This window comes from Eublepharis macularius, chromosome 9 (assembly GCF_028583425.1).
Source record: "Eublepharis macularius isolate TG4126 chromosome 9, MPM_Emac_v1.0, whole genome shotgun sequence".
Classification (NCBI taxonomy): Eukaryota; Metazoa; Chordata; class Lepidosauria; order Squamata; family Eublepharidae; genus Eublepharis; species Eublepharis macularius.
In genome coordinates this window covers 62936296-62993563 of record NC_072798.1, presented here as the reverse complement: position 1 = coordinate 62993563, position 57268 = coordinate 62936296, and the positions used below count along the sequence as shown (strand labels likewise).

At 45.6% G+C, this 57268-nt stretch overlaps 1 protein-coding gene across 1 annotated transcript; it reads left to right on the top strand.

Moving 5' to 3' along the window:
• The first annotated feature begins 7328 nt into the window (after window positions 1–7328).
• KCNMB4 (potassium calcium-activated channel subfamily M regulatory beta subunit 4) lies at window positions 7329–45637 on the top strand. The gene is made up of 3 exons (XM_054989062.1): window positions 7329–7682; window positions 29691–29818; window positions 45195–45637. Exons 1-3 carry the CDS (start codon window positions 7329–7331, stop codon window positions 45361–45363), a joined length of 651 nt encoding a protein of 216 aa, XP_054845037.1. The 3' UTR covers window positions 45364–45637.
• The last annotated feature ends 11631 nt before the right edge of the window (window positions 45638–57268 follow it).

Genomic DNA, 57268 nt, shown 5'->3' with positions numbered 1-57268 from the left:
AGAAGCTGAAACAATATCTGGAGAAGAAATGGGAGGTGGGAGGAAAACTGTGGCAGTTTGAGAACTACTGAAGTATAATAAAAGTATAAAAGAGAGGGGTGACTTTACCGGGGGAGGAAGAGAAATGTGAATTTATAAGCAGTTAGATTAATTGATTGAGATATATATAGATATGTATAGGTTAACTGATAGAATATTGATAGAGAATAATTAATGATAAGGTTTAAACATGAGGATTGAGTAAATAACAATATTTTCTTTCTTTGATAAGATTTATATGCACCAAACTGAATGTACAGAAGAGTTAAATTGATTGATTATGTGAGGAGTTATATAGAATTACCATAAAAAGTTGAAATGAGTAATATATAGAAAACAAATCAAATTGTTTGATTTAAATGTGGGAAATTTTTATGGTTTATGATATATAGGTTTATATAGAAATATTCAAAACTGGAAAATGGGATAAATTGTTTATCTAAAGACGTATAGTTTGGGTGTATAATAAGTAAAGGAGTTAAAGATGTACTGCTTAATATAATGGAGAATGTATATCTGTTTTAGACAGAGGAATTTAATAGAAGTAAGGGAAAAGGGACAGAGGGTGGGAAAGCTGTTGGAAGTCAACAAAAGGGGGGGAAAGGGAGGGGGTTAGAAACGAAAAATTAGGGGAAAATTGACTGTAATGTAAAAATAAAAATGTTCTAACCCAATAAAAAATTTTTCAAAAAAAAAAAAAGAAACATTGTATCTTTAAGATAGGCTTCAGTGCGGATTACCAGGGGCTGAAGAAAGAAATCAGTGTATGTTGAAAGGGGCTCCAACACAGAGTTGGAGCCAGAAATGATAGGTCTTCCAGGTGGAGGAAATCCCTGTTTATGAATTTTAGGTAATATATAAAAGGCTGGCGTGCGTGGTTGTTTATTTATGACGGCATTAAAAGTTTTTTGGTCAATCTCATTTGCCAAAAGTCCCTCCTCTAACACAATACGGATAACTCTCTGGATCTGTGCCAGGGGATTAAAGGAGATGCGTTTATAGTCCGTACTTATGTTTAGCTGCCGCTCAGCCTCTTGGACATAATGGGATGCATCCTGAACAACTATGCCGCCGCCCTTGTCGGCAGCTTTAATGACAATATTACAGTTGTTCTTTAGTGAATTAATAGCACCCCATTCATTTAGTGTTAGATTGTAATTCCAAGGTAATTTCCTTTTTTCTAGTTAGTCAATGTCTCGAAGGACCACCTTTTCAAAAGAATCAATTAAAGGGTCGGGATGGGCAATCTGCAGCAAGAGCCTCCTGGCCTCTCTGACAGTTGCAGGATGACTCCCCTCTCCAAGGTTGGCTGGAGCATTTATATCTTCTAACTCCGCCCTCTGGCTTTCCCGCACTTTTTGGCCATAGAGGCATCTGGGATTTGTAGGCCTACCCTGGAGTTTTGCCCAACTTTCCAGGGTGAGTGGCCATTTTAACTTAACTAAACAACCTAAATTAAAGCAAACCCAAGATGGAGTCTATTCTGTCACATCCAACAAGCCAACCCTATAGCACAACATCATTTTCCATTCTAAACATTTTCAAAAGTTTATAAACTCCCAAAATTGCCAAAAGGATTCAAAATAATTTTCTCCAAGACGCATGCATTTAGGAGGCTTGAAAATGATGCAAAAACATAGGTTAATAATTAACTATAATTTCTCATCTAACAATTCCAGCAGCAACAACACCAGTCTCCCATCCAACAATCAATACTAGCCATTTAAAACAGCCAATTGCCAAAAAATGTTATATAAAATAAATATGTAAAACTTTGATTAGATTCTGCAATGGCTTTAGAACAATTTGTCTACTATTAATGTATGAAGCAGTATTGTTTGGATTTATTGGCATGACAATTGACACCAATATTTCTTTTCATATCCAAGAAGTTCTGAGAAAGGGGTTGCACGTGCGTGCTGCAGGCAGGGCTCTCTGAAGTGTGAAAGATAGACTTCCCTGCCTGGGAGGGGTGAGGCCAGTGCCAGTCACATGTGCTTGCCTTGATCTGTTCAAGCCAAGGAGGAGGGAAGGAATGGAAGGGGCTTGGGAGAGTTTGCTTGCCTGGTCTATCTGCCCCAGCCGGCCCCCCACTCGCACTCTCCCACTGATTAAAGAGCAGCACGTACCACTACTGACCTGACCCTTGAGCTGGGGAAGGCTGTGCAGTTGGTTGTTGACTCTGGGCTGCTGGCTCTGGAGTCCTGGAGTCTGTACTCTGAATAGTGGCACCAGGGACCTAGAAGGGGCAGCGCTTGTCCGTCCAAACCCTGCACAGTCTCATCAGGGCTGGCCTTAAGGCAATTGGAGCAATTTGGCCAAATTGGGGGCCCCTGCACCAGGGCAATCTAGATGGATTTTATTTATATCTCTAAGATTCTGCAGAGTTTGGCTTATGAACCGGGCCCCACAAAAATGTTTCAAGCTGGGCCCCAGAGCTTCAAATTGGGCCCCAGTGGCTGGCCCTGAGTCTCATAGTTGCTGGGCCCGAGTTGCTGACCCCTGCCCTCGCATGAAGTCGGGGTTTGCAATTTTGGGAGAGGGGAGATGGCCTGCTGCGGGGGGCAGGCCTGTGGAGGCCCCCTAGATTTAGAGGCCCTAGGCTTCAGCCTACTTAGCCTATACATAAATCCGGCACTGAGTGTTCTGATCATTGTTGGGAGGTGCTGGCATCACACCTGATCTTGAACTGTTTTCCTAGGAAACTTATTAGCTATAAGACCTACATGTGAATCTCCCATAAAATCGTCCATGGCAAAGTCAGGTGAGGGAAGTGCTGTTGACTGTTCATGGCCAGCTGCTTGTGTGTTGTATGTGGGAAGAAGGAGGGCTAGATTACATACTGTCATCTGTTCCTTTCATCCTCATGATGTGATCAGTTCCTCCATCCTGGGTAATGTGAATGGCATTGGCAAATGTCATTGGTGGATGGTAACATAGCTGACAAAATTAATTACCGTTTTGTTCAGTTTTTGTTGACTGCCATTATTGTACTTTTGATGCTGCTCAGAAAGCATGTTATGCCAGCACGTGCTCCAGTCTACTGTTAGTCATTTTATGCAATCATGGGATTGTCACGTTAGCCACTGTATGCAGAAGTGCCTTTTTATGTTGTGAAAGTTCCATAAAACAAGATCACAAAAGATTAGGTGTCTTATTTTTATAGTGCTAAGAAACAAGACTCCCTTACCTATTTTTATGTATCTATGGAACTGCAAAAATAACTAACAGTGCAATCCTAAGAAGAGTTAGTCTAGTCAAAGTCCACTGAAGGTTGGGGTGGGGGAGAAGCCCAAGACTGCTTCAATGAACCTACAGCACAATTCTAGCAGAGCTGACATCCTTCTAAGTATGTTGAAGTCAATGGACTTTGAAGGGCACATCCATTTAGGACTGCACTGTTATTTATGCTGTTAGTGGCTGACTACACAAGGTTCTATAGAAAAATTCCTGGAATGTAAATCTTCTCTTTTGGAATTCTATATTCCATAAATTGTAGAGGTAATAATACTATAGAACCCACCCCATTGTAGTAAGTGTCCTTTGGTAAACTATTCCTATTTTTCACTTTAACGAGTGTGTTATATGCGGTTAACCCCTCTTCCCTCCATGATTCTCTTTTGGTATCTTCTCTTATTTTTAAATTGAGGAATTCTATTTCCATACAAGGCTATGTATATAGAATACAGACTAATGAACAAGAAATCAAATTATTTCAAATTTAATTAACTTTATATTGGGATTTGGCTTTGATAACACTACATTCTTTTAATACTTAGAAATTGCACCTCAACAGCTTACTGAACTGTATCAATGAATTTTGAGTGTCTTCCTAAAATTATGCAATAAAATACATTGTACCAGATTCAAATATCTATTCAATTTACATTTGATAAAGTGTAACCCTAAAATTTAGTATGAGTGACTTTTTGGATTTCTGTGGGAAGATGCAAAATTTAACTATGGTGTGTAATACAAGATTACATGTACTCCTGAAGGCTGAAACACTGTCCTGATTAGAACTATTAACAATGACCTGAGAAGAAATATACCATTGATGCCTCTGACACACTGGTCTCTAGCCACCAAATCTTATGCCATGATCAGTTCATTCATTTTAAAGTACTATGGAAGTGTCTTGCTGTTTCTGAAACTGAGGTAATACAAAGCTGCTTAATTCTCAAAAGAACAATAGTTGTCATTTCCGTATCTGACGCTTCACTAAAAATCTACATACCTCCACAAACACCAGAAGAGAACACTTCCAGGCCAATAATTTGTATCCTTTGTTTTGTAGATGTCCTCATTTGTAGATGACCTTAACAGACTTCAGTATGATTTGGAAGAAACCACAGTATGCATGAACCCACAACAGTGAGATTTATTTTTCCTGAAAATCTATGGCTGGAACTTTGATGGGGAGCCATCAAAAAAATATCTGTCCTTTCCATGTACATTAGAGGTGTGTGGCAAAAAGGCTGTTGATGTTCCTGGGTGCTTGCAAGTGCTGTTGTGAGAATAAAATGGAGGAGAGGAGAAAGATGTAAGCCAATTTGGGTCCCCATTGGGGAGATAGGTGGGGTATAAATGAAGTAAAACAAAAAAATTCTATTTTCTAAATGAGTAAGGAGAAATAGTGACCTGGTTGTGGACAGTTTGAGGCAGAGGTTTGAGGCATGGGTGGCTTGCTGGTGATATTTGACTTGCAAGAGGCTCTTGTTTATGAAGTGTCCAGGGCAGTAATGACCATTCCTATGTGCTGTGGAAGTAAGTGGGAAAGCCCTAAGCTACGTGGTGAGTTACCTTTTTAGCTTTTATATGGGACGACGATGTCATGACTTGGAAGGGTCAAAAGCTGGAATTGCAAAGTTCCTCTGCCCCAGTGATCTTTGAAAACTTTTATTTTCAGACCTGGCAGATTCCACCCAGTGTGTGTGTGTGTGGGGGGGGGGAGACTAAAGGCTTGCACCAATGGACTATGCTAGAAAAATGCTTCTAACCTAATTTTGCTTGTATTTTCAACCTTCCTCTCTACAGTGATCCCAAGCGACTCTTTTAAAACTACAGTTCCTAGGAAACTTGCATCACCCAACACTTGAAGAACGTGTGCCAGATGTATTGTGTAGAGAGGCTCACAATCACTGATGGATCAGACTGCTAAGCACCCAGGCTTTCCTTAGCCAGTGGCTGGTTCCATTCTCCCTGCAAGTTTGACCAACATGCTATGGACTTTTTTTTTTTGCAAAAGCAGACAGGCAGCTGTGTTCTACTGGCTGGATCATGTTTCCAACCAATGTACAGATAGAACTAACTGTGACAGACCAATGGCCAGCTTCTGAATGAGGCAGCTTTGTGTGGTCAATTGCATTGCAAAGCAAGGAGGGATTTGGCTCTGCCTCCTGTGGCAGCCATTTTGCACTGGCACTCACCACTGAATTTCACCACTCAAAATTCCCAAGGTGCCCCTAAGCTCAGAAATGTTGGGAATTCCCATTCTACATAGGTAAAATATATCCAAATGTTTTAGGCTGCAGATGAGTGCCCAGCCCAAGGCAATTCATACTGTTCTTGACACCATAAGGTCTGAATGTAGGGCTGAGACCAGCCTGTGAAGTACTCTCTGTGGTTGAGATCTGGCCCAAGTCTGACCCAGATACAAAATTTACACCCAAGTGTCCCTGATCAATGTAGAAAATAAAGTGCTGCATACTCAAGGAGCTTTCCAGGGGTCAGCTGAGTTCAGAGGCTGAGAGGATCTATAAAGCAATCAGCCAAAGTGATATATTGGTTGTTGACTACCTCTAGACTTGTGCCAGACCCCAGGGGTGAGAGAAATTAACTGTCACTGTCTTGATGGTTAAGGATGAAGAATACTGATTGCTTGTTGAAGAAACTGCTGTCCATTAATTCTAGCACTTAGGCTGTGGAAAAGAGGGACGAGGAAAGTTGCAGGGGTGAAACCTCCGTCCTGGGTCGTTTCTACATGCAAGATCAGACCTGAACCCCGCGGCCTGAAGAATCAGCTTCCCTCTGCCGGCTTCCGTCTTTGCAAATTTCGTAACAGCCAGCGTAAGGACGAGAAGGCGATTCTGCGAACTCCAGCTTCCGCCGCGGCACTGGGCGGATCGCACGCGCAGGCTGTTGCCGCTCCGCTATGGGCGCCGAGGCATTTCCCCTGAGACTTGCCGGTTTGTTCCCGGCTCGCCCGACCCCTTTCTCTAGAAGCGCCCCTGCCGCCAGCTGTGCGGAAAGCTCTACAGCATGCGCGGCCGCAGTTCAGGAGGGGCGAAACAGGTTTTAAAAAATTAACCGTCCTTTTCCAGAACAGCGAAAACTTCGTGTTCCTCAGTGATCTCAAGCCATTCGTCCTGCCTGCGTTCCCGATTATTATTTTCAAACGGCAAATGAGTTCGGTTCCGTTTCGGTCCCTGCCTCGGCACCGGAGGGAGAAGCCAACGAATCCGCGCGCGTTCTCTCTCTCCCGCCCATCAGAGCGCGCGAAGCGCTTCGCCCGACCCGCGCCCAGCGCGCACGTGCCGCTCCGCTGGCCCCGCCCCCCTCCCCGGAGGCGCTGGGATGAGCGCGCACGTGGCGCTGCCCCCGTTCCAGTCGCTCTTAAGCAGGACTCGCAATCAGGCGCTTCCGGGATTTGGATCGCCGGCGACGGATAATCCCGGGCCAAGCTGTCCCTTCGCTTCGGCCCGCCTTGCGCTGGGGAACGGGAGCGGAGGGGCGATGCTGCCGCCTGGCTGCCAGCAGATCCGCTGGGTCACTCCCTCCGGGCGTCGACGGCGAGCCCCGCGGTGCAACCCATGCCAGTGGAGCGGAGGGGGAGGGCAGGGCCGAGCCGGCTCCCTCTGCCTCCTCGCCTGCTAAGAAGCTTACCTCCGGGCAGATGTTGAGGGGCGCCCCGCCAGCTCGCATCACTGCTGGGAGGCGGAGAGGCTGTGAGGCAGCCCGCGGGAGCGGGAAAGCCCCCTTGCCGGAGGAGGAGGAGGAAGTGCGCGGAGAGCGGCTCGCCAGGCGCCTTGGCTTCTCCGCCTAGCCGCCTTGCCAGGTGGCTGGAGAAGACCGGGAAGGAGCTGCGCGCCAGCCCCGGGCTCAGGCACCTGCCCTCGGCTGGATCGCAGCCAGGGGCTCTGCGGTTTGGACTGAACTGGCGGCGGGAGTTTGTTTTGGCCAGTTTCTTTCCCGGCGGGTGGTTCTTCCGGGGCTCTTCTCCCATCCCCTGGCGCGCACAGGCAAGAAGGATCGTGCGCGGAGCGGCGCAGCTTTTTCCGCCGCCTCCTATGTTCTTAGGCGGGGCGATGGCGAAGATCAGGGTGGCTTACGAGTACACCGAAGCCGAAGACAAGAGCATCCGGCTGGGCTTGTTCCTGATCGTGTCCGGCATCGTGTCGCTCTTCATCCTGGGCTTCTGCTGGCTCAACCCGGCCCTGCAGGACTTGCAAGGCAAGGCGGCCAACTGCACGGTGCTGTCGGTGCAGCAGATCGGCGAGCTCTTCGAATGCACCTTCACGTGCGGGGCGGACTGCAAGGGCACCTCCCTGTACCCCTGCCTCCAGATCTACGTCAACAACTCCGAGTCCAACGCCCGGGCGCTGCTGCATCAGGACGAGCACCAGCTCCTCGCCAACCCCAAGGTAAGCCGCGCCTGCCGCCGCGCCTCCAGGCACGTGCGGAGCGGGGCGTCCCAGTCCCGCCGCCCGCCCGGAGCAAACCGGAGGCTCGCCCGGGCCTGGAAAGGGCCGGCGGAGGGCGCGATTTCCCGCTTCGGCGCCCGGATCGTACGACCGCCCCCCTCCCCCCAATCTGTCCCGAGAGCGAAAGGCTTCGGACGACTCTCGGAGGCGAAGGCAAGACAAGGCTCGGTGCCAGCTTTGCGCCCAGGGAAGGCGGCCACGCGTGATGCTGCTGTGCGGGACTGTTCATTGAGGCGCGCCTGTTGCGCCTTCCTCGTCCCCAGGCGCGCCGGTGGTTGGGTCTGGCGGGGGTGTCGCGCTTTGCTTTCCGAGAGGGGGGCTCGGGGAGCTTCCAGAATGCAAATCCGCCATTTGCCCCTCGTCGCTGGGACCGCCCTGACGACCCCTTCCTAGCCCAGGACTCTCTGTGCATTCCGCATAACGAATGGCCGTTATTGACTGGTTCTTCCTCCTTAGGAGGAAAGGAGCTAGACTAGACCCAGTCCGGGTTAAGGACACCTGCTCTTTTCGTGGGTGGTGGAGGAGGGGGAGTTTCCACCGGTCCGTTTGTGCAGGGACCTGAACGGTCCAAGGCGAAACCCACTCTCCCTTCTCAGCTCCACAGCCAGAGCTCCTGGCAGAATCTGACTTCAGCGCTGGAATATATGAAGTGAGGAGGGTCACTTGTGGATGCAGTCACTTTACTGTAGTAGTAGTAGTCAGTAGTAGTTGGAGTATCAGACTAGGATCTGGAAGACCCAGCTTAGAGTCCCTGCTCTGGCATGGAAGCTCACTGGGTGACTTTGGGCAGCTCACACTCTCTTAGTCTAACCTACCTTACAGGATTGTTGTGAGGATAAAATGGAGAACAGGCAGTATTATAAGCCATTTTGGAACCCCATTACAGAGAAAGTGGGGTGAAAATGAAGGAAAATAAAATACATATTGGAGAAAGGCCATGTCACAGTGATATCAGTCACATCCTCTCTGCCTAACTTACCTCACACGGTTGTTGTGAAGATAAATAGTACAATCCTAAACAGAGTTACATCACTTTAAACTGAGTTTAGACGGGGGTAATTCTGTTTAGGATTTCACAGAAAGTGGATTGCAGTTGCCGTGTTCTTGGCGCTGAGTTCTGTGGAGGAAAGGTGGGATAAAATGTAGCCGGTCATAAAACTCTATGAGGGAAAACTTTTCTGATTTTACAAACTGAGAAATTAGGCTAAAAGGCAGTGACAGACCCACTGCTAGTGAATCCATGGCAGATGTTGAGGTTGCCAAACCAAGTGCAGTGGTGCTCAGTGCAGACTTTCACATGTACCCCCCACAATCTGATCTGTGACATATGATTGTTTGAAGCATGACAGAACACTTCTTATTTTCCCCCTCAAAATCTCATAAATAGACCATATCATACTAATGAGTTTGTTGGATACTACACTATTGTTGCGTTACAGCAATCCTTTCCTATTCATTGGCTTGTCCACATGCAAAGATCCAGTTGTGAGTAGTTGCTGTAGTGTAGCAATAGTGCAGTATTCGACCAGATCCACTCCCAGGCCCTGGTAAACTACCTACTCTCTCCTGTGCTTAGGCCCTGTGGATTTGAACTCAGTTCTCCTGATACCTGCTAGTTACCAGCCCGCATGATCTCATCTACCCTCTTTCCATGGTGTGACTCATAACAATCTCAAATTTCTAAAGTACCCTATAAATCCTTTTTCTTCTTGTTTTTCTCTCTCATCCTGGCAGCTGATATGTTTGCTAAGAGTTTGGCATCAAAGTGGTCCTGGCTTGTGAAAAGAATCTGGGCCTGATTAAGATGTCCAATCAACTTAAAGGAATGGGCCAAGAAAGGGACTGATGCATCCTGAAGCAATAGGGATGGGAAAGGCTGTGGTGAGAGGCCTGGGCAGATCTCAGCAGCCCTTCGCTGTGCAGTGCCCGTTGTGATAACAGAAGCATTTCTCAAAAACCTTACTACCTCCCTTGGGTGCTATTGGTCTACTAGTATCCTGGAAGGTGAGGGAGTGAGGGAAAGGGGGAGAGGCCTAATGAAAGAAGATGGAATAGGGGAAGTAGCCAAGAAAATGTCTTATTGGGTGCTTAAGCAATTTCCTTTACTTAGAATTAAATAGAAAAGTTTGCTTGCCACTGGTCTCCTGGGTCTTTTCATATTGCAAAGCAGCAAACCCAGGCCTGATCAGGAGTGACAGCTGAGGTTGGCACAATGACAGGTTTACAGATTTTCCCGTGTAGACCAAAAAAAAAAAAAGGTAGGAAAGCCAAAAAAGGAAGCCATGTAATATCTTTTATTAAGACCAACCAAAGTAACACAATGCATTGTGCAAGCTTTTGAGTGGTACAGAGCTCTTCATCAGGCTGGATGTTAAAAAGAAAGGGGGGGAATCTGTCCATCATAGTCTCGAGGCTGCTCTGTCTGCAGCTTGTGTAGGATGCATTGTTCTTTGTTGATTTCAATAAGCACCCAAGAGACGTTGGGCAGACTTGCCTGTTGTCACATTCTCAGCTGTGTGGCATCCATTTTTGCTTGGTCTTCACAGCATAGGGAGAGTGAAACTTGTTACTAGTTAGCTACTGGTTTTTAAATTTTCCAGTGTGATGCCTGTGTTTTGGAAGAATGTGTTCATTGTTTTTATACTGTCAATTCTTTGGTGTCCTCTTGGGTTTTTCTTAGTGCATTGTATGGTACTTGGAAATTGTTGGGCCATAATGCTTAGTGGTTTTGTAGGGGAACCTATCTGAAGAAGTGAGCTATGGCTCACAAAAGTTCATACCCTACCACAAATTTTGTTAGTCTTACAGGCGCTACTGGACTCTTGCTTTTTTCTAGTGTCAAGACTGCTGAAATTTGTGAGGTAATAAAATATATGTAGTGCCTAGAGATTTTTACTGACAAAATCTTTTAAAAAACTTTAATAGTGATGAGATGAAGGTGGAATGACCTTATTTCTTTCTCCCTGGTGAGGGAACATCTCCACCCACTCTCTGTTGTAAGAGATGTAGATGGCAAATGAATGACTTAAGATTTGTTTTAAGCATACTGGCTACAAGGATGTGAAAAGGTAATCACGTTTAGCTGCAGGTATCTTCTGGATTGATGCCCATCTCCTTCTTGAGTGTTTCATTAAATGGACTGCTTGCTATGAAAGCTCATGCCTGGTACACCAATGAGACCGGCTGCAAAAGGCTTACACAGCTCTTGGCACTATTGTTGCTGAAGACTCATTCAGACTCAGTTCCACAGTAGATTCTCAAATGGACCCCTGGTATGTCTCAGAAGCCTTGTAGCTGGATTAGTTACATACGGTTTTATGTATTTACTGACATTCCTACCCTGCCTTTCTTCCCAATGGGGGCTCAAAGCAGTTTACATAATTATCAGCTCCTCTATTTTATCCCCACAACATTCTTGTAAGGTAACATAGGCAGAGATTGTGTAACTAGCCCAAGATCACCCAGCAAGAACCTGGCCCTCCTGGGTCTTAGTCCAGCACTCTAACCATAACAACTTGGAAGAGCTGTAAAGTGTCAACAGCCAGGGCTGGCCTGATGATTGTGCAGTGAGTGGGGGAGGGTGACCCTGAATGGTAAAATCTTTAAAAACTTCAGTTGAGGTTTAGGGGTGAATGGTAGCCCCCACCTCCCGCAACCACTGATAATAAAGCATTAAGATACAACCAGCATATTGTTTCTTGTCCCAAGCTCTAGGGAGGAGATTAACTTCTAAATCCAACTACAGTCTAGATTTCTTCTGTTCTCCCTCCTCCACCTTCTCGTCCTTTCTTTTGACTTCTCTGATGCTTGTTTATTTATATAATTTATTTAGATACTATACCCAGCTTTTCTCTCCGGTGGTGACCCAAAATGCATCACACACACACACCCATTCCATCCTCCCAACTACCCAGTGACTTAGGTAGGCCTGAGAGAGAGAACCTGGCCCTAGATCACCTGGTGAGTTTCCATGGCAGAGTGGGAGATTCACACCTTGATCTTCTGGATTCTAGTCTGACACTCTAACCGCTACACCACACCAGCTCCCTTCTCCCCAGCCCTGCCAATAGTCATCTCCTGCCATTCCTCTCCTTTTTATTTCAGTCCTTTATTTGCCTTGCTGTTACCCTCCCTAGCAACACAGGCTATATGCTTTTTATATGTTTGAGAGATGGAGAAAAGGCTATTAGGAGAAGCAGGAGTTGGAATAGCCAAAAGCTGACTGTTGCTCAATGCTCTTTGGTTCTGGTCATTTCTAGGGCCTCAGGGGATTTTATTGGTGAATATCCTTGTGAAGTTTAGGAAGAGCTACCCTCAATGGTTGTCATATTGTGAGAACTGCACTTCCCATGCCTTCATCACCTGCTTTTGACAAGTTTCCTTGAAAAGTTTCTCACTTACATTTGGCTTGTGGTTGAAATTTTCTTATTTAAATGCTGGGAAGGTTGCATTGTGATTTATTACAGTGTCTTAGAGCCCCAAGTTTACGGCGGCATGTTGTTCATAAGCATGCTGTTCGGAATGGACTGAAAGTGCTAAATATAATCAAGGTCAGATATAAATGGCTCTAAAATTTTAGAGCACAAAAAGCTGAAAAAAATCACAGAACTCAGCAAAACAAAGATTAGGAGAGCAAAAACTAACGACTGGTATAACTGGCCAGAAAAAAAGGTTCTTGAGGAACAGGCCTGACCTTGCCATGAAACAAAGTTTGGCAGAAGCTTCTAGAAGGACCCCAGCTTCCTTTAGTTAGTTTCTATCCTTGTGTATCATTTCAAAAATGAGCCGTAGTTCAGCAGGGTATCTATACCATCCTGTTTTGTCACTTTGAATGCAGAAGATGATTGGGGTGATATTTCTATAGTGTGTTGTTTTTTTGGGAGGAGCCGAATAAGTCCTGCAGAGCATCCATGAAAAGATCGTTTCAGGGGGGTAGCGGTGTTGGTCTGCAGTAGAAGAGCAAGATCCCGGTCCAGTGACACCTTAAAGACTATCCTATCAGAGCTGCATATAGACAAGGGAAGTCTGGCAGAGAATAATTAAATTAAAAAATGAACGAAAAACAATGTCCATTACCACTCTGGGGGCTGCACCTCCAAAAACTGAAGGGTTTGACCCTCTGTTTGTTTGTTTGTATGATTTTCTTGTTTCAGGCATTCTGTTTCTGAGGAAGGTGATGCTGAATGGGGGGGAAGTGTCGGGCTTTTCATTGCCAGAGAGTATCACACCTAAGCAAGTGACTGAGTCCTTCAGCACTAGCAGATTTGTAAAAGACTCAACAGTCTGCTTTTCTTCACTGTTGGAAGCCTTGTGTCTGGAAGAAAGCATTTGAGGAAGTCAGACTACTGTTTGTGGAACTTTCCTCATCTCCAGAAGTCTCCTTTTTGCCAGCATGCTTTGAAAGAAGCAGCTTTTCATGTAACTTAGAGTCAACAAATTAATATCTGTATTTGGCCTTTGAAAAGCTTTTGTCTCTCCAACTCAGATGCCCTTTTTCGTATTATGGAGTTGGTCATACTCTGGTCTCAAGATTGCTGAGAAAATGTACCCAAAGTTCTTTGAGCACTGAAAAGTGTTATAACAACAACAACAATAATAATGACAACCACAATTCCTCCCATTTTAGTGGCAGAGGGCTCTTTAGATATTTATGGTGTCCAGAAGCCAAGACCACTTGGCTCTAGTCTCCCAGTCACCACTTATACTCCCCAACAGAGGAAGCCTCACCTCATTGGCAACCTTCACTGAGGGGCCAGGTGACCAACCAGCCCCATGTTAACATCAACCCTTGAGGAGTAGGGAGCAGAATCAGGGCCGATGAGACTGGAAGGCAGAGGCACACTTTGCTGGCCATTGGGCAGCTCTCCCAGGCCTTCCACAGACGGTGGCTCTTCAAGCCTCAAGGACGCGCCGGATGACCATGGCCCCAAGCCTAATGGAGGGAGGAAAGACTTGCAAGGTCTGGAGGCTTCACAAGAAGGGAAATGGAGGGTGGAGTCTAGGGAAACTGGTCTGAGCTATTTAAGCCACAAAAATCCCTGGCCAAGGAGGAGTTGGTTGGGACTACTCCTCTCTCTGCTGAACAACCTCAGAGACCCCAGAGAGGGCAGGAAGCATCTCCAGCTGGAGGAAGAGAATCTTGAACCTCCGTTCTTTCCATATCTGAGGCCTAGCAAGGATGGAAGGACCAACGCCATCAGCTCCACCTAACATGGGGGACGCATCAGCCAACACTGCGGCAATTTGGGGGCTTCCTTGGGGGGGCACCACTCTACCCCCCATAACTTTCTGGAATCCAACTACTATGTACTTTTATATGTGGTTGCCATAAGACTGTCATTTGGGGTACAAAAAGCCCCATAGTTTTTTTCATTTACTTTGTTGTTGTCTACATTTGTTGTTGTCTACATTTTAATTCATCAGTCTTTCCTGTTCCTCATTCTGTACTAACCGCCTCCACAAAAATTGCAGCTGGCATTTTTGCTGGTGGGGGAGAAATGAGAATATTTATTTTTCTGTTGAGAAAAACCGAGGAAGGAACAACCTGGTTGCCCTGATGTAACTTAAATGTGTCTTCTAGTTGCCTGGTAACCAGAAATGCTCTTCCTTAATGGCCAGAGATAGAAGAGGCACAGGGTAGAGCAGGTATAGAACAGCAGCACTGAGGTGGAAGGAGAGCAGTGGCATGATGAAGGAGAAAGAGGTTGTGGATCAAGTCTTAGTAGGAGTGTGCAATTTGAATTTTGCTGTTTTAGAATTGGATCCAGGGCTCTGGAATGAAGCCACTGTCATTACTGTTTTGTTTCAGGTGGCCCCGGGCCAGCTCGGATCTAATCCGTTTGGGTTTTCCTGCTGTTACCATTTTGGGCTGAATGTTGGTAACTCACGGACTTGACTACTTGGAATTCTGGGGCAAGGGGAAGGAAATGATGCCCTGGGGCAGCCGGCTTTGCTCAGAAGGGCACCAAAATTGCACAGAACACAGTCCTCCTCCCCTCTTCTTTAACCGTCCAAGTTTTGTGAGCAAGTAGAACATACACACACAACAACAGCCCTAGACAAAAGTGAGTGTCTGTGGGTGGGTGCACAAATTGGCAAGAAAAAAGCCACTCCGCTTACTGTTCTTCCTGGGGGTGGGGTAGTGAAACAGGGCTCTCTGGGGCAACTGGTTTTGCTCATAATGGCACCAAAATTGCACTGTACACAGTCTTCCTCCTTCCAAAGCAGCGACCTTCCAAATTCCCAGCGGCATCAAGCCCTTCCTGCCTCCTCTGCAACAGATGAGGCTCCCTCTCACTGAAGCCCACTGGAAGGCAGGTAACGTCTTTCAGGCACTAGGCTCTCTCATGCAGCCTGGAGGGGAAGGGGCTGGCTCTCCTTTCCGGGAACCGTCTTCCTCTGCACAGTAACCGAGCCCTTTCCTCAGCCGATTGAGCTGCAGCTGCCTGTCGCCCACCTTTCAGTGTGCTGGGCTCTGCCTGTTGAACAGCACTCCTTCCAACTATGGGTGAGGGAGAGAGAAGAGGTGACTTGCATGAGTCTTGAGGACACCAGAGGGGAAGAGAGGAAGACTAAAGCTTTTCTCTATGTTTCCCATTCATTGTGAGACAATGCCTTTGGCCAGGAAGCTGCAAAAACCAAAAAGGTTCACCTTCCCCTCTCCCCTCAGGTGGATGCTGGGCACTCCTTCCCTTTTGATTGGTTCATTCCCTTCCAGCCACAATAATTATGGCCGGCCTGCGTGTGCTGCTGCTGCACTCGGAAGAGTCAAGCTGAAACACACAAAACGCACACAAAGTGATCAGTGGGGGGAGCTCCTTACAGTTTGTGTTCCCAATTTTGTTCCAGTGTTCCACAAGCTACTATAATGAGCTGAACTAGCAAATTTTGTTTGTAATTTCAGCTGTTTTTTTACATGATGCACACCCCTATCTTTTAGAGTCCTTCCCCATTGCTAATGGCTACAATCTTGGTTAACGTGTGTCCTGCAATCCTTTCTAACACTCAATCACTGCAAGGAATGAATTGTTGAATGGTGAATTCCAGGTGGTATCAAAACAAATTCTGAAGTTTAATGTATAAACAAGCCATACCTCAGTTATGCACATATATACAAAAAGGTGACGACCAAGTATCACACAAGGTCAGAAACCAAAAGGCAAATAAAAATACTCCAATGTATTATGTACTCAAGGTTCTGTACTTGCCTCATAGTGTGCGGAACTGCTTCATGCCTCTGCAAATGGCCAGGGGGAGGGGGGCTAGCAAGACCAAGAACATCTTGCTGGCTGAAAGACTCAGAGCCAAAATACATGATACGCTTCCTGGGCCAGGCCCAACAGACGAGGACTGGGAATCCTGTGCTTCCTAGGGGCACATCTGGTTGGATTGGGATCATAGCATGTGGGGTCAGTGGTTTTAAGCCTCGCCCTCCATGCCACTTTCCTGACTTGAAACAGTCCTGGGGAGTCACTATTTGCTCCTGGGGAAAACTTAATATGCTGCAGGTTAACTTTTCCCACCAAGGCAATTAACACCTCCCCAGGACCATTTAAGGTTAGAGCGGAGGAAGGGGGGTGTTCAGTTCCTGTCTCTTTGCAAGCATGGCCCAATCCAAATTTACGACGCTGCATGCTTGGGAAGGACAGAACTCTCAGACCACATCTGTCAACCTGACTTAGAAACTTACCTGGGAAAACTGTATTGTGCAGTTAGGCCCTCAGGTACTGTTTGTATCATACAAAATGTCCTGTAGGTATTGAAGATGGAATTGTTGGACTTTGGCCTTCAGCTCCTTCCTTTAGTGGCTGAATTGTTCCTTGTGCAAAAGACTGAGGTTTTTAAATGTAATGAGAGATCTAAGCAGTGCTGCAGATGAAGTTTCATAGGCAGCCTGCTTTCTCATAATCTATTTGGAACGTAAAATGGGTAGGAATGAGCAAAGTTACGATTTTAATTAGGTGAACATTAATAGAGTTTTGTATTTGGGCTGCAGTAACAGCTAATGCCTCTAGGCAATATTAGCAAAGCCATAATATTTACTTTAGGAAACGACATCATTACTCAGGGGGAAAATGTGTCTTCTGAACATTGCCATTAATCCAAGAGCGGGGGAAGAGTATGCTGTTTAATATGGATCCAGCACTAACTTGGATTGCTTTGTGTAGCATTAGGCTTTCAGGACAGGCCCTATGATAGGTCCTGCAGATCCAAGAAAGTAATTAAAAATAAAATTTTCCAATTTATTTGATTTCCTACTAGAGGTAAACTGTTCAGTAGCTCTTGTATGTTTCCGACTGAAGGTTGTAATCTTCAGCACAATTATTTGGACACTTTGCATCAAAAGCAGTCCCACTCTAGAAGTAAAAACTAGGCACGCATCAGAAAAAGGAGGGAAAGAAAGCATCAATACAGGAAACTGAGAAAAGAATAAAGCTCTCAAAAGCACAGGAATCATGTAAGTTATTTAGCTCCATTGCATTGAATGAAGACTTCTTCCACATGAGGATTTCCCCCCCCCATAGAAAGTGGGAAGCTCCCACCATAAATGGGAGTATTCAGATGACATCACAGCCAGTTCTATATAATCTGTGTTCCAATATGCATTTTATTACAGATTGTGATGTATGTATGGAGAAATGTTACAAGTTTGCCTTAGTTTCAAGTGGGTAGCCTTGTTAGTCTGCAGTAGAAGAGTAAGATCTGGGTCCATTAGCCCCATAAAGTTCAACCAGATTTCCAGGGTATTTTCCTTAGATGCTGAAATACATGTAGCAGCATTTTCAGATGATGGAAAATTAATTGGTTTATGGGATGCCATCCCCCTTGTTGTATGATACGAATTTTTAAGAGTTATGCTACTTCAAGCCACATAAAGACAAGTTTAGAATATTTTGAATTAAACACATACATATATAAATAAGGGGCTGTTAGACTTGAGCCTAGTACAGAGACCATAAACCCTTCCCCATAGAATGTCCCTGTGGATACTGTCTTGTGGAGGGAATGACATCTTGCTGTTGTGATCACACTGACAAGCACTGTTTCTCAACAGAAAGTTGTATATGTACAGTAGCCCATCTTTAAACCCAGAGAGCATGTGTAAATCATTGCCTGTCAATGTAGTCATTCCAGATTAGAAAACTGCAATACTCTTATTGATGCAGATGAAGAGCAACATTCAAGTTCACTGTCCGTCCTTCTGTGCAGTCCCACATGGGACTGCGCGTGCGCAGGCCTGCCGACCGGATATTTTTTTCTTAGCAAAACGTCCGCTAGGGGGCGCCCGTCTACCGGGTGCGCATGCGCGGACTTTCCCGCCCAGACGGCATCCGGCGCCGGCGCCCCCACACCCTCAGTTTCTTTTTCGCTGCCGACCGGTTAGGAGCTTTCTCGTACCGCTGCGGAAGAAGAAGTGCGTCATTGGTGAGCGATCCATCGAGCATGGCTGATAAGGCTTTATTTAAACTGTGCTCAACATGCTCGACCAAGATGACCAAAACCGATGGTCATTCTGTTTGTTTGGAGTGTTTGGGGGAGACCCATGATGTACCGAACTGTGAGCATTGCCAGCGCTTTACCCCGAAAGCTAGAGCTGAGAGGGCCAACAGACTCCAGGCTTTGTTATGGAAACGGGCCATGAGAGCTTCGGGGGTTCCTGCTACATCTCCCAGACCTCCATCTAACTGCGAGGGTTCTGTCCGCAGTTCTGCTTCAACTCATAAGTCTCGGTCCCCAGATCGGATCCGAGCAGTCGTTCAGGACCCGAAAAATCCTCCTGAACTGGTCCAAAAGGAACGGGATCTGGCGTGGATCCATAAACATCGGAGCAGATCCCCCACCCGTTCGGAACCGACGAGCACACCTGTTACAAAAGCTAAGAAGGCAGCCTCGGATCCGATCCTTCCACCTCGATCAGAAGCGAGAACCACCGATCCGAGACCAGTGATGGAACCAAAGACACCGGATCCGAAGCTGTCGGATCCGACTCTTAAGCACTCTGCTTCTGAACGGCCTGTCGTCACCTCGGGTACGGATCTGAAGGAGTCGGATCCGAACGTGCCCCGCAAAAATCTGGATCGTATGGCTCGAAAACGAGAGTCCAGTCCAACCGAGGCCGCTCCCCCGGTAAAGAAGGCCAAGAAAAAATCTAAACACAGAAGTTCAACTTCTGTCCAGACTGAGGAGGTTTTCTGGGATCAACCCAAGACTCCCTCACCTCGTGCTAGATCGCCTTCCTGTAACTCGTCTGGGGAAGAAGGAGAGTTATTTGAGCCTAGTAAAGGCTATTCTTTCCGTGGAGACCTGTCTCACCTCATTACTGGTCGAGACTATGGTGGCTTGGGTTTGGACTATTCTAGATCGCACCGCTCTTACTCCCCATTTTCTGGCAGGGAGGATTGGGGTAGAGCTCGGAGTGACTATTCGCGTTATGGCTCCCCTGAACAGGCTTTTGCTCATCACCAACCTGAACATCGGGATCTGAGCCCGAGTCCACCATCAGATCCGTCTCCAGAGGAGATTATTATTGGGACAGGACGTGTATCACCTACCGAGGATTACAGACTGTACACAGAGCAGATGCTCTGCATGGCCCGCTGCCTGGAGATAGAAGTGTCTACGGCTAAGCCAAAGCCTAAGGATAAGATTCTCCAGTACGTTCGTTCCGGGAATCCCTCTACTATTGCCTTCCCTATGACTGAAGGTTTGGTGGAGATCATTACTACTACCTGTGAGAAACCTGCCTCAATATATCTGACCTCTCGCAAGGTGGAGGCTCTTTATAAGACACGGGATAATGATTGCTCCTACCTCTTTTCGCACCCACCACCATCTTCTTTGGTCACTGAAGAGATGCAGGCCCGCCAACGTCAGGGTTCTCATGCAGTGCCTGCAGATAAGGAGAGCAGAAAATTGGATTCCTTGGGGAAGAAGATTTATTCCTCAGCAGCTTTAAATCTCAAGATAGCAAATTACTCAGCTATTGGTGCTTACCAAATATTTTTATGGAACCGCATGGCAGTGTTCATGGAGAAATTACCTGAGGACCAACGACCTCTTGCCAAGGTTATCATAGATGAAGCGTTACGTTTATCCAGACAGAAAATTGATACCGGATGTGACTCTGTGGATACAGCCGCCCGATCTTTGGCTTCGGTGATCGTTTTGCGTAGACACTCCTGGCTTCGTACTACGGCCTTGCCATTTGAGACCCGCAATAAGGTCGAAAATCTCCCGTTTGAGGGACAGACTTTGTTTTCTTGTAAGACAGATGACTATCTGTCTCAAAAGCGTAAGGATCGTCTTACTGCGAAATTGTATGGGGTTCTGCCGTCCAGACACCCTCCTGATCAACGTTGTCAATATCGTGGTTCTCAGGGATTCCGTAACAGATCCCAAAGATTTCACCCGTATCCTCCCTATGGGTCTTACAGGCCTTACCAGTCTACTCAGGGCCCTTATCACCGCAGGAGGTCCCAGAACCGACCACGTCGTAACCTGCAAAGTCCTGCTGCTAAGGAATCCTCAAGTCAAGCCAACCAGTTCTGACTACATGAGGAAAAGCCTGTTGTATTTGGGAATAGGCTAGCTAGTTTCACTACTGAGTGGTCCAAGGTTACGTGTGATAGTTGGGTTCTGAATGTGGTTTCAACGGGTTATAAAGTTCAGTTTAATTCTTACCCTGACCTGTCTCTGCCTGATTTGTCGCTTCAGACTTCTTCTGATGATCTACAGGCTGAGGTTTTGGCCTTACTACATAAAGGGGCTATCCAACCACTTCCCCAGCAAGAATCTCCCTTGGGATTTTATTCCAGAATGTTTCTGGTAGATAAAAAGGACAGGGGAACCCGTCCTATTCTGGACTTGAGGGGCTTGAATAAATTTGTCAAGATCAAAAAGTTTAGAATGCTTACACTCACTACTGTACTGCAATTAATGCCAGATGACATGTGGTTTGCTGTCCTTGACCTCAAGGATGCCTACTTCCACATTTCCATTCACCCTGACCATAGGAAATTTCTTAGATTCCTCTGTAAGGATAAAGTTTTTCAATACCAAGTATTACCTTTTGGTTTGGCTACCGCCCCCAGGGTCTTTACTAAATGCATGGCTCCTGTGGTGGCGTTCCTTAGGGAACAGGGGTGTGCCATCTACCCTTACTTAGATGATTGGTTGTTAGCAGCCTCATCAGCTTCTGCGCTTCAAGAACAGGTCACTATAGTGGTCCTCACATGCAATCGCTTGGGCCTTTTGGTTAATTTTAAGAAATCGACCTTGGTTCCAGCCAGGAGGATTTCGTTCCTTGGTATGGTACTTGATGGTCTGGCTAATAAAGGGTTTTTACCTACAGACAGGGCACAAAAGATTGGCAGGTTGGTGTCTCTTTTTAAGAGATGCAGGTTTCAATCTGCCAGAGCCATTCAGAGGTTGTTAGGACTCATGGCCTCTTCTACAGCTGTCACCCCTATGGCACGTTTACACATGTGTCCCCTGCAGCTTTGGTTCCTGTTGGTCCATGATTTCGAATGCTCCTCTCTTAGGAGGAAGTATACAATCCCTAGGGGTGTTCTTCGTTCGTTGGAGTGGTGGCTCCAGGAAGCGAATCTCCTCCAGGGGATTGCTTTTGGCCCTAGACAATGTAACATTTCTATTTCCACTGATGCTTCTACAATTGGATGGGGTGCTCACTGTGGGGCTTTCCAGGCCCATGGAACTTGGACTGATCAGGAGATGGCATGTCATATTAATCTACTGGAGTTGAAAGCCATCCGTTACGCCCTTATCGCGTTTGCAGATACGTTGCATCAAAAGTCGGTCCAGATCCTTACCGACAACAGTACTGCAATGTTCTATGTGAACAAACAAGGGGGCACCACTTCCAGGGATCTTTGCGAGGAAGCGGTGCTAATCTGGCAGTGGGCTCTAGACAAACACATGCACATCCATGCGGTTCATATTCCTGGGACGACAAATGTAGTCGCAGACAAGTTAAGTCGCATGGTATCCAACAATTACGAGTGGACCTTGGCAGATGTTTATCTCAATAGCGTTTTTGCAATGTGGGGTTTTCCAGACGTAGATTTGTTCGCGACCAGACGCAACAAGAAGGCTCCACAATTTTGCTCCAGGGGAGGTTTGGGTCTCCACTCCCTCGGCGATGCTTTCCAGCTGGTTTGGACGGGACATCTATTTTACGCTTTCCCTCCTTTTCCCCTAGTATCCAGGACTGTCAGCAAAATTCAACGAGATGGGTCCAATGTGATACTAATAGCCCCGTTTTGGTCTCGCCAGCCTTGGTTTCACCATGTGATGTTCCTGTCTCAGGGGCTGTTTTATCGCTTTGCTCTACAACCCGATCTTCTTTCAGACAGGGGAACGTTGTATCACGACTTACCCAGACTGAGTCTCACAGCGTGGAGGATCCTGGGCAGAGGGGAATATCAGCCAGAGTAGCTGAGATCCTACTTAATTCTAGGAGGGATACTACTAAGAAATCCTATTCCTCCAAGTGGAGGCGTTTTGAAGCCTGGGCAGTCCCTAAGGGTTTGGATATTTGGAACTGCCAATTGGCAGATATTTTTGAATTTCTGTTGTTTTTGAAGGATGAGGGTCTCTCTAATTCATCCATTAAAGTTTATTTGGCTGCTGTTTCAGCTTTTCATCCCAAGATAGATGGAAAGACAGTTTTTTCTCATAGTCTGTCTAAATCTTTTTTGAAAGGTCTGCATAATGTTTTTCCTCAGGTCAGAGAGGTCGTGCCTCAGTGGTCCCTTACTTTGGTTTTAGCAGAACTTATGAGGGCTCCTTTTGAGCCTCTAGCTACCTGTGATCTAAAATGGTTGTCTATAAAAGTAGCTTTTCTTGTAGCTATCACTTGCACCCGAAGGGTTAGTGAGTTAGCGGCTTTGAGATTTGACCCTCCGTTCCTTAAGGTTCATCAAAATAAAGTCGTATTGAGACCAGATATCCGGTTTAGACCTAAGGTCTCTACTCACTTTCATATGTCTCAGGACATTGTTCTCCCAGTTTTCTTCCCATCTCCTTCGAGCTCTTCAGAAAGGGCTTCGCATTCGCTCGATGTTAGGAGAGCAATATTGTTCTATCTTCACCGTACATCAGTTTTTCGGAAGGATAAGCAGTTATTTGTTTGTTATTTTGGTCCTAGAAAGGGGAAGGCTGCTACGTCTCAGTCCATCTCTAGATGGATTACGTTAACTATTAAAACTTGTTATTTAAATGCTAACTTGCCTTGCCCCCTTGAGATCAAGGCTCATTCTACCAGGGCTCAAGCTACTTCGGCTGCCTTCCTGAAAGGGGTCCCGTTGTGTGACATCTGCAGAGCTGCTACATGGTCTTCTTCAGAGACTTTTGCAAAGCATTACGCGATGGATGTCATGGAAAGGAAGGATGCTTCGGTTGGGCAAGCTGTTCTTCAGTCTCTTTTCCTGTAAGAGACACACCCACCACCTAAGGTAAGCGGCTTGTTAGTCTCCCATGTGGGACTGCACAGAAGGATGGACAATGAAAACAGAGTTTCGCTTACCGTAACTGCTGTTCATTGACGTCTTCTGTGCAGGCACACAAACCCTCCCTCCTGCCCCGCTGTGTCTTCCAGAATTTGGAGTTGCGGCGGCTCTGGAGAAACTGAGGGTGTGAGGGCGCCGTCGCCGGATGCCGTCTGGGCGGGAAAGTCCGCACATGCACACCCGGTAGACGGGTGCCCCCTAGTGGACGTTTTGCTAAGAAAAAAATATCCGGTCGGCAGGCCTGCGCACGCGCAGTCCCATGTGTGCCTGCACAGAAGACGTCAATGAACAGCAGTTACGGTAAGCGAAACTCTGTTTTCAGTGGCATCTTAAAGACCAACAAAAATTCCCAGGATATAAACTATTGAGCGTCAAAACTTCCTTCATCAGATGAATTATTCCTGTCAGCCTGCTTGTGGGATCACACTGACTGAACATGGAGGGCCTGAACCAAACCTTGGTCATAATGAATCTTCTTCATTCACAAAATGGGTAGTTTGGTACAATTGTGATGAAATAAAGAGAGCTCAGCTAACAGAGGTTAACCAACAGTGGGGCAAGATGCCCCCTGGTGCATGGTACAAAAAAAGGATTTGGGGAAAGTAAAATACTCTGATGAAAACTGGCTCCCAACATGGTCTACCAGTTCAAATGGGAAATGCACTAGTGCCTGACCTGCACTGAAGATTATTCCCCCCACCCCCAGCTGCTCTAACCAAAATGTGCATGAGATGATATTGTAGTATAACATTTATTGGGGGGAAAGGCCTTTTGTTCATCCTTCTTTTGCTGATTAGGTTTAATTTAAACCAGGTATCACTAGTGGTTTGTCTTGCAATTGTCTGCAATACCAGAGCTCCTAAGCATATATATAGTGCCTTCCCATGACCAGCAAAAGAGACACCTGAAGTTCCCACCCATCTAAGTTTGTGGGCATTGGCATCCAGGCCTGACGGTCTATGAATATTTGATTTCATAGCAGCTTCCTTTTTAAAAAACATAGCCTTTCTGGAAGTGACGTCATCGTGCAGGGTGTGGCCGCCCCCCTTTGGCGCAGCCACCCGTGCCACTGCCGCCAGCTCAGCGCGTGCCTCAGCCAGCAGCTACTGCAGGAGGGCCAGCTCGGCGCCTAGTGAGCCAGCCTCCCGTGGACACAGCACAGGCTCTTCTTGGTGCGGCACCCCCTAAAAATTTTGTGCTCAGGGCGACCGCCCCTCTTCCCCCCCCCCCACACTACACCTCTGGTCCAAGCAAGCCCATGAGCTCAGGTTGCCTGGGTGCAGGGCTGGAACAGATGAGCACTGGAAAGGGGAAGCGCCAGCACCTGGTCTCCACACCTGGAACAAGAAATATCTGGTGCCGACTGGCCACGCCTGCTGCTTCGCCGCCTGGCACATCCTTGTGGGTGGGGAGGCTCCCTTCTGCCTCTGGCCTGAGTCTCGAGGAAGCGGCAGTAGAGGCAGCTCCTCCCTGGCAAGCTGAGATGCGGGGCCTGCTCTTGTTTCGCCACCGCTGAGGCTCAGTGTGCCGTGAGAGACAGGTGCCTTGGGCTGTGTGCGGGGAGGAAATGGGATCAGGGGCCAGGGCCACCAGACGCGATTACTTTCAAGAGGTGCTGGAACTGTGTTCCACTGCGTTCCCACTGAAAAAAAGCCCTGGGTTTAGGAGATAAAAATATAGAAAACACCAACTTTGTTTTTATTAAATTCACATTCCTTTTAAACCAAGTTTATTTTTTAAATAGCAGTTTTTTAATGTTCGGGGAGTTTTAAAACAATTTTTACCTACCCCTAACTTTATTAGCTCTTGGCTCTGATTTACTTTAAGAAGTTTTATAAAGAGTACATATTATAACTGTATTCAAAATAAGGTTCTCGTTTCTTGAAAAGTGGTGGTGCAGTCCAATAAGTACTCTGCTGTGTTTATTCTCTTGTTAATTTCAGTGTGGCTTCAGGGGTTACACAGTCTATTAAAACAAATGGGGGTTGCACAACCGCAATGCTTAACTGGACTGTGCATGTAGTTTTTAACTATGTAGGCTGGGTTATGCATGACTGCTAGATGCTTGCATCTGAATGAATAGGTGAGGTCTGATTTAAAATGTGAACGGCTGCTATGCACACACAGCACAGCAACCTTTATTGGCATAAACTACAACTTGCATATGCTGAATCAGCGCTCTCGCCCAAGCCCCCTGCCCTTAGTAGATGTTGCAGCCCAATTGAAATGGGATGGTCCGTGTGAGTGCAGTCTCTCATGGGTCCGCAAGGACCACATTTCACCACGTTTCAATTTGGCCTGAGCGGTCTCTGTTGCAAAAAACGGTATTTGAAGTAACATGAGATGGTCCAAAAACTCTGTCTCTTGTGTTAGATTTGTGATGGCACATAAGTCCTCATACTGCTTTGTAGCTAAGAGTGATGCATAAGCATCCTCAGCCAGCAGTGTGCATCCCTAGGTGTGTTGTGTGCTCATTCAGAATGCTTACCCGATGAATATGCTCTGATTATTCAAGGGGAAAAAATGAATCCATTATCGATGGGGTATTTTTTTTGCCATGTTAGTTTACATCAGCTCTCCCTTTTTATTCCATTTTACTATTCAGCAAGATTAGCTACCATCTGTCAAACTGATAATGTGGGGGGGAAATGTGCACAGCTCGTTACAACTTCCTACACAACAAAACCAAATTAGTTGCCATTTGAAATCTTCTCAAAACACTGCTTGGAACTGTAAAAATATTTTCTAGTTTCTATAGTATCACAGTTTGATTTAGATTGATCACTCCTGCTAAGTTTATTCCTGCACCAATAGGTCCCAAAAGCTCCTGAGTGGCAGCTGCCTAGTATGTCAGACCTGCATTTCAGGGGAATTGGGATACAGTGATGCAGTCCTAAATTTGTGTGGGTTCTTAAAAGGTTAGGCCAGGTAGGCCAGACTAAATCTCAAAATATGAATATAAAAATATTCAACAGGATTAAAGTTGGTTGTTGTGGGTTTTCCGGGCTGTATTGCCGTCGTCTTGGCATTGTAGTTCCTGACGTTTCGCCAGCAGCTGTGGCTGGCATCTTCAGAGGTGTAGCACCAAAAGACAGAGATCTCTCAGTGTCACAGTCACTGACTGTGCATCACTCTTAGCTACAGAGTCACAGGATTAAAGTTGCTTTAGCCCATCTGCTTTTGGGATCTTGTTTTGGAGTGAAATTTAAAATGAGCTGTTATGATTGCTGTTGGTTGATCTAGTAGGGAATGTATTTGCAGGCTAGTGTTAATGTGGGAGGAGCGGCAAGGGGCAAGGCGACAGAACACACTAGACAACCGAGATAGAGTTGAAAGAGGCCACAACTTTATTGATTTAAAGCTCATGGAGTATTGGTGCTGCATAGGGCATGGATCCTAGCATCGGCTGACTCACCTGCCAGTTGATGATCCCCCTCCTGAGGGGGGGGGACCATGGGATGACAGTTAATGGGATACCACGTGGGTGGATGCTTCTGTGTGGATTCCCCTGCCACCTGGGAGTGAGGCAGACGCAACAGCCCCCAAGCTGGGCATGCACCTGCCATGCCTCACTCTCCAGACCCCTTAATGGGATCCCCACAATATGGAAGTTGAGCTCCCAGGCTCTGTTTCACCCAAATGGATCTGTGCCCAGACCGCCTACTCCAAACTTGTAATGAAAGAAAAGCAAGTACAACCATCTCCCATATGCTCCCATAACAAGCCGCAACTAGCTCAAAGCCCCAAAACCGTTCTCCATGAACAGAGTCCCAATAGGAAAAGCTCAAGGGAGGGCTGGGTGGGAAGCAGGCCATGTGCCGAGTGTGGAGAAGTAGGACTTGCACCTCCTGAAGAGCGCTGGTGGTCTGGAATTTGAACTGGGGCGATGTGAGATGACTCAGGGAGGCTACGCAGAGCCTCGCTGCCCCTGGGAACATGGCGGCTGCAGTGATCCTCATCCTTCTCGTCGTCTGCAGCCTACAACTGGCTCCCCCAAGTAAGTCTAGGGGGTGGTGTTTATTTTCTGTATCACAGACTGAAAGCTTATAGGATTTGGGAAGCATCTGCTTAAACCACAAGGGCAAAAGCAGCCAGGCACCATGCCTTCCTTGCCATGGATTGCGTTTGCCAAGGGGCCAACTCGAGTGTTGTTGCAGAAATCAATAGTCATACCCTTGAAATATATTCAAAGAGCGTATGACATCACTGAGCACCCAAACGTATTATGACAGGGAGAGGAGAGAATTTAGCCAACTTCCTCTTGGGCAAGAATTCTAACATATCCTCTTATTTTTTTGTTTTCAACATTCTGATTTAAGTCTGTGTTCAGAATAGAGTTGCCAACTCCAGGTTGGAAAATTCCTGGAAATCTGGAGGTGGATCTTGGGGAGGTAGGGGTTTGGGGAAGGAAGGGACCTTGGGTGGGGTGTAATGCCATATGAGTCCACCCTCTAAAGCAGCCTTTTTCTCCAGGCAAACTGATCTCTATAACTTGGAGATCAGTTGAAATTCCAAGACATCTTCAGGGCCCACCTGGTGGTTGGCAACTCTAGTTCAGAAGCTTCCGTCTTCTTCTTCAGTCCAATGGGAATCTTTTTTCTGTCTGAATACTTTTTTTCTTAACCTGTTCTGAAGTACTGGTTTCATCCCAATGCCGGTCTTTTATGTTCAATTTCTGTTCCATTGTAGCCTATGCTATTCTTTCAGCAATTATTTCTAGTATTCTCTAAGAGTCAGGTGACATCATTTTCACCTCTCTCTTCTTCCTGTCTACGGTTACCTGAGAAGGAGCCCATTTTCTGAGTTAAAATCGGGGGGCCAGGTGGTTTGGATCACGAGCCCCTCAAACGGCTTTCCACACAGAGGGTACGCGTAGCACAAAGTTGTGTTCTGGAGAAAAAGTTAACTAGGGTAAAGGTCCACACAATAACAACAGCTAAGATTTACTGCCCAAAAGATATCAACAGATTTAATTTTATTTAAAATGTTAAAACCTACCTTCAGTTACAAATTTCAAGGCAGCTAACAAAGTTTTAAGAATCCAATACATTTCATTTATAACAATGGAATCACTAAAAACATGGCGGCAGCAACAAGAGGGAAACATAACAAAGTTCAGGATCACATAGTAGGAAAAGAAAATCATTCAAGACTGAGGAGAGTAAAAATATTTTCACTTGGCTTCTAAAAATTATTGAGTGGGTGCCAGACTTAATGGAGGACTGTACCACAAAACGCCAAGTTGCTCTACAGGTTTCTGAGTAATTGTAGGGGTTCTTGGGAGAGACCTCCCATTCCCTAAGAGCGGTAGCTGCAAGAGTGTGACCCCACAGTTTCCTGATCTTCCTGATACTAAGTAAGAAAGCCCCCATAAAATAACGTTTTAAATCAAAATTGCATTCTATAAGCCATATGTTTCCAGAACTTAACATGTCTCCTAATCAGGTGCTAAAACCATTCAAAACATAGGGTTATATCTTGTCATCTGTTAGATCCGTTTCCCCCAACAGTCCCTTTTGACCACTGAAAAGGTACCTGGAGTTGTGAGGACCATGTGATCAAGAAGCAATGCTGGCTGGATGGCTGCAACAAGAAGAGGAATTGGATGGAATGTGTTATGGTTGTGAAGCTTCATTGGTGGAAGGACGAGAGCAATTTGCTGCCACAAAACCACCAACTTGGAGAGGCTAAAGCGAGAATCCTAAGCATGATTCCGTGAGCCTAGAGAAGTTTAGGTTCATTTTCTTTTCTTCACAGTTTCATGTTTGCACTGAAAATGTTCTCAATGTATTTGACGGAGGGTTATGATTTCAGTTTTAAGAAATTAGATGTGTAGACTCTGCATTAAATCCAGATTTCATTTAAAGCTAGTTACTTTTAAACAGACACTTAAAATACTCAAACTTTTTAAAAAGTCTGGTTTCTATGCAATTCAGGTAATTGCCATAACATCTGCTGTCTGCCACCTTCAACATATTGTGATTGATCATTAAACTGTAATGTTGCATAAGTGGAACACTGACTTTTGTGCACATTTTATATTTGTATTTAATTTTCACTTTTCAAGCCATAGGTTCTTATTAAAAACAAGATGGCAATAAAATCCTCTGTATTTTGGCATGAAAAACAACAGATTGATTCTTATTCTATTACTTCCATTTTATGTGACAATTTAAAATAAGAGGTCAGATTTGTGTGAGAAACCCCACTCTTGTATATAATTTTTTTTTGTTAGTAATGAAAATTAAACAGAGACACTATCAGTAACTGACAGTATTTGGTTCTGCTGTCTTTTTGCCCAGTTCTGGAATACATGCAGTAATTTAATCATGAAAACTGTTGTGGGTAGTCCTAAGAGAAATGATACTTTATTTTGTTGCATGCTAAAGCAACATAATTTTAATGACATCTGTTTCAACAGTGTTCATACATCCCACCCTGTGAAAGAGAAAATCAGAAAAACTCTGAAACTGTAACGCACTGGCAGGATTATTGGCAAGACGAAGTTGGTTCTCAGCCTTTTACATGCTACTTCAATCAACACCTCAGGTAAATATCACTGCATATGTAGCCCTTCAGTGCTCTGTCCTGTATTCTAGCCTTGTTGGAAGCACAATCCCAGGAGAAGGTCAAGCCAAAATAGAACTGAGAACCAAGCTACAAATGACGAATTACATGAGAACTGGACGTGAAAGGAGTCGCAACGTTATCCGGGAAGCTGAGTTTTAAAAGAGATTGGAAGGCTTGTCAGTTTCCCCTCTCTCCAGAGCCAAGGGAGATCCCTACTCAGAGGGTTTGTTAATTTCCTCTTTGCCTCTGGAAGGCTCTGTCAGTTTCACCTCCCATTCTAAGAGGCAAAGAGGAAATGAACAAACCCTCTGAGCAGATCTGTAAAGAGGGGAAATTGACAAAGCCTTCAGATCTCTTTTAAAACTCAGCTTCCCAGCTAACATTGCAACTCCCTTCACGTGCAGTCCTCTTGTAATTCGTCGTTTGTAGCTTAGCTCTGAGTTCCAGACAGAATTATTTCTGTGATGAAGATACTCTGTATAGGTCTTGGGCAAACTCACTTTGCACCAATTGTAAACTTATAGGGACAGGAAAAATTTGGTCTGCATCATTTTGGCTCATGGCCTTTTGATGCACAATTGGCAGGGGGTGACTTGCTTTCTCCTGTGGTTTGTGGCAGGCTTGTTTGACTTGGGCAAAATCAACTGTTGCCCGCATGAGTGCTTTCTTTGTGGTGGACCCAACCTTATGGAATGGCCTGCCTGAGGAAGTCAGGAAAGTTCCCATTCTCCTGTCTTTCCACAAACTATGCAAAACTGAATTATTTAGGAGGGCTTTCTACTCAGATTATAGGGCTGTGTCATAAGAAATAGCTCAGAGAAATGCTGTTGTAGGAACAGGGTCTAAACACTATGCTATTGTGTTCTGTCTACTGGTATAGATGTGTGCCTGTTAGGGAGTTTCCATGCTGCTAAACAGGCTATAGAAATTAGTTATGCTTTGTTTCAGAAAGATTTCATCTCTGTGTTTGTCTTTTGTTGCCATTCCCTATTGTATCTGTTTCCCTGAATGTCCTAACTGTTGTTCATTTTTGTACTTTGCTCAATGTATGTCTTAGATGTTGATTATATTGTATTTTCACTTGCACCGTGTAATCTGCAGAAAAAGTAGAATAATAATAACAACAACTCTGCCTTACATCCATTGTTTGAATGTGCACACTGCTACCTCAGTTGCATGGATAAATTTGTGGTGGGACTGTGAGTTGCATAATCCTGTCCCTTGAGACTCTTGCCTGGTCTGCTTTGCCCCTTCCAGCTTTATAACATACCACTCCAAAGGCTGAACTCTAAAGCAAGTATACTTGGGGATAAGACACATTCTCTAGTGGTCCGGAGTGGGGCAGTCATCACTAGTGGGTAGCTCCTCCAACTCTTTCGCAGGGGCCGGACAAAAACTTGCGATCCTTTGGGGGAGGGGCTCCCAGGAGTCCTCAGTTTTTTCCGGCCCTGCTCGGCAGGCGGACACGGACTCTTGAGCTCTGAAGAGCTGCGATCTTACAACTTGAAGGACAATCGTTCAGGCGCGGGCTCGCTGGGGAAAGGAAGGCTCAGTCCTCCACCCCCCCCCCCGGCCGGATTGGCTGACAGCGGCGAAGCGGCCGCGAAAGCGAGCACAGGACCGACGATCCTAGCTTGCTAGGACCCGGTTCCTGTAGAGGCTTGGAAAAAAGCGGCGGGGATCGACGCTGCGCGCGCGCGCGCGTTCCTCAAAAGCCAAGGAGCTTCAGGACGGCGGAGGCCTCTTAAAATCGCGCCAAACGCACGGAGCGGTGAGTAAAACCCCGCGGAGAGGTTTTTAGCCTCAGAGAAGCGGGGGGGGGGGGACGATTGAACCAGGAGGGCTTTTCCTTAGAGCCTGGGTGGTTATGAGTGAAATAGGGGAAAACGGAGTGGCTCTAGAAGCTACAGGGTCCCCTCTGTGTTTGGAATGGGTAGACCTGTTGCTGACTTGGAGATTAGGAAAATGCAGCCGTTTTTTTCTAATTCCCGCCCACGCTTACTTTCACTTTAGGAGGAAGGTTTTTTGGCGGGAATGGCGTCCCAGGCCAGTAACAAAGAAAAGCAAGTGGAGTCAGACTCTAATTCTATGCACTCCCCAGAAAGATTATCACAGCATCACTCTATCCAAGGGGGGCCCTCAGGAAGTAGTGACCCTGACCTTGCAGGTCCCGAGGCCAAAGCAAATATCCTGGCCTGGCTGCAGGCAGAAATTAAAAAAGGAATTGATACTGCTGTTAAGGACCTTAAAGGCCATACAGCTAAACATAAAAGAGAGAGAAAAGAACCTAGCTCATCTAAAGGGAAGAGGAAACTACAGTCTTCCACACAAATTAAAGCAAAAAAGAGAAAGCCCAGAGAGTGGCCAGATGATCTATCCAGTGAGTCAGAGGAATCCCAGGGGAGTTCAGATTTATCTACTCAATCATCAGGGAGTGAAGAAGGGGAATTATCAGAGGAAGAGGAGGTGGATATGGATAAAATACAACCTAGGCTCTTCCCACCTGATATGTATTCTAAATTACTGGCAAAGGTACTAAGAACCCTAGAAATACCTACAGCGGCCTCAGAAAAGTCAGGGACATCAACCCCCTACCCTCAAGGACTAGAGAGAGCGCTTCCAAAGATGGGGCCCAAATCATCAGGGGTGCCTCTACCTGCAATTTTCCATGAAGTACTGAGGACGGAGTGGGATAACCCGGCAAAGCCAAAACTCTATCAATCCATCTTCCACAAGTTTTACTCCCTAGGTCCAGATGATGCAAAGAAAATCAAACTCCCTATGGTAGACGATCCGGTCACTAGCCTAGCGACCACCTCGGTACTTCCTATGGACGCGGAGGGCATGCCAAAGGATCCCTCCGATAAGAAAATTGAGCAGGCCCTGCGCAGAGACTTTGAGGCATCTGCGGCTTCCCTGAGATCATCGGCTACTGGGTCTTTGTTTGCGAGGGCAGCATACACCTGGGCCTCGGACTTAGCAGCAGCTGGCAGGGAAGTGCCGAAGGAGATAAAGAATGAGGTCAAAAAGATAGCCCTGGCAGCGGCCTTCGCAGCGGACGCCACCCTAGACTCCTTCCAGATGTCCTCCAGGGCTATGGGTTTCAATGTCGCGGCAAGACGTAACACGTGGCTGAGGAATTGGGACGCAGACCCCCCAGCTCGCAGCAAGGTGGCAGCGATACCATATTCGGGAGAGAAGCTGTTTGGCGATGCCCTGGACAAGTACCTGGTAGAAAATGCAGAAAAGAAGAAAGTTCTTCCTTCGAAGAAGAAAGACCCCAAGTATAAATGGAAACAGTCCTTTCGGGATCTCAAAAGACCGTCCAGACAACAAACGGACAGACCGTTTAAAAGCCGATGGCAACCTAGACACAGATCAGACAACAGATCTTTTGCCTTCAGGAAGTCTTCCTTCCAGCCCAAAGCTCAGAAGAAAAATAACCAAGCATGACTACTTGCACCCCGGGACGGTGGAGCAAGTTGGGGGACGCCTTCAAACCTTCGCGTCACAATGGGCAAGGACTGTATCAGACCAATGGGTACTGGAAACAGTATCCACGGGCTATTCCTTGGAATTGGAGGAAACACCTCGCAGACGCTTCATCCAAGTATTTCGAAACCGGTCTCAGACGAAGCACTGGGAAATAAAAGAAGCCATCAGTCATCTTTTGCAGATCAAGGCGATAGAACCTGTGCCACAACGGGACAGGAGGCAGGGCGTGTACTCAATATTCTTCACCGTTCCGAAGAAGAATGGAGAAGTCAGGGCCATTCTAGACCTCAAATGGCTGAATTTACACATAAGATCCAGAAAATTCAAAATGGAGACGATGAAGTCTACCACGGCGGCCATCCAGCAGGGGGACTTCCTTGCATCTATAGATCTGTCAGAGGCCTATTTACACATCCCTATTCGACGAGACCACAGAAAATACCTGCGTTTCGCCTACAATGGGAGGCACTATCAGTACAGAGCCCTTCCCTTCGGCCTGAAATCATCTCCGAGGGTATTTACCAAAGTACTGGTCACCTTGGTGGCCTTCCTCAGAGTCCAAGGTATAGCCCTGTCGCCTTACCTCGACGACATACTGATAAAGGCCCCATCCTTTCAATCAGCGGAGATGGCGGTTACAACAACGATCAGCTGTCTGGAGAGTCATGGCTTTATCATAAACCGCCAGAAAAGCATCCTTATACCCTCACAGAAAATTGTTCACCTGGGTATGATAGTGGACACGGTTGTGGGAAAAACCTATGTGTCCCAGGAAAGGCGGATAAAACTTCTCTCACTGGTGAGGGAGATACTAGCAAAACAAAGAGTGGAGATTTCGCAACTGGCCAAGCTTCAAGGCATGATGGTCTCTTGCCAGGATGCTCTACAGTGGGCCAGGTTTCATACCAGACCTCTGCAGAGGTTCCTGCGTCCCCATCAAACGGCCATAGCTCATCGGTGGCACAGACTTGTGGAAGTTCCCCAAACATTATCCAGGGAACTGGGCTGGTGGCTGGTCCCAGCCAGGTTCATGGAGGGCTCTCCGCTCAGGGAACCAACCAGAATAGTAATGACAACGGATGCAAGCCTGACGGGGTGGGGAGCACACACCAAGGACAGGATGACACAGGGAGTGTGGCTCCACGAAGAAAGAGAGGCCAGCATAAATTTATTGGAACTCAAGGCGGTGAGAAACGGGTTGCTGGAGTTCACAGACGATCTAAGGGACAAGGATGTCCTGGTGAACACCGACAACATGACAACAAAGGCCTACATAAACAGGCAAGGAGGCACGAGGTCCAAACATCTGATGGCAGTGGCGAACGAGATATTCTTCTGGGCAGAAAGAAACATCAGGTCACTAAAGGCAAGCCACATAGCAGGACAGAAAAACGTAGTGGCAGATTGGCTGAGCCGAAACACAGTGGACCAGGCGGAATGGACACTGAACAAACAGGTTTTCTCCCTGATCTGCCACAGATTTGGTACCCCAAAAATGGATCTATTTGCCACACTAGCCAACAGGAGGTTACCACAATTCTTCTCGAGATTCAGAGAACAGGGTGCGAAGGGAACGGATGCACTAAGCCAGGAGTGGCCACGAACGCTCCTATACGCCTTCCCTCCGATGAAACTCATACCCAAGGTGCTACAGAAGATCCTGGAACAAAGGGCGACTGTTATCCTGATCGCACCATTCTGGCCAAGGAGGCCATGGTTCCAGGACCTAATGAGACTGTCTTCTTCGGATCCGTGGACTCTGCCACTCAGAGAGGACCTGTTGTCCCAAGGGGAGATCCAGCACCCGAATCCGGCATCGTTGAAGCTGACGGCCTGGTGTTTGAACATGGACAGCTTAGAGAGTTAGGTTACTCCGAAAAGGTGATTACCACCATGTTGGCTTCACGGAAGGGTTCTACTAACAGAAGCTACTACAAGACTTGGAGATCGTTCGCAACTTGGTGTGACCGTAGAGGCCAGGACCCCACTTCGGCACCGGTGAAACAGATTCTCCTTTTTCTACAGGATGGACTGGAAAAAGGACTAAGTACTAGTACCCTCAAGCGACAAGTAGCGGCAATCTCGGCCATCAGAGGTTCCAAGTCTGGTGCCTCTCTCACCTCACACCCGCATGTGAAAAGATTCCTGAGGGGGACCATGCTGCTAAACCCACCTCGAGTCCATCGTTTCCCGACATGGAACCTTAACATAGTGCTAAAGGCTCTCACCAAGGAGCCCTTCGAACCAATGGCTACCTGCTCTCTAAAGATTTTGACTCTCAAGACTATCTTCCTAGTAGGGCTGACTTCGGCTAGGAGGGTTTCAGAGTTAGGGGCCCTCTCAGTGAATGGGGAGCTGTGTGTTTTCCACCAGGACAGGGTAGTCTTGAGGACAGACCCGGCTTTCATACCGAAAGTTAATTCTTCCTTTCATAGGGGGGAAGACATTGTTCTGCCTTCTTTCTGTGCCAACCCCAAACATCAGAAGGAAAAGGAATGGCACAAGTTAGATGTCAGAAGGGCCCTTAGTTTCTATTTAGATAGAACGAACTCCTTCCGTAAGGTGGAGGGCATGTTTGTCTCCTTCAAAAGTGGTTCTATGGGGGAGAAGGTTTCCCCTTCTACACTGAGCAGGTGGATTAGGGAGTGTATTGAGTTGGCTTACAAGTCCAGGAACCTTTCGCCCCCGGAGGGGATTAAGGCTCACTCCCTCAGAGGGGCGGCCACTTCGGCCGCTTATAGATCTTTCCCCTCGTTAGAGAAGATATGCAAGGCAGCAACCTGGAAGTCTGTGCATACGTTCACCAAACACTATAGAATAGATCAGTTGGCTTCTGCGGAGGCGGCTTTTGGCAGGAGGGTGTTACAACAGGTTCTAGACTAGAAGAATACCCACCCTGAGGGAAAAACTGCTAGACGTATATCCCACTAGTGATGACTGCCCCACTCCGGACCACTAGAGAATGGAAGATTTGTACTCACCGTGAAGCTTCCTTTCTTGGTGGTCCAGGAGTGGGGCAGTCAGTATCCTGCCCTACATTTACACAAAAAAAAAAAAAAACCAGAAAAAGAAGAAAGAAAAGGGAATTGGGAGTTCAGTATATCTGAGGTTAAGATATTGTTTCAATATGGGGGTTTTCCACAGTTGAGGTTTTCCGTTGAATGGATCATGTTGATCAGTTGTTACTTTAGTTCTGTATAACAGGAAGAGGCCGAATGTTATGGAACCGTGGTGAAGTGGACGGGGCTTGAAAAGGAACTGAGGACTCCTGGGAGCCCCTCCCCCAAAGGATCGCAAGTTTTTGTCCGGCCCCTGCGAAAGAGTTGGAGGAGGAGCTACCCACTAGTGATGACTGCCCCACTCCTGGACCACCAAGAAAGGAAGCTTCACGGTGAGTACAAATCTTCCATTACGCTTGGAAAGGCTGTTGAGTAAACATGCATACAGTGGGGTTGGACATGTCAAGCAGTCTTGTACCAAGTCAGACAACTTCTTTGACTAGTACTGTCCTCTCTGATTGGCAGCTGTTCTCATGTGCTGCATGAAAAGAAGGGTGCTTACCAGCACTTGCTTACTAGGAAATTTTTCACTAGAGCTGACATCAGCTGGCATTTTGTAGCTTCATCTCCCCATGCATGTGAGCCACATTTACCCCTCGCTGTACGTCTGCAATCTTATGGGAGTGCTGTTTTAAAAGTTTGGCCCATTGAAATCAATGGGACTTGCTCCTAAATAAAATGGGATTTGCATCAGGATATATGCCCTTCCCAATGTTTAGACATTTCTCTGCAAAAACTTTGTTCATGAAATGTTGTAGAAAATGTATGTATGTGGGCTCTGGTGCATGTACATAGGGCGTGATCTGGTTTGTGGAGCAGTCGATGGGAGCAGGTTGCAGAGGCCTTAGCACATACAGAATGACCATCAGCGCTGGGTATGTGATGTCACCCAATCCACTCCTAGGATCTGTGTGTGCATGGAGATCTGGTCAGCAGTCTGCACCCCACAAGTTGGGACTTGATTATACGGCATTTATTGTGAAAGCTGGAAAACTACAGGATAAGCACGATTGGCCTCTGTAAACTTACTTGTGCCAGGAAGTGAGAATAAGTGACCACATTCATAAGTGAGGAATAAAACATTATGCCTGGGCACCAACATCAGTCAGTCCAGCATTCAGGAATTATTGCTAGACGGTATGGAGGGCCTATTATGGTTCACCATGGTCAGCTCCAAAGATATGTGCCAGGTGTGGCATCTGTGCACGACTTACTCCTCATCGAACAGTGTAAAGTAGGCACTGTATATTTAGAGTACATGACTGAAGAGGAACCTTAAGCACACCAAGCTGGATATATGCGGAACGGCGTACTGTAGTGTTGTGATGATGTGGCAGGAGGGGTAATTTCATTTAGACACTGATAGTTTTTATTGATAGGGAATTTCATGGCAAAGAAGTGGCCACGAAGAATGCATCCTTCTGTTCCTTTGTTGCTTTTTGATATTAAATAATTTTATTCATTTCATCTCTAACCTGATTTTCACCTGTCACAAGGCTCCTGGGGTGCAGACTGCTGACCAGATCTCCATGGGGATCCCCCTCATGCTGCATGTCCGCCATGGCGCCTCTGCCACTCCTGGATATGGGTTCCCCTATCCTGGCTGGGGCCGCCTGGTTGGCCCGTTCCTGATGTGCCCCTAGGCACCTTGAGGGCTCCTGCCTTGAAGACCTCAGATTGGAGTGAGCAGGATCAGGGTGGAGTGCCGCTGGCTACCCTTACTCCTTCCTGAAAGGCTGCCCTTAGGCTCAAAACTCTCTTCTCCTCCCCGGTCAGGCACTGGAGCCCTCCTTTTATCAGTTCCACTAGGGCCAACCCTACCCCATCTCCCAACCACTCATCCCTATTGAAAGCCTCAACACCTGGGCCAGGGGTGGCCACATCCTCTTGCCCCATCCTGCTCCTTGCCAGCTGTGGGGCTTGCAACCTCCTTCCTCCAGTTGCACTCTGTCAGCGCTGATACCCATGATGCTCTGTGTGGCAGCCCTCCGCTGACTGCCCTTCGAGGGCGTGGCCTTCCCCTGCACCCTCCGAAGGTGTCGCCCCAGGGTTGCAGTGGCCTGAACTTCGTCGCTTGCCCGCTGCCCCATGCCCTGAGCTGCCAGAGGCTGCAGCTGCTTTGTGGGTGGAGCAACGTCTCCTGGCTCCAGCCCTTTTTCTATGGCTGGCCCCTGTGCTCTTTGTGGCTTTCCCCGCTTCCGCCTGACACCGCCGGCCCACGCCGCCAGCCGCTCCCAGGTTCCTGGCAGCTCCAGTGACCCTTGTCCTAATGCACAGCACCTTCCGTGACTCTGGAGGGGAAGCGCTTCCCCGCTGGCTTCCCTGCTGGCTTTGCTGCACCTCCCACTAATCCCTGGGCTGGCCCAGGTCTTCAGGTGGGTGCTGGCTCTTCCCAGGGAGGGTTGGGCAGGGTTCTGGTCAGGCCAGGAGGCTGACTCCAGACACCACCAATGAAACCCCATGGTAGTAATAAACCCAATGAGACTACAATGAGTTTGGGAGGTGAAAATGGTCTTTCGGGCACACCGGATTGTATCCTACTTGTCTTCTCAGCTAATTGTGGAGAATTCCTCTGCAAGAGGTAAAGGTTGGGTGGAGTGGTTAGGAGATGATCCAACAGAACCTCAGTTCTTTAGGGACATTCGGTTCATAAGCAGCATGTTTAAGTGGGCCTGATGTTGTCCAGTTTGGAAGCTATAGAACTGCTTTGACATGCATGAACTGTCATTTTCTTTACTGGCTGAAGTTTCTAAACATTTATCAAGGGTGGCCCCTTGCTGAACATATTACAGTAATCTGGCTTCAAAATTACAAAGGCATTAATGGAAGTGGCTCTGATCAGTTCGATGTGAAGAGTTGCAAGAATGTCACCAGGAATCACTGGAACACATTCCTTGCATTACTGTAGCTGGCCTCCACTTCTTTTCAGGAGCCCCACAACTCCGGTTAGTCTGCATGATTCAGGAAGACTGAATCCCTCTGATGAATAAAAGTTTCTGTCATTTTTCTGAACATCTATATTTCAGTCTCGTCTGTCTGTAACAAGGCTTGAATCAACAGTCTGCAATGCAATACACTGTTTCTCTAGCATTGTTCATTTCCTGAAGTGGAAAAACTGGGAGTGTCTAGAGGCTCTTCCAATGGCACCCGGTTCCAGTGGCCAGCAACAGATGGGCTCCCGATGCTGAAGGATGAGCTTCAGCATAAAAACACCTTTCTGTAGTGCTGACTCACTGCACCAGCATTAATTACTTTCAAGATCAGCAGTGCTGTAGTTGATTGCATAGCGCTTCAGGTTTGTTTTCTCTGGAAATGCCTGTATTTTATATTAATGAACTGGATTTTATTGGCAACTACAAACTTGGCATTTTAGTATTTTGCCTTTAGACATGTTTCCCTTTACTGATCATGCAGCAATTTAGAAACAGAAGGGAGAATGAAGTTCATCACCAAAATTGTATTAGCTGCAGTTGAGTCGGCACCCATACAAAACTGCCAGCATAGCCAGTTGTGTTTCTTTATGGAGGCAGTCACAGAAATGGAGTTTGAAAGGTTCTGTGTGTAAGAATAAGGCTTGAATAAGCTAGAGAAGCTGGATAATGGAAAATCGCTTTGGGTGCCTTCCTTTATCTCAGCATGACTCCGTGGATACTTAAATCCATGGATCAGGGTCATGTAGAGAGGAGGGGGATTTTCAGCAATCTTGAGGGGACCACTGCAGGTTTGCAAAAAAAAAACCCAACCCAAACACCTGAACAGTGTTTAAAACAAAGGAGGGTTTTAAATCCCCTCTTCCAAGTAGAGGAATACATTATCTGCACACCTGCAGACAACTTAAGCTGATGATTAGCAGAGGGGAGGCTGAGCCCATGGGCCCTGAGGCAGCTCACAAATAACAATAACAACATTTGATTAATACATCGCCCTTCAGGACAACTTAATGCCCACTCAGAGTGGTTTACAAGGTGGTGTTATTATCTCTACAACAGTCACCCTGTGAGGTGAGTGGGGCTGAGAGAGCTCTGGGAGAGCTGTGACTGACCCAAGATCACCCAGCTGGCTTCAGGCAGAGGAACGAGGAATCAGACCCAGTTCTCCAGATTAGAGTCCTGTCACTCTTAACCACTGCACAAAACTGGCTGTTCTCTTTACTTTACTTTTACTTTATTTGGTATTTAGCCCTCCCTCCCCGCAAGTGGGCTTGGGATGAGGTACAACTTTCATAAAATACATAATTTTATAAATACAACTAAAATCATATCATAAAATCACAACTCAGATGGCCTATTGCACATTCCTGCCCTCAAATACAAAGAGGGTGACACCCAGATAGATGGGATGTCATTGGATAGGAGAAGGCGACGGGAGGCTCAATGATGGTCCTAATACTGGCCTCAGCCATATGCCTGGCGGAACATCTCTGTCTTGCAGGCCCACTGAAATGATTCCAGATCTTGGCAAGCCCGAGTGTCTGCAGACAGAGTTCCACCAGGTTGGGGCCAGGACCGAAAAAGCCGTGGCCATGGTTGAGGCCAAACGAGCCTCCCTGGGGCCAGGGATCTGTTCTCCTCTGAAGGCCTACAGGAGTTGACAAGGAGTTGGAGTGGAAGCCAGCCTCAGGTGGCAGCACTCTGGGCAGGAAGGAGCGGGAGCCACTGTTGCTCCTCTCCTCTGCAGGCAAGCGAGGAGGGAGCAGGAACCACCGCTGCACCCCTCCACCACTGAAACTGTGGCATGGTAGTTGTGTGGTGGAGGGGAAGTAGGTGCTGCAGCCACTGCCTCCTCGTTGCTAAGAGATGAGGATGAGGACAGATGTGAGGGTGGATGTATGGGAGCTGCCACCACCACACTCTACCACATCTAAGCCATGGAAGGGTGGCAATGAGGGCAGGCAGCAGAAGGAACCACCAATGGCCCCACCGCCTGCCCCCCGCAGTCATGGAAGGGCAGAAATGCAGGCAAGTGGGTAGGCAAGGAAGTAGCCACCAATGCTGCCACCCTGTGGGAGCTGGTGAATGGATGGGTGACCCAGGCAGAGGCAGTGGCATTGCAGGTGGGTGGGCTGCCCAGTGAGTAGCTGGCCTGGTGAGGAAAGGGGGAGATTTGATTCCCCCCCTCGCAAATCTTATGGGTTCACCTGTTTCCTCCTATTTATTCCTGCTCAGTGTTTCTTTAATAAGTAGAGATAGGTGAAATGTGTTTGCATTAAACTGATGAGGAAAGTCCTTTGCCAGGTGCTGAGTTTGCCTTTTGTATACTTCAGGTGATTAATATTATTGTTTTGGGGATCAGTAATATCCTTACTTATTGTGCTAAAAAAGTTGTGTTTATTTTCCGTTGCGATTTGGCAGCAGTACTGCACGAGTAGTTCTTGCCTTTATGAAAGCACAAGGTAAAGTGCTTTATGTGAAAATTCATTAATGAAAGCATATGATAAAGAACATCTGTGGGCTACTGGGTTGTACCCTGAGGCTACTGGGATAATTACCTGCTGTGATAAAGGACTGCCAGTAATGAGGTGGTTTAATTTTGTAGAGCAGAACATCTGCCAGCCTTTACTTCATTAGCTTAGTTGCAGTTCTCTTTCAGTTAAGCCCCAATTGCCAGGCCATGAGACAGGGTCCCCATGGTAAAAAACTGTGTAGTAGAGTTGAAGTATATGGGCAACTATCAGAACATATGGAGGGATAGACGAAACGAAGAAGGCCAGTGGTAGTAAAACCGTAGCTGACTACCGATTTGGACTGTTGGGGGGTAGGCATTCTGGAACAGGGAGATTTACATTGAGCTTCAGAGAACATAGGCAAAATGAGTGAATTTCTGTAAGCAGATGGTGCTGTCATGCAAATGATCCATATGCTTAAGGGACTGCAAATTTCAGTCAGTCAATGGATAAACACGAGTGAACATCAGAACTCCACACTTTTAAGAAATTGTTTGAGTAGGGCACCTTAATTTAAGAAAATGATGATATTACATGTATTCATAAATGTGCTATGTCACACCATCTGATTTGATACTGTGATCCAGTTGTTCTGTTGTCCTCATACAGCAGCTTCATTGTGTGCCCTGGGAACAGGGCTGATGTGGGCACAGAGATGCTTGCAACAGCATGGGGTCATCACAGTCCCCATATCACTAGCAGGCTCAGGGCTAATTCCCACATTGCAAAGGCCATGGGCCCTCCGCATGGACTTTCTACTGATACGTTTTGGGATTCCCCTTCTTGAAACTTAATTCCCAAGTGCACATGGGCTCAATTTGGAATTGGTTCCTGACCCTCAAGGAGCTTCAGCCTTCCTCCCCGTGCAGCTTTCTCAACCTGAAATGGCCTGGGGGAGCTGTTCTTTGCCCTGTTGGGGAAACATCAATATACTGACGACGCCCATTGTCCTTGCACACCAGAGTCCTGATTCAAGTTGGCCCCTTGCACACCCGGAAATTGAGTTCACACAATGAAACTCCAGGTGCGTGTCTGACCCACAGTGCTTGTGGTGGCCATGTGTTCACCATATGGACTTTGTTAATGTGTTAACTGTCTTCATTACACAGAGGGGCTTACAAGATCCTCCATCCCTTAGTATCCACAGGCATGCCAATTACCTTGGTGGTTCATGAAGCTTCTACTGTACTGGTATTCTGCTTTTTCAAATGACTTACAACAAAGCATCTGCCCTACAAAATGTATACATCAATAAGAAGTATCACATTCTAACAAAACTTTTTAGCAATTGCTCTTGGTGGGTGGTGAGTCTTTTTCAGGCAGTCTTGGTTTGGCTAACACACAGACTTGCTTATGGTGGCCTCGGCCAGGATCCCTATCTTTCTTAGTTTCCTCCGCTAGGGAAGTAAATGGATTTTTTTTTAACATCCAACATGATAAGGTATTCCAGCAAATGTTGTATTATGCAAACCAAATAGTCATCATTTGACTTTTAAAAATGGCATCTTTCTCTGAGTATTCCAAAACTACTGAACATTTTGTGCCATCTGAAATAGCCATGTGTGTTGACTCGTTTTCAGAGGTGGTAAACTTTTTGGTATTCATGGAATTTCTATTTCCAAACAATGTTGTCACGTATCACGTCGATCATTTGTGCAACTGTTCCCAATTTTTGGTTAAAATTAGAGAATGATCTTGGCTAATTGTTTTTTTCAGATTTCCTCTGTGAGATAGGAACAGTTTGACTCTGTCAGATTTAAATCATCATCTTGAACAATATTCCAGACTGTCTTCCTATCTAGATTTACTCACTGCCAATTCCAAGCCTGCAAATGTGGTACCTTTCACCTGTGGGGCGCTTATGATTAAAAAAAAGTATGTAGTTAAATTCACACAGAACTTTTTTTCGGTCAGGGTCTGGAGCTCATTTTTTGAGGTCACTGCAGCAGTGGTCTGTTTTAGTGACAGATAGCTAGTAGCTGTTGAAGAATGCCACATACTGCCACTAATATAGAGCTTCTCTGCTTAGAAGGCAATTCTGCACCTGCATTTCTTTGCAAAGGTGAAATAGCTGCAGCCATTCAAATGAATAATAGCAACGTACAAAAGCAATTGCAATGTGGATAGACTTACAAATAAATTCATACAAGGTTTCATATATTTGAAATACCCAGTGGCTAAATGTGAAAAATTCTTATCAATATTCTATATGAACAATAAATACAAAATTTTACAAAATTTAACACCTGAATAACAGAGAATTACAAAGGTGATAACACATACAACGACCAATGTCCCTTTAAGGAAGTACTGCAAACATGAGTCCTCTCCAGCATGTGTATTCCTTTTTGAAGACTGCAGACTCCCAAGTGAAAGTTGTAAGTTGAAAACAGAAACAACGTCCAGTCTATGGTTGTTGTAGAATGAATTGGGAACTCAGGATAAAAAAACCAACGAGGCGGCAATCTCCTTTCACAATGAATTGAACGCCGTCAGGGGTGGGTGGAGATCGACACCGCTTGTAAATTTTCTTCAAAGCTGGTGGATGACAAAACTGGGGTGAAAGCCCAAGGAAGGCTCTCCCTGGCCCTACAAGCTGCCGGCTTGATGTTCAGCTTGTTTCATACCACATCCACTTCCTCAGGGGCCAACCACGCTTCCACCAATACAAAGTTAATTCTCTTATTAATAAAACAATACATTAGTCATTCCCACTCAATGCTGCTTTCTTACACTAACAATCCTAAGTGAATAGTTTTACTCACCAATTACAATATCAGATAACATTCAAGTGCTAGATTTAATGTACGGGACGGTCTGAAGGATGCCACCCACTTGCAGCCATTCAAATGAATGGGGCAGTACCCAGATCCAGGAGCTCTGTGTATACACTGGAGCCTGCATGGTGTCCCTCAAAAGGCAGTCTCTTAAGGCTGACATTGCTTTCGGGTATTTCAAGTACATTTTCACGACAGTTGCCTTTGCTCAAATCCTTGACCAAAGTATCAAAAACCTGGGCTATGAATTCTGTTTCCTGCACTATATTTAGTTTTCTTCAAAGTTGCAAGACCTTTTAACTTTTAACATGTGAGGAGAGCATCGTAATGCTTATAGCAGGTGTTCTAGGCAGTTGTGTTATTTTTCTAACTTGTTGATTTTTTAAAAATTGGTTGTATCTTTTATTGTGTTCGGTACCACAAGGAAAGTCAGATTAGAAATTGACAAATAAATATACAAGCAAATCAAGATGATGGATGAAATGATCACTTGACCACTTCTTAAAAGGTTATGGACAATATAGGTTTTGTGCAATTGATTGTCTGCCTTCTTTTATCTTTCCCTCTTTTGTTTGTTGCAGGCCAGACGATGTACTGTTACGACGTACACATGATGAGTCAGTTCTTATGCACTGCTTCCTTTGGCCAATGGTTACCTTCCTAGTAGGAGTCCTCATTGTGATTCTAACCATTTGTGCAAAGAGCTTGGCCGTTAAAGCAGAGGCAATAAAGAAGAGGAAGCACTCCTGAATGGAGGACTCCCTTGAAGGAAAGTTGCAGGGTCGTAGGCAAGTCTGAAGTGCCAGATGCAGTTGATGGGCGCTTCCATGGTGCTTCCCAGCAATGCCCATTCCCAGTGTGCTGCCAGATGTGGGTCTTGCCAATGCCTGAAGAGTAATCTTAGGTGACCATGCTCTGAAATGTCAACTAGCTGCTTCTGCCACTATGAAAGCAAATACGTTTACTCCACCAAATGATCTTAAGCTGCACCAAACTGGCTGTACTGCATTGAATGAAACCCGAATGATAGCTCTTCTCTCCAGGTCTCCATGGTTGGATTGAAAGACTGTTTCTGAAAACCCGAAGTGTGGTTGATTTCATCTTAGCAAAACTTTCTTCCTTAACTTTATAATTTAGTATTGAATATTTATTATTTCTCATAGACTGTATTTCTGAAATATTAAAAAAGTGGTTGGTTTTTTTATTAGTACGTGGTCTTATTTTGTGGGTGTGCTTTACTTGCTAAATAGGCAAAATAAATATGGCATGCCAAGTAGATGTTAATTCTCATATTCTGCAGTGCCATTTGAGAACTGTAATTTTAAAAACAAGCATATGAGATCCCAAAATAATTTGGTGATTAAAAAGAAAACATTGGGAATTATCCAGTTCCCCATCGCTTCTTCCCTTCACGTATGCTGCTCCATATATGGAAGACCCCTATTGTCGACTAATAATCTTTTGTGGGCCCTCCTATGGGTGAAAAATTGTGTTCATGTTAGGGGACATGATAGATCAGACATTTGGGATTAAATATGTTGCAGATAAAAACTATCAACCCTATGGTATTTATCTCCTTACATTAGTTTTGCATATTCAGGCTTCTCAAGACAGCCTTTCCCCCCATCAACCAACAATTAACAATGTATTAATAAATATTTATTATGTGCAGAAACAATTCATGTGCAATTTGGGGAAACAAATATGTTTATAAAATTGTAGCAAATTCCATCCAGAAACAGTTGAATTCTTGAAATTAGGTATATTTAGCTGCCACAGCAATCAACAGTACTTTAAGCATTCCGTACCACTAAGCACCATCTTAAACCAGGTAGCAGTACTGGCTGATCCAAAGAATGCCTACTTTTCTATGACTTTTGCCCATTGTCAATTACATCACCTTTCATCACATTAACAATCCTAGGCAATCTGAAATTCAATCACAGCAGCCAAATTTGTCAATCAGTTCTGAGAAGGGATGTAATTAACTCTGTTCAAATCAATGGAAGCTTTGCCATTCATTTCAAAGAGATTGGATTGTATCTTTATAAATGCATTTAATTGAGCATAAATCCATTAAATTAACTTGACTGCCATTTTTTTTGCAAGGTTCTGCTTGGTTTTGTCTTGGTTATCATCAGGAATTGAGAGAGGAGAGGTGGAAGATGGTGTGCAACAGTTGTGCGTTTTGGTGTGAAATATTTTAACAGTAGCAGGGACCATTAGTGGGAACGGAAAGGTGTGCCATTTGCAAAATCTTGCACTGTGTGAAGTCAATAGATTTGACTTCTTCTTAACCTTTCCTTTATAAGGACTGTAAGTTGCCACTTCAAAAATATCATTTTCTCACTGTTTTGATGAGGAAGCCTGAAAGGGGAGCAGCTCCACTCCCCATATGTAAGTTCTCCCTGCCTGAACTGGAGAGCCCTGCTTGGGCTTTTCCAGAACCCGAAGGCAGAAGCTGGCACCAACTGTTGGGATGTAGGCCAGAGCAGCAGCAGTGAAGTGCTTTTCAAATTGTGCTGCCTTTTCTGGCTCCAGAAGTGACCACCCGCCCTCCTCCTCTGGGCCACCAGGGCTTTTGGAACAGATCAACCTAACTTTGTAACAAAAACTGCAGCAGGTTCTCTGGATCCCCAACTTTCATTCTTAAAAAGAAAGAAAGAAACACCTTCCCGTGATATGTCTGTAAGAGAAGGGGCTAGAGGCTGACTTTTTTTAAAAAATGAAAGATTGGGAATTCAGAGAACCTGCTGCACCTATTATTACAATGGTAGGTCAATTTATCGATCTCACATTGATAATTTTAAAAGATCAAAGCATAATCAGGAAGGGGAGAAAGAAAGGCAGGGGAGGAGTGGTTTGATGATGATGAAGTCCAGTCATCAAAAAGTCTATGAGAATAGGTGGGACAAACATTAACTGAAAGAAAAAGTACAGAGAAGGAAAAAATAGACTCAAAATCAGCTTCTAGAAAAGTGTCAGAGTAAAAGTGGTCTCAAAAGGACTTGGAAAAAATAAAGGGGATACAAAAAAAAACCTCGAGGCAAAAACTAAAAGCATAAAACTGCATGCTGAAGTCAGGGGATAAATAGAAGCACTATAGCACCAGAACTGAGATAAAACCATGTGGAAACCCCATGTGTTTGTCAGGTCTTGGGTTTTATCAAGAGCCATCCCAGACTTCAAACTGGTGTTCCAGAGACCTAGAGAGCATCAGTAGAATAAATCCAGTTAGTTCAAACTATTCCCTCAGTGAATTATATCTATATCAGTTGCTTCTTGTACAATGTGCATATGAAGCTTGCTTTCCCAGCCATTACAATGAAAACATGATGCATGGTGTTATGTGTATGTGTGCATGTCTTTCACAGTGTGGGGCAATGTCAAAAATGTTGTGGATAAAGGGTGTGATTTTATTTTAAAGTACCTAAGACAAACAAGTGTCCAAAGCAGTACTGATCAGCCAAGAACATCTTTTTTTAGATTGCTTCACTATCTTGCTATCAAGGCCTCTGTTTCATATGCCACAGTTCTATTACCATGACAACCAAGCAAAACATTCCAGGGTTTGCATTGTTAGACTTTACAGAACAGAGAAAATTGCCACCTTCTCACTATTTTGCCATTTGACAAATGATGGCAAACTCTTTTGTCTATTGTTCTTTGTGATGTCCTCTGAGCGTCACCCACTGTGGATGAAAAGCTTGAGATGCTCTACAATACCCACCCACCACTTTTTGCAAAGAAGACAATTCCATAATAAAGATTTACCAAGTGTTTTTAGTTAACATGTAAACTCATATTTACTGAATCTTCATTTTTGTTGCTGTAAAGTTCATTGAGACAGAACTGCTCAGCTGTTTCTATGCAAAGGTAAGGTGTAGAGGTGGGCACAAATCCTAATATGAAACAACAAAATGCATGAACTGGGCCGGTTCGTGAAAACGCGGTTCGTGGGGCTGCATTTTCCACGAACACAACTTTTTTTGCCCAGTTTGTGAGAGTCATGAGCAGGGGCTGATCAGCTGAAGGTGACGCGGGGTGTGTGAAAGCGACAGCCCCCTTCTGCTGCTTAAGGCACGGGGTGTGTGAAAGTACCCATGAGTAGCAGGCGAAGGGGGCTGTCACTTTCACACACCCTGCGCCGGGTTCAGCCAATCAGCTGAAGGAAGTGCAGGGTGTGTGAAATTGACAGCCTCATTCTTCTGCTGCCCGTGAGTGTCAGGAGAAGGGGGCTGTCACTTTCACACACCCCACGCCAGGTTCAGCTGATTGGTTGAAGGCAAGTGACAGGAAGGCTGCAACTTTCAAACACCCCGCACTGGCTTCACCCGATTGGATGAAGCCAGAGTGGGGTGTTTTGAAACTGACAGCCTTCTCCTGCCGCTTGCTACAGGAGAAGGGGGCTGTCAGTTTCAAACACCCTGCGCCGGCTTCAGCAGCTGGCACCGGGTGTTTGAAATTCCACTAACTCGGAACTGATTCATGAACTAGGGAAAGTTTATGGACGTTCGTGGTTCATGGTTTGTGGAAAGCGACGAATCGTGGGGTTCATTTTTTTTCCAATTTGTGCCCATGTCTAGTAAGGTGTATGCTTGAGTTGGGTACTTAGATGAAGGTCTGTAGAACACTGGGGCTCTTGACAGTGCAGTCCTAAAAAGTTATGCCCTTCTAAACCCATTGACATCATCAGACAACGTACTGGAAGAAGAAATGGAGAAAGGGCACTTTGGCTATCAAGCACACAGTATAGACTTGATGGAAAGAATATGGCATGAATATAGCTTTCTACCCAATTAGGGCCTTCAAGGTGGTAAACAGTTAAAAAAATTAAAAGCTAACAAAAATACATACATAAAACAACTATTAATAACATACAAAGGAAAGACAAGGAGATGCCAAATGAAACAAAAACTTCACACACTGGTGGAAAATAATGATATAGGGGGGCAGACAAATTTTCCTTAGGAGGGAATTCCAAAGTTTGGGTGCCACAACTGAGAGGGCACTATTTTGGTTTGCCACCCACCTAGGCTTTGATGGTGAGTCTGATGGTGGGGGTCACTGGATTCAGGCCCCTGAAGATGACTGTAATGGTCAGGAAGGTTCATATGGGAGTAGGCGGTCCTTAAGATATGCTGGTCTCAAGCCTTACAGGGCTTTAAAAGTCAATCTCAGCACTTTAAACTGGGCGTGGAAGCAAATTGGAAGCCATTGTAGATGGAACAAGGCTAGGGCTGCCAGTCACCTGGTGGGGGCAGGGGATACCCCACTCTCAGCCTCTGCCCTCCCCTCACTCACCTGGCTGTCAGGGGGAAAGGCATGGGGAATGGCCTCAAGAACTTGGAAGTCGTTTCTGGCATGACAAGGAAGGCTCTAGAGCATGTGTTCATATGATAAGGACTCCAGGAGCATGTCCCCCACAACCCTCCTGTCTCCCAATTTTAAGGCTGAGGGACCTGCCAATCATAAAGAGACAGAAGTTATATGGTCCCTATGGCCCACTGTAGAATGCCATGGCATTCTGTATTCAGTTCTTGATTCCAGACAGCCCCACGTAGAGCACATTGCAGTAATCTAATCTAGATGATTCCAGAGCATGCACCAAAACAGCAAGATCTTTTTTATCCAGGAAAGGCCAAAACTATCTCTACCGCCAAAACTGATGAAAGATGCTTCTGGCCAATGCTGCTACCTTGTTTAAGATGCAACACATGGTATGAAAGAGGAGTTTCCTGCCATAGTGTAATTGTACCAAGTCAGGAAAGAGGGCGATATTAAACAGTTTAACTTTTAGATTTTTAAAACAAAAATCATGAGGCTCAGCACAAGTTGTCTCACAGTAGCTCCATCCATTTTCCCATTTAATTTACCTTTCTAGTACAGCAACTTGATCCGCTACATATTTTCTTTTCCTTCTTTTTGATGTTCCAGGTATACAGCATCCTCATTTATTTACCATTATCTTGAAGAGATCTTTATATTTCATTTTATCAAACATATCCTGCTGAGCATGTGTCTCATTTCAGGAACAACCAACTGTCCTGATTTTTCTGTTTTATTCAATATTTATATTGCCATTACTTTGAAGATTTCTGTCTCAATATACTCGCTAATGCTCAGCATTATTAAAGGACGTGGATTCTCTTTCATGTATTGCTATGAGATTTCATATATTTAAATATCCAAATCCTGTTAGCTCTTTACTGCTCAGTTCTATAAGTTTTGCAAATGAAATGGTTTGACCATGTGTAATTATGCTTTTTCTGAAAATCTATTATGTGTATGCTGAATTTAGCTATAGGAGCAGGGAAAACCATGAGTTCAGATATTAAATTTACGGTTTCTAGAATACAAATGTGGTTCCAGTATGAAGGGGACAGATTTAACAAACATATAATGGTTTTTATATAATTGCCTGAGGGGCTACCATTATGTTTTTAGACTCAAATAATTGGTTGAACCTCAGTTCTCATGACTGGAGTAGAGTTGCATCAAGAATTTCAGGCTGCAGTCCATTTACTCCAGATTTAGAATAGTTAGGTTAAGGTAACAACAACATTGGAAGGCCATTTGCCCATACCATTAAAGCCTGTTAATTTCATATGAATGTAAGTATATCTAATGTTTCCCAGTTGGTACCCAGTTTCCTAAACAGCCTGATCTTAACAGCTGTTTTATACATTGAACACCACATAAATTGACAAAGGGTGCAAGGGGGCCAATTGCATATAAGTCAGCATTCCAAAGGAATATGGACAAGGGATGTAAGCACACAATCCAACCAAGAGACTAGATAGTGGCAGAATTGCTCAAGACAGCAGACCAAAGGGTAAAAATAGTGACTGTGGTAAGAGAGAGCAGATTGATTTGTGGGAAATGGAAGGCTCCAGAGAGAATCATAGATGGATACCAGATTGCCAGCTAGTGATATGTGGGAACCTTGAACCAAGGGATTGCACAGGGTACATTTGTGGAATTAATCCATATACTGGGTTTAAACAGCTACATTTGTGCAAGTGTCAAACAACAATATGTGTTGGTCAAAATATATGCTATATTCAATAGGATAGATAATGAACCCCACCAGCTCTTTCAGGCTGAGGAAACAGAGTTGGGACGCTGAAGCTCTTTTGTCCCCCTCCCCCCATGCCACAGTCTTAATCTCAATTAGGGCTCTGCATGCTTGGGAATACATTCCCTCGCACCTAACATCTGACTGTCTCAAAGCAGTGGTGTAGTGTGGGGGGGGGGGCGGCAGAGGGGCGATTGCCCCAAGCACATAATTTTTAGGGGGCGCTTTGCCAAGGACTGCCTGCACTGCATCCATGGGGGGCACCCGTGCCACCCTGGCCGCCGGCCACACCGATGGGGCAGCTGGATCACTGAACACTGAGCTGGCCCTCCAGCAGCTGCTGGTCGAGGAGTGCACTGAGCTGGCGGTGGCGGTGTGAGTGGCTATGCCATAGGGCAGCCAGGTAAGGAGTGGGGAGCTGAGTGGGCCTAAATCGCGGGAGCACTCCCAGGGGGCAGGCATAATTAATAGGGGGTGAGGCGCTGCGCTGAGAAGAGCCTGTGCTGCATACACAGGAGGCCACCTGCACCACCCTGGCCACCTGCCATGCCGATGGGGTATCTGGCTTGCTGCGCACTGAGCTGGCCTCCCTGCAGCAGCTGCTGGCCAAGGGGCGTGCCGAGCTGGTGGCGGTGGTGCAGGCAGCTGTGGCAGAGGGCTGCCAGGTAAGGGTCGGGGAAGCGAGCTTCCCAAATCGTGGGAGAGCTCCCAGGGGCGGCTGCACCTTGTGTGATGATGTCACTTCCCAGAAGTGATGTCATTATGCAGTCCTGAGAGCGTGCATGCGTGCTCTTTGTGCGCACACATGTGTTGCCAGGGGCGCCACCTCCTGCTGGGAGTTGCCCCAAGTGCTGGCAACTCGCGCTATGCCAATGTCACAAAGTCAGATCTGGGGAACCAAGTTAATACACATTAAAAATCATAACATGAGAGTGCCTTTGAGAGTATTGTGTGCCCAGGGCTCATTTCGAGGGGGAATGCACAGAAACACAGTCCCGGCAGTTCCCCAAAGAGGTCACATGTCAGGTGGCCCCGCCCACCTGACTCTTGGTTGTTTGGGGCCCGTTTCAGCCTGGATTGGGGCCTAAACGGCCCGGATTAGGCCTCTGACGGGTGGTGGATCACTTTCCCACTCAGCAGCGGCCTTATCCTGACCATTTTGGGCCCCTTTTTGGCCTTTTTTCTGCCCCTTTTTGCCATTTTGGGCCCAATTTCAGCCCTGAATGGCCAGGATTGGGTCCAAAACAACCAGGATAGGTGATGTCAGGGGGTGTGGCATATGCAAATCAGTTATGCTAATGAGTTCCTCCCGCTCTTTTTCTACGAATGACCCCTATGTGTTCCTAAATTGGCAGATACTGACCAGGAAAGTTGTGGGGGAAAGGGCAAATCAGGAAAGTGGCTGAAAACAAAATACTGGCACGTCCTTGTATAAAATCTATGGTGCTGCTGCATTTGGAATACCATATACAGTTCTGAACATTGTACCTCAAAAAGGATGTTGTAACAATAGAAAATGTGAAGAAAAGGGCAAGCAAACTGATCAAGAGGTTGGATTGCTATCTTTACTGGAAAAGCCTAAAGCATTAGGAACTTTTCAGTTTACAAAAAAAGATGACAAGGTGAAATATGCTAGAAGTTTATAAACATGCGTGTTATGAAAAGGCAGATAGATTTTTTTTTCTTTTTGTCTAAGAATACTGGAATTTGGGGTTAAATTCAGGACAGACAAAAGAAAGCATTTCTTCACACAATGTGTAATAATTTATGTTGTGGAATTTATTACCATAAAATGTGGTGATAGATGCTAGTTAAGGTGGCTTTCCAAGTGGATTAGACAAATCCATGGTGTGTCTGCCAGTGTCTAATAGCCATGATCGCTGAACGGGACCTCAGTCGTTTGGACGTGTTAGTATACCTTTGAATGCCTGTTGCTAGAGAGGCAGCAGTAGCAGGAAGGCTGAGGAAGCTTTGGTCTCTGAGCACTTGCTGTTCAAAGCGGGATACTGGGCCATTGGTGTGATCCTGTAGAGCTCTTCTGTTCTGATGTTTGGTAAGGCAAAGATGTTGCTTAGACTGAAGCTCCCTAGTAAGCCTTTGTTTCTCTTTCAGTAGAAAATAATGTGTCTTTTTCACTGTTCACATTTTAAAATCCAATTGTATATGTTTGTCTTTAGCCCATTCATTTTCCCAGGAGGGCATATTTAAATCCAAACCTGTAAGAAACATTGGAAAAAAGATTTGGGGGATTGAACAAAGGAGCGCCATTATTCTTTACAGACTAGATAACAGCACAAAAGAAATGATTGTGCTGTTTATAATGGCAGGTTCCCGAAAGGAAGAGAAAATGGTTGCATGTTCATGAAGTTTGTTACAAACTATATTTATAAGGATTAAATGAACATCAAGAAGCACATCTGTCTCAGCAAGGGATATATTATTTTTCCAAATATCACCTAGTGTAATAGATGCATTTTGAAAGTCAAAAGTGTTCATTTCTGAAGGAATAATACAAATCACAAGGATAGCATGAGATATAAGCTATTATACAAGAAGACCCCACAGTGTCATTTGTATTAGCAATTGTCTAACTTGAGCTTTTTCCTTGCAAATTGTGGTGGGGGGGGAGTTTGTGAAGTTAACTAATTCTATGGCAGGCCCAGGCGAAGGAAAAAAGGAAAACTTCAGCAAACAACTGGATTGAAGGGACATTTTCCATACTGAATACTTCTTTCTGAGCAGACAGCAAACCAGAGAAGAGTCAGTGGAATGGAATTCAAACGTTTCCAATGATGAAAAAGGGAGGAAGGCTCCTCATTGCACCTCCCCCCCCCAAAAAAAGTTTATGCTGGAGATTGAGGGACTCTGTGAACAAAAGTCGTGTGGGGTGGGGAGATGAGGTAAGGAGGAGAACTGGGTGAGATTGAAAGAAAAACCTGGCTGGATCCAGTATCCTATAAACAGGTTGAGCAAGAATTCTCCAAGTTAATAAATGATATGGAATTTACCTCAAAATATCGATAGATAACTCCTGATAGAGCAGCAAAAGGAAGCCTTTCAAACTGAAAAAATAAAGCACAAGGTACCGTAGGCTGCAAAATATAGGTGTGGGATCACCAATGACAACTTCTTGAATTCAATGACTACTGAGCACTATTCCATAATTCAATCAGCCAGCTATAACCTAGCTGCATTCAAGCAGAAGTATGGGTGTGTCTCTTGTAGAGTTGCCAGGTTCCCTTACCCTCCCAGTGGGATAGGGGGAGACCTGGTCTTTCCTCCTTCTTCCCCTCTTCATGTTCTACTCGTGTAGGCTGTCCCGCAGCAGCACAATGACGTCATTTTCAGTGATGGCACTTCTGGGAGTGCTCTTGGGGTGGTGTGATGATGTCACACCACCCCAGGAGCACACCTGGGAGGCTCGTTCCTGTGCCTTCCCCCCCCCCCCTGCTGGCCAGGTGAGTGGTGCCAGGGGCAGAGGATGAAAGCGGGGGATCCCCCGCCCCCACCAGGGGAATGGGATCCCTAGTCTCTTTCAAACTTGCACAGGAGAGCTCTGCAGAAACTCTTGCTTCTTGCAAGACCATGAGGAGACAACAAAGAGCACAGAAATAGAAGGATGAGTCAGAAGCTTCCAGATCAGATGAAGAGAGCTATCATACAAACACAGAGTCTGGCTCTAGAGAAAAGAGAAAAAATAGTGCGTATACACACACACACACACAGGCACCTGCCCCAGGGTCCAGGCCTGTTGAGTTGCTTCTGTTCCAAGACATCCTTTCTCTGAAAAGCTGGACGACACTGGGTTGGATCCTACTGTCCTGTTCTGACTCAATGGATTGTTCTGCTGTGCTCAGTAGAGAAGCTCTTGCATCAATAGGAGAATCCTTGGGTGGGAGGAAAGCAGCACCACCATTACAGGAATGGATCCAAGGGGGTGACCGAGGATTGTGAACCAAAGTAAAAGAAGATGCTTAGTATTAATCTGTTTAGGAATTTATATCCTGCTCTTCCAAATGTTCAAGGTGATTCAACAAGAACAATAAAAACATCAATTAAAATTTATCAGTAAAAAAAATGCCAATCTCAAATCAGTAAATGACCAAGATGCCTGTTGGGAAAAAAAGTTTTACACCCCTTGCAAAAAGTATATTGCAGGTTTTTATAACTGCATGGATTTTCTTAACAAAATTCTGACACTGATTTAAAAAAAAAGAGAGAAACTTTTACCCAGGAGTTCACATTGGTAGCCACACTGCTCTGGCAGAAACTATCAACTAGGTAGTCAACTTACTTTGACATTCTTTCCTGCATGCTCTCACTTTACCTATATAAATTTCTTTGCACAGAACATCATGGAATTGCTGTCACCTTTGTTTACTGAGAACTTCTGATTTGTGTATTTTGAGATCTGTGGTATTTGCTAATTTGTTATATATTTTTTTTTCCTCCGCACTATTCAAATGAATTTTAGAACACTGAAAAGCAGCATAGACATTTTAATGAACTGAAATAATACCCATCAAGTATAATTATACCCATATAATATAAAACTATATTTTCAACAAAATCAAGCTGGAACTTAGGGTTCTTCCCAACCTTCAGGTGGTGGCTGGAGATCTCCTGGAATTGCAACTGATCTCCAGGCAACAGAGATTAGTTCCTTTGGAGAAAATGGCTACTTTGGAACGTGGACTATATGAAATTATACCGTGCCAAGGCCCCTCTCCTCCCCAAACCCTGCCCTCCCCAGGCTCCACCCCCAAAATCTCCAGGAATCTCCCAACCTGGAGCTGGCAACCCTACTGGAAGTAGATGTTATCAGTCAACTTATTATAAAAACCTCAGGTGGACTGCCATTTCCTAGCTGTAAAGAGGCTGTAGAAGAGGCCATTTGCATGGGAGAAGCAGGGGCTGGATGGATGTTTTAACTCTTCAAAGGTCTATCAGTTTTCCTCTGCCAACTACTACCCCATCCCTGCCCTGTTCTCTTCAGGGCTAGTATATGTTCGTTTCTGTTAGCTATGTAATTTCTTTTTTCCCACCAGGCTCCTGAAATAGTTGTTTGCAGGAAGCTCTGAGAATGTAATCAGGGATCAGATTGCATAATTTGAAATAATCTCTAAAACATTATGGAAACTGAGGTGATTCTCCTGTTTAAACAATATGAGAAAATGTTATTTTATTAAGCTAATGAGGATAAGGACAAAATTTCCAACTATTTTCTTTCTGGTTCATAAGGTGAATAGCATCATCAATAGTAAGCAAGTGACCAGAGATGTAACAAATAAAACATATTTTAATGACGGATTGGAACATAAATATATTATCTTCCATTTCCGAGCATTTCGATGTCTATAAATTGTGCAGGTTTATTAAGAAGAAACTTCTGCCTGTCAAGCTGTAGGCTCCTTGGTAAATTAATATATCCATTATTAAGTAAACATATATCTCAAAGCACTGTTTGGAAGTTAATTAAAAATAAAATTTGTCTGAACACCAGAAGATGGATCTCTTTGCCTGAGGACTAGTCAACAGAAAAGAATAAATACAATGAGCAAATAGCATTTTGCACAC

Excerpts from the sequence above, each read along its gene's own strand:
- KCNMB4 (XM_054989062.1), top strand. The coding sequence starts at position 7,329 with ATGTTCTTAGGCGGGGCGATGGCGAAGATCAGGGTGGCTTACGAGTAC. Across the intron at positions 7,683-29,690 it reads AGCTCCTCGCCAACCCCAAG|TGTTCATACATCCCACCCTG; the intron begins GTAAGCCGCGCC and ends CTGTTTCAACAG. Across the intron at positions 29,819-45,194 it reads TACTTCAATCAACACCTCAG|GCCAGACGATGTACTGTTAC; the intron begins GTAAATATCACT and ends TGTTTGTTGCAG.